The following is a 72089-nucleotide window of genomic DNA, read 5'->3' as shown; positions in this document are numbered from 1 at the left end:
GCGTTGTCGTACCCTCACCTGGACCCTAAACCGTCCCCGTCCCCGAACCCTAACCCTAGCCCGAACCTTAACCCTAACACTTCCCCGAAGCCTGACCCTCACACGTCCCCTAATCCTAACCCGTACGCTAACACTAACCCGCGCCCTCACACGAACGCTCGCCCTAAAGCGTTGTCGTACCCTCACCTGGACCCTAAACCGTCCCCGTCCCTAACCCTAACCCTAGCCCGAACCCTAACCCTAACCCTTCCCCGAAGCCTGACCCTCACCCGTCGCCTAATCCTAACCCGTACGTTAACCCTAACCCGCGCCCTAAAACGTACGCTCCCCCTAAAGCGTTGTCGTACCCTCACCTGGACCCGAAACCGTCCCCGTCCAGTAACACTAACCCTAGCCCGAACCCTAACGCTTACCCTTCCCCGAAGCCTGACCCTCACCCGTCCCCTATTCCTAACCCGTACGCTAACACTAACCCGCGCCCTCACAAGTACGCTCCCCCTAAAGCGTTGTCTTACCCTCACCTGGACCCTATACCGTCCCCGTCCCCTAACCCTAACCCGAACCCGAACCCTAACCCTAACCCTTACCCAGGGCCTGACACTCACCCGTCCCCTAATCCTAACCCGTACGCTAACACTAACCCGCGCCCTCACACGTACGCTCCCTCTAAAGCGTTGTCGTACCCTCATCTGGACCCTAAACCGTCCCCGTCCCCTAACCCTAACCCAAGACCGAACCCTATCCGTAAACCTTCTCCGAAGCCTTACCGTCACCCGTCCCTTAATCCTAATCCGTGTGCTAAAACTAACCCGCGCCCTCACACGTACGCTCCCCCTAAAGCGTTGTCGTACCCTCACCTGGACCCTAAACCGTCCCCGTTCCCTAACCCTAACCCTAGCCCGAACTCCAACCCTAACCTTTCCCCGAAGCCTGACACTCACCCGTCCCCTAATCCAAACCCGTACACTAACCGGCGCCCTCACACGTACGCTCCCCCTAAAGCATTGTCGTACCCTCACCTGGACCCTAAACCGTCCCGGTCCCATAACCCTAACCCTAGCCCGAACCTTAACCCTTACCTTTCCCCGAAGCCTGACCCTCACCCGTCCCCTAATCCTCACCCGTACGCTAACACTAACCCGCGCCCTCACACGTACGCTCCCCCTAAAGCGTTGTCGTTCCCCCACCTGGACCCTAAACCGTCCCCGTTCCCTAACCCTAACCCTAGCCCGAACTCCAACCCTAACCTTTCCCCGAAGCCTGACACTCACCCGTCCCCTAATCCAAACCCGTACACTAACCGGCGCCCTCACACGTACGCTCCCCCTAAAGCGTTGTCGTACCCTCACCTGGACCCTAAACCGTCCCGGTCCCATAACCCTAACCCTAGCCCGAACCTTAACCCTTACCTTTCCCCGAAGCCTGACCCTCACCCGTCCCCTAATCCTCACCCGTACGCTAACACTAACCCGCGCCCTCACACGTACGCTCCCCCTAAAGCGTTGTCGTTCCCCCACCTGACCCTAAACCGTCCCCGTCCCCTAATCCTAACCCTAGCCCAAACCCTTACCCTAACCCTTCCCTGAAGCCTGACCCTCACCCGTCCCCTAATCCTAACCCGTACGCTAACACTAACCCGCGCCCTCACACGTACGCTCTCCCTAAAGAGTTGTCGTACCCTCAGCTGGACCCTAAACCGTCCCCGTCTCCAAACACTATCCCTAGACCTTACCCTATCCGTAACCCTTCCCCGAAGCCTTACCCTCACCCGTCCCTTAATCCTAAACTGTACGCTAACACTAACCCGCACCCTCACACGTACGCTCCCCCTAAAGCGTTGTCATATCCTCACCTGGACCCTAAACCGTCCCCGTCCCCAACCCTAACCCTAGCCCAAACCCTAACCCTAACACTTCCCCGAAGCCTGACCCTCACCCGTCCCCTAAACCTAACCCGTATGCTAACACTAACCCGCGCCCTCACACTTACGCTCCCCCTAAAGCGTTGTCGTACCCTCACCTGGACTCTAAACCGTCCCCGTCCCCTAACCCTAACCCGAGCCCGAACCCTAACCCTAACACTTCCCCGAAGCCTGACCCTCAACCGTCCCCTAATCCTAACCCGTACGCTAACACTAACCCGCGCCCTCACACGTACGCTCCCCTTAAAGTGTTGTCGTACCCTCACCTGGACCCTAAACCATCCCCGAACCCTAACCCTAGCCCGAACCCTAACCCTAACCGTTCCCCGTACCCTAACCCTCACCCGTCCCCTAATCCTAACCCGTACGCTAACACTAACCCGCGCCCTCACACGTACTCTCTCCCTAAAGAGTTGTCGTACACTCACCTGGACCCTAAACCTTCCCCGTCCCCTAACCCTAACACTAGCCCGAACCCTAACCCTAACCCTTCCCCGAAGCTTGACACTCACCCGTCCCCTAATCCTAACCCGTATGCTAACACTAACCCACGCCCTTACACCTACGCTCCCCCTAAAGCGTTGTCGCACCCTCACCTGGACCCTAAACCGTCCCCGTCCCCTAACCCTAACCCTAGACCGAACCCTATCCGTAACCCTTCCCCGAAGCCTTACCCTCACCCGTCCATAATCCTAAACCGTATGCTAAAACTAACCCGCGCCCTCACACGTACGCTCCCCCTAAAGCGTTGTCGTACCCTCACCTGGACCCTAAACAGTCCCCGTCCCCTAACCCTACCCCGAAACCTAACCCTAACCCTTCCCCGAAACCTGACCCTCACACCTCCCATAATCCTAAGCCGCACGCTAACACTAAACCACGCCGTCTCATGTACGCTCCCCCTAAAGCGTTGTCGTACCCTCACCTGGACCCTAAACCGTCCCCGTCCCCTAACCCTAACCCTAGCCCGAACCCTAACCCTAACCCTTCCCCAAAGCCTGACCCTCACCTTTCCCATAATCCTAACCCGTTCGCTAACACTAACCCACGCCCTCACACGTACGCTCTCCCTAAAGTGTTGTCGTACCCTCAGCTGGACCCTAAACCGTCCCCGTCCCCTAACCCTAACCCGAGACCTTACCCTATCCGTAAACCTTCCCCGAAGCCTGACACTCACCCGTCCCCTAATCCTAACCCGTACGCTAACACTAACCCGCACCCTCACACGTACGCTCCCCCTAAAGCGTTGTTGTACCCTCACCTGGACCCTAAACCGTCCCCGTCCCCTAACCCTAACCCGAGCCCGAACCCTAACCCTAACCCTTCCTCAAAGCCTGACCCTCAGCCATCCCCTAATCCTAACCCGTACGCTAACACTAACCCGAGCCCTCACATGTACGCTCCCCCTAAAGCGTTGTCGTACCCTCACCTGGACCCTAAACCGTCCCCGTCCCCTAACCCTAACCCTAGCCAGAAACCTAACCCTAACACTTCCCCGAAGCCTGACCCTCACCCGTCCCCTAATCCTAACCCGTACGCTAACACTAACCCGTGCCCTCACACGTACACTCCCCATAAAGCGTTGTCGTACACTCACCTGGACCCTAAACCGTCCCCGTCCCCTAACCATAAACCTAGCCCGAACCATAACCCTAACCGTTGCCCGTAGCCTGACCCTCACCCGTCCCCTAATCCTAACCCGTAAGCTAACACTAACCCGCGCCCTCACATGTATGCTCCCCCTAGAGCGTTGTCGTACCCTCACCTGGACCCTAAACCGTCCCCGTCCCCGAACCCTAACCCTAGCCCGAACACTAACCCTAACACTTCCCCGAAGCCTGACCCTCACCTTTCCCATAATCCTAACCCGTACACTAACACTAACCCACGCCCTCACACGTACGCTCCCCCTAAAGCATTGTCGTACCCTCACCAGCACCCTAAACCGACCCGTCCCCTAACCCTAGCCCGAACCCTAACCCTAAACAACCCCCGAAGCCTGACCCTCAACCGTCCCCTAATCGTAACCCATACGCTCACACTAACCTGCGCCCTCACACGTACACTCCCCTGAAAGCGTTGTCGTACCCTCACCTGGACCCTAAACCGTCCCCGTCCCCTAACACTAACCCTAGCCCGAACCCTAACACTAACCCTTCCCCGAAGCCTGAAACTCACCCGTCCCCTAATCCTAACTCGTACGCTAACACTACCCCGCGCCCTCACACGTACGCTCCCCCTAAAGCGTTGTTGTACCCTCACCTGGACCCTAAACCGTCCCCGTCCCCTATCCCTAACCCGAGCCCAAACCCAAACCCTAACACTTCCCCGAAGCCTGACCCTCAGCCATCCCCTAAACCTAACACGTACGCTAACACTAACCCGCGCCCTCACACGTACGCTGCCCCTAAAGCGTTGTCGTACACTCACCTGGACCCTAAACCGTCCCCGTCCCCTAACCCTACCCCGAACCCTAACCCTAACCCTTCCCCGAAGCCTGACCCTCACACCTCCCATAATCCTAACCCGTACGCTAACACTAACCCGAGCCGTCTCACGTACGCTCCCCCTAAAGCGTTGTCGTACCCTCACCTGGACCCTAAACCGTCCCCTTCCCCTAACCCTAACCCTAGCCCGAACCCTAACCCTAACACTTCCCCGTATCCTGACCCTCACCCGTCCCCTAATCCTAAACCGTACGCTAACACTAACTGGCGCCCTCACACGTACGCTCCCCCTAAAGTGTTGTCATACCCTCACGTGGACCCTAAACTGTCCCCTTCCCCTAACCCTAACCCTAGCCCGAAACCTAACCCGAACCCTTCCCCGAAGCCTGATCCTCACTCGTCGCCTAATCCTAACCCGTACACTAACACTAACCCGCACCCTCCCACGTACGCTCCCCATAAAGCGTTGTCGTGCCCTCACCTGGACCCTAAACTGTCTCCGTTCCCTAACCCTAACCCTAACCCGAACCCTAACTCTAACCCTTCACCGAAGCCTGAACCTCACGCGTCCCCTAATCCTAACCCGTACGCTAACACTAACCCGCGCCTTCACATGTACGCTCCCCCTAAAGCGTTGTCGCACCCTCACCTGAACCCTAAACCGTCCCCGTCCCCTAAACCTAATCCTAGCCCGAACCCTAACCCTAAAATTTCCCCGAAGCCTGACCCTCACCCGTCCCCTAATCCTAACCCGTACGCTAACACTAACCCGCACCCTCACACGTACGTTCACCCCTAAAGCGTTGTTGAATCCTCACCTGGACCCTAAACCGTCCCCGTCCCCTAACCCTAACGCTAGCCCGAACCCTAACCCTAAACCTTCACCGAAACCTGACCCTCAACCATCCCCTAATCCTAACCCGTACGCTAACACTAACCCGCGCGCTCACACATACGCTCCCTCTAAAGCATTGTCGTACACTCACCCGGACCCTAAACTGTCCCCGTCCCCTAACCCTAACCCTAGCCCGAACCCTAACCCTAACCCTTCCCCAAAGCCTACCCTCACCCGTCCCATAATCCTAAACCGTACGCTAACACTAACCCGCGCCCTCACACGTACACTCCCCCTAAGCGTTGTCGTACACTCACGTGGACCCTAAACCGTCCCCGTCCCCTAACCCTAACCCTAGCCTGAACCCTAAGCCTAACGATTCCCCGAAGCCTGACACTCACCCGTCCCCTAATCTTAACCCATACGTTAACACGAACCCGCGCCCTCACCCGTACGCTCCCACTAAAGCGTTGTCGTACCCTCACCTGGACCCTAAACCGTCCCCGTCCCCTAACACTAACCCTAGCCCGAACCCTAATCCTAACCCTTCCCCGAAGCCTGACCCTCACCCGTCCCGTAATCCTAACCCGTACGCTAACACTAACCCACGCCCTCACACGTAAGCTCCCCCTAAAGCGTTGTCGTACCCTCACCTGGACCCTGAACTGTCCCCGTCCCCTAACCCTAACCCTAACCCGAACCCTAACCCTAAACCTTCCCTGAAGCTTGACCCTCACCCGTCCCCTAATCCTAACCCGTACGGTAACAGTAACCTGCTCCCTCACACATACGCTCCCCCTAAAGCGTTGTCGTACCCTCAACTGGACCCTAAACCTTCCCGGTCCCGTAATCCTAACCCTAGCCCAAACCCTAACCCTAACGCTTCCCCGAAGCCTGACCCTCACCCATCCCCTAATCCCTACCCGTACGCTAACACTAACCCGCGCCCTCACACGTACGCTCCCCCTAAAGCGTTGTCGTACCCTCACCTGGACCATCAACCGTCCCCGTCCCCTAACCCTAACACTAGCCCGAACCCTAACCCTAACCCTTCCCCGAAGCCTGACCCTCACCCGTCAGCTAATCCTAACACGTACGCTAACACTAACCCGCGCCCTCACACGTACGCTCCCCCTAAAGCGTTGTCGTACCCTCACCTGGACCCTAAACCGTCCCCGTCCCCTAACCCTAACCCTAGCCCGAACCCTAACCTTACACTTCCTCGAAGTTTGACCCTCACCCGTCCCCTATTCCTAACCCGTAGGTTAACACTAACCCGCGCCCTCACACGTACGCTCCGCCCAAAGCATTGACGTACCCTCACCTGGACCCTAAACCGTCCCCGTCCCCGAACACTCACCCTAGCCCGAACCCAAAACCTAACCCTTCCCCGAAGCCTGACCCTCACCCGTTCCCTAATCCTAACCCGCAGGCTAACACTAACCCGCACACTCACACGTACACTCCCCCTAAAGCGTTGATGTACCCTCAGCTGGACCCTAAAATGTCCCCGTCCCCGAACCCTAACCGTAGCCCGAACCCTAACCCTAACCCTTCCCCGTATCCTGACACTCACTCGTCCCCTAATCCTAACCCGTACGCTAACAAACCCGCGCCCTCACACTTACGCTCCCCCTAAAGCGTTGTCGTACCCTCACCTGGACTCTAAACCGTCCCCGTCCCCTAACCCTAACCCGAGCCCTAAACCTAACCCTAACCCTTCCCCGAAACATGACCCTCACCCATCCCCTAATCCTAACCCGTAGGCTAACACTAACCCGCGCCCTCACACGTACGCTCCCTCTAAATCTTTGTCGTACCCTCACCCGGACCCTAGACCGTCCCCGTCCCCTAATCCTAACCCTAGCCCGAACCCTAACCCTAACCCTTCCCTGAAGCCTGACCCTCACCCGTCCCCTAATCTTAACCCGTACGATAACACGAACCCGCGCCCTCACCCGTACGCTCCCACTAAAGCGTTGTCGTACCCTCACCTGAACCCTTAACCGTCCCCGTCCCCTAACCCTAACCCTAGCCCGAACCCTAACCCTAACTCTTCCCCGAAGCCTGACCCTCACCCGTCCCCTAATCCTAACCCGTACGCTAACAGTAACCTACGCCCTCACACATACGCTCCCCCTAAAGCGTTGTCGTACCCTCACCTGGACCCTAAACCGTCCCGGTCCCGTAACCCTAACCCTAGCCCGAACCCTAAACCTAACCCTTCCCCGAAGCCTGACCCTCACCCGTCCCCTAATCCTAACCCGTACGCTAACACTAACCCGCGCCCTCACACGTACGCTCTCCCTAAAGAGTTGTCGTACCCTCAGATGGACCCTAAACCGTCCCCGTCCCCTAACCCTAACCCTAGACCTTACCCTATCCGTAACCCTTCCCCGAAGCCTGACACTCACCCGTCCCCTAATCCTAACCTGTATGGTAACACTAAACCGCGCCCTCACACGTACGCTCCCCCTAAAGCGTTGTCGTACCCTCACCTGGACCCTAAACCGTCCCCGTCCCCTAACCCTAACCGGAGCCCGAACCCTAACCCTAACACTTCCCCGAAGCCTGACCCTCAGCCATGCCCTAATCCTAACCCGTACGCTAACACTAACCCGCGTCCTCACACGTACGCTGCCCCTAAAGCGTTGTCGTACCCTCACCTGGAACCTAAACTGTCCCCGTACCCTAACCCTACCCCGAACCATAACCCTAACCCTTCCCCGAAGCCTGACACTCACACATCCCCTAATCCTACCCGTACGCTAACACTAACTCGCGCCCTCACACGTACACACCCCCTAAAGCGTTGTCGTACACTCACCTGGACCCTAAACCGTCCCCGTACCCTAACCCTAACCCGAGCCCAAATCCTAACCCTAACACTTCCCCGAAGCCTGACCCTCAGCCATCCCCTAAACCTAACCCGTACGCTAACACTAACCCGCGCCCTCACACGTACGCTGCCCCTAAAGCGTTGTCGTACCCTCACCTGCATCCTAAACCGTCCCCGTCCCCTAACCCTACCCCGAACCCTAACCCTAACCCTTCCCCGAAGCCTGACCCTCGCACCTCCCATAATCCTAAGCCGTACGCTAACACTAACCCACGCCGTCTCACGTACGCTCCCCCTAAAGCGTTGTCGTACACTCACCTGGACCCTAAACCGTCCCCGTCCCCTAACCCTAACCCTAGCCCGAACCCTAAACTAACATTTCCCCGAAGCCTGACCCTCACCCGACCCCTATTCCTAACCCGTAGGCTAACACTAACCCACGCCCTCACACGTACGCTCCCCCTAAAGCGTTGACGTACCCTCACCTGGACCCTAAACCGTCCCTGTCCCCGAACACTAACCCTAGCCGGAACCCTAACGCTAATCGTTCCCCGTATCCTGACCCTCACACGTCCCCTATTCCTAACGCGTACGCTAACACAAACCCGCACCCTCACACGTACGCTCTCCCTAAAGAGCTGTCGTACCCTCAGCTGGACCCTAAACCGTCCCCGTCCCCTAACCCTAACCCTAGACCTTACCCTATCCGTAACCCTTCCCTGAAGTCTTACACTCACCCGTCCCTTAATCCTAACCTGTACGCTAACACTAACCCGCGCCCTCACACGTACGCTCCCCCTAAAGCGTTGTCGTACCCTCACCTGGACCCTAAACCGTCCCCGTCCCCTAACCCTAACCCTAGCCTGAACCCTAACCCTAACCCTTCCCCGAAGCCTGACACTCACCCGTCCCCTAATCCTAACCCGTACGCTAACACTAACCCACGCCCTCACACGTACGCTCCCCCTAAAGCGTTGTTGTACCCTCACCTGGACCCTAAACCGTCCCCGTCCCCTAACCCTAACCCGAGCCCAAACCCTAACCCTAACACTTCCTCGAAGCCTGACCCTCAGCCATCCCCTAATCCTAACCCATACGCTAACACTAACCCGCGCCCTCACACGTACGCTGCGCCTAAAGCTTTGTCGTACCCTCACCTGGACCCTAAACCGTCCCCGTCCCCTAACCCTACCACGAACCATAACCCTAACCCTTCCCCGAAGCCTGACCCTCACCCGTCCCCTAATCCTCACACGTACGCTAACACTAACCCGCGCCCTCTCACGTACGCTCCCCCCAGAGCGTTGTCGTACCCTCACCTGGACCCTAAACCGTCCCCGTCCCCTAACCCTAACCGGAGCCCGAACCCTAACCCTAACACTTCCCCGAAGCCTGACCCTCAGCCATCCCCTAATCCTAACCCGTACGCTAACACTAACCCGCGCCCTCACACGTACGCTGCCCCTAAAGCGTTGTCGTACCCTCACCTGGACCCTAAACTGTCCCCGTCCCCTAACCCTACCCCGAACCATAACCCTAAAGCTTCCCCGCAGCCTGACACACACACGTCCCCTAATCCTAACCCGTACGCTAACACTGACCAGCGCCCTCTCACGTACGCTCCCCCTAAAGCGTTGTCGTACCCTCACCTGGACCCTAAACCGTCCCCGTCCCCTAACCCTAGCCCGAACCCTATCCCTAACACTTCCCCGAAGCCTGACACTCACGCGTCCCCTAATCCTAACCTTTACGCTAACACTAACCCGAGCCCTCACACGTACGCTCCCCCTAAAGCGTTGTCGTACCCTCACCTGGACCCTAAACCGTCCCCGTCCCCTAACCCTAACCCTAGCCAGAAACCTAACCCTAACACTTCCCCGAAGCCTGACCCTCACCCGTCCCCTAATCCTAACCCGTACGCTAACACTAATTCGCGCCCTCACACGTACACACCCCCTAAAGCGTTGTCGTACACTCACCTGGACCCTAAACCGTCCCCGTCCCCTAACCCTAACCCGAGCCCAAATCCTAACCCTAACACTTCCCCGAAGTCTGACCCTCAGCCATCCCCTAAACCTAACCCGTACGCTAACACTAACCCGCGCCCTCACACGTACGCTGCCCCTAAAGCGTTGTCGTACCCTCACCTGCATCCTAAACTGTCCCCGTCCCCTAACCCTACCCCGAACCCTAAACCTAACCCTTCCCCGAAGCCTGACACCTCCCATAATCCTAAGCCGTACGCTAACACTAACCCATGCCGTCTCACGTACGCTCCCCCTAAAGCGTTGTCGTACACTCACCTGGACCCTAAACCGTCCCCGTCCCCTAACCCTAACCCTAGCCCGAACCCTAAAATAACATTTCCCCGAAGCCTGACCCTCACCCGACCCCTATTCCTAACCCGTAGGCTAACACTAACCCACGCCCTCACACGTACGCTCCCCCTAAAGCGTTGACGTACCCTCACCTGGACCCTAAACCGTCCCTGTCCCCGAACACTAATCCTAGCCGGAACCCTAACCCTAATCGTTCCCTGTATCCTGACCCTCACACGTCCCCTATTCCTAACGCGTACGCTAACACAAACCCGCGCCCTCACACGTACGCTCTCCCTAAAGAGCTGTCGTACCCTCAGCTGGACCCTAAACCGTCCCCGTCCCCTAACCCTAACCCTAGACCTTACCCTATCCGTAACCCTTCCCTGAAGCCTTACACTCACCCGTCCCTTAATCCTAACCTGTACGCTAACACTAACCCGCGCCCTCACACGTACGCTCCCCCTAAAGCGTTGTCGTACCCTCACCTGGACCCTAAACCGTCCCCGTCCCCTAACCCTAACCCTAGCCCGAACCCTAACCCTAACCCTTCCCCGAAGCCTGACACTCACCCGTCCCCTAATCGTAACCCGTACGCTAACACTAACCCACGCCCTCACACGTACGCTCCCCCTAAAGCGTTGTTGTACCCTCACCTGGACCCTAAACCGTCCCCGTCCCCTAACCCTAACCCGAGCCCGAACCCTAACCCTAACACTTCCTCGAAGCCTGACCCTCAGCCATCCCCTAATCCTAACCCGTACGCTAACACTAACCCGCACCCTCACACGTACGCTGCGCCTAAAGCGTTGTCGTACCCTCACCTGGACCCTAAACCGTCCCCGTCCCCTAACCCTACCCCGAACCATAACCCTAACCCTTCCCCGAAGCCTGACCCTCACCCGTCCCCTAATCCTCACACGTACGCTAACACTAACCTGCGCCCTCTCACGTACGCTCCCCCTAGAGCGTTGTCGTACCCTCACCTGGACCCTAAACCGTCCCCGTACCCTAACCCTAGCCCGAACCCTATCCCTAACACTTCCCCAAAGCCTGACACTCACCGGTCCCCTAATCCTAACCCGTACGCTAACACTAAGCCGCGCCCTCACACGTACGCTCCCCCTAAAGCGTTGTCGTACCCTCAGCTAGACCCTAAACCGTCCCCGTCCCCTAACCCTAACCCTAGCCAGAAACCTAACCCTAACACTTGCCCGAAGCCTGACCCTCACCCGTTCCCTAATCCTAACCCGTACGCTAACACTAACGCGCGACCTCACACGTACACTCCCCCTAAAGCGTTGTCGTACACTCACCTGGACCCTAAACCGTCCCCGGCCCCTAACCCTAACCCTAGCCCGAACCCTAACCCTAACCGTTACCCGTAGCCTGACCCTCACCCGTCCCCTAATCCTAACCTGTAAGCTAACACTAACCCGCGCTCTCACACGTACGCTCCCCCTAATGCGTTGTCGTACCCTCCCCTGGACCCTAAACCGTCCCCGTTCCCTAACCCTAAACCTAGCCCGAACTCTAACCCTAACCCGTCCCCAAAGCCTGACCCTCACCCGTCACCTAATCCTAACCCGTACCCTAACACTAACGCGCACCCTCACACGTATGCTCCCCCTAAAGCGTTGTCCTACCCTCACCTGGACTCTAAACCGTCCCCGTCCCCTAACCCTAACCCGAGCCCGAACCCTAACCCTAACCCTTCCCCGAAGCCTGACCCTCACCCGTCCCCTAATCCTAACCCGTAAGCTAACACTAACCCGCGCCCTCACACGTATGCTCCCCCTAGAGCGTTGTCGTACCCTCACCTGGACCCTAAACCGTCCCCGTCCCCGAACCCTAACCCTAGCCCGAACACTAACCCTAACACTTCCCCGAAGCCTGACCCTCACCTTCCCATAATCCTAACCCGTACACTAATACTAACCCACGCCCTCACACGTACGCTCCCCCTAAAGCATTGTTGTACCCTCACCAGCACCCTAAACCGACCCGTCCCCTAACCCTAGCCCGAAACCTAACCCTAACCCTTCCCCGAAGCCTGACTCTCACCCGTCGCCTAATCCTAACCCGTACACTAACACTAACCCTCACCCTCCCACGTACGCTCCCCATAAAGCGTTGTCGTGCCCTCACCTGGACCCTAAACTGTCTCCGTTCCCTAACCCTAACCCTAACCCTAACCCGAACCCTAACTCTAACCCTTCACCGAAGCCTGAACCTCACGCGTCCCCTAATCCTAACCCGTACGCTAACACTAACCCGCGCCTTCACATGTACGCTCCCCCTAAAGCGTTGTCGTACCCTCACCTGAACCCTAAACCGTCCCCGTCCCCTAAACCTAACCCTAGCCCGAACCCTAACCCTAAAATTTCCCCGAAGCCTGACCCTCATCCGTCCCCTAATCCTAACCCGTACGCTAACACTAACCCGCACCCTCACACGTACGCTCACCCCTAAAGCGTTGTTGAATCCTCACCTGGACCCTAAACCGTCCCCGTCCCCTAACCCTAACGCTAGCCCGAACCCTAACCCTAAACCTTCACCGAAACCTGACCCTCAACCATCCCCTAATCCTAACCCGTACGCTAACACTAACCCGCGCCCTCACACGTACACTCCCCCTAAGCGTTGTCGTACCCTCACCTGGACCCTAAACCGTCCCCGTCCCCTAACCCTAACCCTAGCCCGAACCCTAATCCTAACCATTCCCCGAAGCCTGAACCTCACCCGTCCCCTAATCTTAACCCATACGTTAACACGAAACCACGCCCTCACCCGTACGCTCCCACTAAGGCGTTGTTGTACCTTCACCTGGACCCTAAACCGTCCCCGTCCCCTAACACTAACCCTAGCCCGAACCCTAACCCTAACCCTTCCCCGAGCCCTGACCCTCACCCGTCCCCTAATCCTAACCCGTACTCTAACACTAACCCACGCCCTCCCATGTACGCTCCCCCTAAAGCGTTGTCATACCCTCATCTGGACCCTAAACCGTCCCCGTCCCCTAGCCCTAACCCTACCCCGAACCCTAACCCTAACCCTTCCCCGAAGCCTGACCCTCACCCGTCCCCTAATCCTAACACGTACGCTAACACTAACCCCCGCCCTCACACATACGCTCCCCCTAAAGCGTTGTTGTACCCTCACCTGGACCCTAAACCGTCCCCGTCCCCTAACACTAACCCTAGCCCGAACCCTAACCCTAACCCTTCCCCGAGCCCTGACCCTCACCCGTCCCCTAATCCTAACCCGTACTCTAACACTAACCCACGCCCTCCCATGTACGCCCCCCCTAAAGCGTTGTCATACCCTCATCTGGACCCTAAACTGTCCCCGTCCCCTAACCCTAACCCTACCCCGAACCCTAACCCTAACCCTTCCCCGAAGCCTGACCCTCACCCTTCCCCTAATCCTAACCCGTACGCTAACACTAACCCGCGCCCTCACACGTACGCTCCCCCTAATGCGTTGTCGTACCCTCACCTGGACCCTAAACCGTCCCCGTCCCCTAACCCTAAACCTAGCTCGAACCCTAAACCTAACCTTTCCCCGAAGCCTGACCCTCATCCGTCCCTTAATCCTAACCCGTACGCTAACACTAACCCGCGCCCTCACACGTACGCTCTCCGTAAAACGTTGTCGTACACTCAACTGGACCCTAAACCGTCCCCGTCCCCTAACCCTAACCCTAGCCCGAACCCTAACCCTAACCCTTCCCCGAAGCCTGACACTCACCCGTCCCCTAATCCTAACCCGTACGCTAACACTAAACCGCGCCCTCACACTTACGCTCCCCCTAAAGCGTTGTCATACCCTCACCTGGACTATAAACCGTCCCCGTCCCCTAACCCTAACCCGAGCCCGAACCCTAACCCTAACCCTTCCCCGAAGCCTGACCTTCACCCGTCCCCTAATCCTAACCCGTACACTAACACTAACCCGCGCCCTCCCTCGTACGCTCCCCCTAAAGCGTTGTCGTGCCCTCACCTGGACCCTAAACTGTCTCCGTTCCCTAACCCTAACCCTAACCCTAGCCCGAACCCTAACTCTAACCCTTCACCGAAGCCTGAAACTCAAGCGTCCCCTAATCCTAACCCGTACGCTAACACTAACCCGCGCCCTCACACGTACACTCCGCCCAAAGCGTTGTCGTACCCTCACCTGGACCCTAAACCGTCCCCGTCCCCTAACCCTAACACTAGCCCGAACCCTAACCCTAACACTTCCCAGAAGCCTGACCCTCACCCGTCCCCTAATCATATCCCGTACGCTAACACTAAACCGCGCCCTCACACCTACGCTCCCCGTAAAGCGTTGTCGTACCCTCACCTGGACTCTAAACCGTCCCCGTCCCCTAACCCTAACCTGAGCCTGAACCCTAACCCTAACACTTCCCCGAAGCCTGACCCTCACCCGTCCCCTAATCCTAACCCGTACGCTAACACTAACCCGCGCCCTCACACGTACGCTCCCCCTAAAGCGTTGTCGTACGCTCACCAGCAACCTAAACCGTCCCCGTCCCCTAACCCTAGCCCGAACCCTAACCCTAAACTTTCCCCGAAGCCTGACACTCACCCATCTTCTAATCCTAACCCGTACGCTATCACTAACCCGTGTCCTCACACGTACGCTCCCCCCTAAAGCGTTGTCGTACCCTCACCTGGACCCTAAACCGTCCCCGTCCCCTAACCCTAACACTAGCCCGAACCCTAACCCTAAACCTTCCCCGAAACCTGACCCTCACCCATCCCCTAATCCTAAACCATACGCTAACACTAACCCGCGCCCTAACACGTACGCTCCCTCTAAAGCGTTGTCGTACCCTCACCCGGACCCTAAACCGTCCCCATCCCCTAACCCTAACCCTAGCCCGAACCCTAACCCTAACCCTAACCCGAAGCCTACCCTCACCCGTCCCCTAATCCTAACCCGTACGCTAACACTAACCCGCGCCCTCACACGTACGCTCCCCCTAAAGCGTTGTCATACCCTCACCTGGACCCTAAACCGTCCCCGTCCCATAACCCTAACCCTAGCCCGAACCCTAACCCTAACCTTTCCCCGAACCCTGACCCTCACATTTCCCATAATCCTAACCCATACGCTAACACTATCCCACGCCCTCACACGTACGCTCCCCCTAAAGCGTTGTCGTACCCTCACCTGCACCCTAAACGGTCCCCGTCCCCTAAAACTAACCCTAGCCCGAACCCTAACCCTAACCCTTCCCCGAAGCCTGACCCTCACCCGTCCCCTAATCCTAACCCGTACGCTAACACTAACCCGCGCCCTCACACGTATGCTCCCCCTAAATCGTTGTCGTACCCTCACCTGGACTTTAAACCGTCCCCGTCCCCTAACCCTAACCCTAGACCTTACCCTATCCGTAAACCTTCCCCGAAGCCTTACCCTCACCCGTCCCTTAATCCTAACCTGTACGCTAACACTAAGCCGCGCCCTCACACGTACGCTCCCCCTAAAGCGTTGTCGTACCCTCACCTGGACCCTAAACCGTCCCGGTCCCGTCACCCTAACCCTGGCCCGAACCCTAACCCTAACACTTCGCCGAAGCCTGACCCTCACCCGTCCCCTATTCCTAACCCGTACGCTAACACTTACCCGCGCCCTCACACGTATGCTCCCCCTAAAGCATTGTCGTACCCTCACCTGGCCCCAAAAACGTCCCCGTCCCATAACCCTAACCCTAGCTCGAACCCTGAACCTAACCCTTCCCCGAAGCCTGACCCTCACCCGTCCCCTAATCCTAACCCGTTCGCTAACACTAACCCGCGCCCTCACACGTACGCTCCACCAAAGCGTTGTCATTCCCTCACCTGGACCCTAAACCCTCCCCGTCCCCTAACCCTACCCCTAGCCCGAACCCTAACCCTTCCCCGAAGCCTGACACTCACCCGTCCCCTAATCCTAACCCGTACGCTAACACTAACCCGCGCCCTCACACGTACACTCCGCCCAAAGCGTTGTCGTACCCTCACCTGGACTTTAAACCGTCCCCGTCCCCTAACCCTAACCCTAGCCCGAACCCTAATCGTAACAGTTCCCCGTAGCCTGACACTCACCCGTCCCCTAATCCTAACCCTTACGCTAACACTAACCCGCGCCCTCACACGTACGCTCCCCCTAATGCGTTGTCGTACCCTCACTTGGACCCTAAACCGTCCCCGTCCCCTAACCCTAAACCTAGCTCGAACCCTAACCCTAACCCTTCCCCGAAGCCTGACCCTCACCCGTCCCTTAATCCTAACCCGTACGCTAACACTAACCCGCGCCCGCACACGTACGCTCCCCCTAAAGCGTTGTCGTACCCTCACCAGCACCCTAAACCGTCCCCGTCCCCTAACCCTAGCCCGAACCCTAACCCTAAACTTTCCCCGAGGCCTGACACTCACCCGTCCCCTAATCCTAACCCGTACACTAACACTAACCCGCGCCCTCCCACGTACGCTCCCCCTAAAGCGTTGTCGTGCCCTCACCTGGACCCTAAACTGTCTCCGTTCCCTAACCCTAACCCTAACCCTAGCCCGAACCCTAACTCTAACCCTTCACCGAAGCCTGATACTCAAGCGTCCCCTAATCCTAACCCGTACGCTAACACTAAACCGCGCCTTAACATGTACGCTCCCCCAAAAGCGTTGTTGTACCCTCACCTGAACCCTAAACGGTCCCCGTACCCTAAAATTAACCCTAGCCCGAACCCTAACCCTAAACTTTCCCCGAAGCCTGACACTCACCCGTCCCCTAATCCTAATCCGTACGCTATCACTAACCCGCGTCCTCACATGTACGCTCCCCCCTAAAGCGTTGTTGTACCCTCACCTGAACCCTAAACCGTCCCCGTCCCCTAACCCTAACACTAGCCCGAACCCTAACCCTAACCCTTCCCAGAAGCCTGACCCTCACCCGTCCCCTAATCCTAACCCGTACGCTAACACTAAACCGCGCCCTCACACCTACGCTCCCCCTAAAGCGTTGTCATACCCTCACCTGGACTCTAAACCGTCCCCGTGCCCTAACCCTAACCCGAGCCCGAACCCTAACCCTAACACTTCCCCGAAGCCTGACCCTCACCCGTCCCCTAATCCTAACCCGTACGCTAACACTAACCCGCGCCCTCATACGTATGCTCCCCCTAAATCGTTGTCGTACCCTCACCTGGACCCTAAACCGTCCCCGTCCCCGAACCCTAAGCCTAGCCCGAACACTAACCCTAACCCTTACCCGAAGCCTGACCCTCACCTTTCCCATAATCCTAACCCGTATGCTAACACTAACCCGCGCCCTCACACGTACACTCCCTCTAAAGCGTTGTCGTACCCTCACCAGCACCCTAAACCGTCCCCGTCCCCTAACCCTAGCCCGAACCCTAACCCTAAACTTTCCCCGAAGCCTGACACTCACCCATCTTCTAATCCTAACCCGTACGCTATCACTAACCCGTGTCCTCACACGTACGCTCCCCCCTAAAGCGTTGTCGTACCCTCACCTGGACCCTAAACCGTCCCCGTCCCCTAACCCTAACACTAGCCCGAACCCTAACCCTAAACCTTCCCCGAAACCTGACCCTCACCCATCCCCTAATCCTAAACCGTAAGCTAACACTATCCCGCGCCCTAACACGTACGCTCCCTCTAAAGCGTTGTCGTACCCTCTCCCGGACCCTAAACCGTCCCCGTCCCCTAACTCTAACCCTAGCCCGAACTCTAACCCTAACCCTTCCCCGAAGCCTACCCTCACCCGTCCCCTAATCCTAACCCGTACGCTAACACTAACCCGCGCCCTCACACGTACGCTCCCCCTAAAGCGTTGTCATACCCTCACCTGGACCCTAAACCGTCCCCGTCCCATAAACCTAACCCTAGCCCGAACCCTAACCCTAACCTTTCCCCGAACCCTGACCCTCACATTTCCCATAATCCTAACCCATACGCTAACACTAACCCACGCCCTCACACGTATGCTCCCCCTAAAGCGTTGTCGTACCCTCACCTGCACCCTAAACGGTCCCCGTCCCCAACCCTAACCCTAGCCCGAACCCTAACCCTAACCCTTCCCCGAAGCCTGACCCTCACCCGTCCCCTAATCCTAACCCGTACGCTAACACTAACCCGCGCCCTCACACGTACGCTCCCCCTAAAGCGTTGTCGTACCCTCACCTGGACTTTAAACCGTCCCCGTCCCCTAACCCTAACCCTAGACCTTACCCTATCCGTAACCCTTCCCCGAAGCCTTACCCTCACCCGTCCCTTAATCCTAACCCGTACGCTAACACTAAGCCGCGCCCTCACACGTACGCTCCCCCTAAAGCGTTGTCGTACCCTCACCTGCACCCTAAACTGTCCCGGTCCCGTCACCCTAACCCTGGCCCGAACCCTAACCCTAATACTTCGCCGAAGCCTGACCCTCACCCGTCCCCTAATCCTAACCCGTACGCTAACACTTACCCGCGCCCTCACACGTACGCTCCCCCTAAAGCATTGTCGTACCCTCACCTGGACCCAAAACCGTCCCCGTCCCATAACCCTAACCCTAGCTCGAACCCTGAACCTAACCCTTCCCCGAAGCCTGACCCTCACCCGTCCCCTAATCCTAACCCGTTCGCTAACTCTAACCCGCGCCCTCACACGTACGCTCCCCCAAAGCGTTGTCATTCCCTCACCTGGACCCTAAACCGTCCCCGTCCCCTAACCCTAACCCTAGCCCGAACCCTAACCCTTCCCCGAAGCCTGACACTCACCCGTCCCCTAATCCTAATCCGTACGCTAACACTAACCCGCGCCCTCACACGTACGCTCCGCCCAAAGCGTTGTCGTACCCTCACCTGGACTTTAAACCGTCCCCGTACCCTAACCCTAACCCTAGCCCGAACCCTAATCCTAACAGTTCCCCGTAGCCTGACCCTCACCCGTCCCATAATCCTAACCCTTACGCTAACACTAACCCGCGCCCTCACACGTACGCTCCCCCTAATGCGTTGTCGTACCCTCACTTGGACCCTAAACCGTCCCCGTCCCCTAACCCTAAACCTAGCTCGAACCCTAACCCTAACCCTTCCCCGAAGCCTGACCCTCACCCGTCCCTTAATCCTAACCCGTACGCTAACACTAACCCGCGCCCTCACACGTACGCTCCCCGTAAAGCGTTGTCGTACACTCACCTGGACCCTAAACCGTCCCCGTCCCCTAACCCTAACCCTAGCCCGAACCCTAACCCTAACCCTTCCCGGAAGCCTGACCCTCACCCGTCCCCTAATCCTAACCCGTACGCTAACACTAAACCGCGCCCTCACACTTACGCTCCCCCTAAAGCGTTGTCGTACCCTCACCAGGACCCTAAACCCTCCCCGTCCCCTAACACTAACCCTAGCCCGAACTCTAACCCTAACGCTTCCCCGAAGCCTGACCCTCACCCGTCCCCTAATCCTATCCCGTACGCTAAAACTAACCCGCGCCCGCACACGTACGCTCCCCCTAAAGAGTTGTCGTACCCTCACCTGCACCCTAAACCGTCCCCGTCCCCTAACGCTAGCCCGAACCCTAACCCTAAACTTTCCCCGAAGCCTGACACTCACCCGTCCCCTAATCCTAACCCGTACGCTATCACTAACCCGTGTCCTCACACGTACGCTCCCCCCTAAAGCGTTGTTGTACCCTCACCTGGACCCTAAACCATCCCCGTCCCCTAACCCTAACACTAGCCCGAACCCTAACCCTAAACCTTCCCCGAAACCTGACCCTCACCCATCCCCTAATCCTAACCCGTACGCTAACACTGACCCGCGCCCTCACACGTACGCTCCCTCTAAAGCGTTGTCGTACCCTCACCCGGACCCTAAACCGTCCCCGTCCCCTAACCCTAAACCTAGCCCGAACCCTAACCCTAACCCTTCCCCGAAGCCTACCCTCACCCGTTCCCTAATCCTAACCCGTACGCTAACACTAACCCGCGCCCTCACACGTACGCTCCCCCTAAAGCGTTGTCGTACACTCACCTGGACCGTAAACCGTCCCCGACCCCTAACCCTAACCCTAGCCCGAACCCTAACCCTAACCCTTCCCCGAAGCCTGACCCTCACCCGTCCCCTAACCTTAACCCATACGTTAACACGAACCCGCGCCCTCACCCGTACGCTCCCACTAAAGCGTTGTCGTGCCCTCACCTGGACCCTAAACTGTCTCCGTTCCCTAACCCTAACCCTAACCCTAGCCCGAACCCTAACTCTAACCCTTCACCGAAGCCTGAAACTCACGCGTCCCCTAATCCTAACCCGTACGCTAACACTAACCCGCGCCTTCACATGTACGCTCCCCCTAAAGCGTTGTCGTACCCTCACCTGAACCCTAAACCGTCCCCGTCCCCTAAACCTAACCCTAGCCCGAACCCTAACCCTAAACTTTCCCCGAAGCCTGACAATCACCCGTCCCCTAATCCTAACCCGTACGCTAACACTAACCCGCGCGCTCTCACGTACGCTCCCCCTAAAGTGTTGTCGTACCCTCACCTGGACCCTAAACCGTCCCCTAACCCTAACCCTAACCCGAACCCTAACCCTAACTCTTCCCCGAAGCCTGACCCTCACCCGTCCCCTAATCTTAACCCATACGTTAACACTAACCTGCGCCCTCATACGTACGCTCTCCCTAAAAAGTTGTCATACCCTCACCTAGACCCTAAACCGTCCCCGTCTCCTAACCCTAACCCTAGACCTTACCCTATCCGTAACCCTTCCCCGAAGCCTTACCCTCACCCGTCCCTTAATCGTAACCCGTACGCTAACACTAACCCGCGCCCTCACACGTACGCTCCCCCTAAAGCGTTGTCGTACCCTCACCTGGACCCTAAACCGTCCCCGTCCCATAACCCTAACCCTAGCCCGAACACTAACCCTATCCCTTCCCCGAAGCCTGACCCTCACATATCCCAAAATCCTAACCCGTACGCTAACACTAACCCACGCCCTCACACGTACGCTCCCCCTAAAGCGTTGTCGTACCCTCACCTGCACCCTAAACGGTCCCTGTCCCCTAACCCTAACCCTAGCCCGAACCCTAACCCTAACCCTTCCCCGAAGCCTGACCCTCACCCGTCCCCTAATCTTAACCCATACGTTAACACTAACCCGCGCCCTCATACGTACGCTCTCCCTAAAAAGTTGTCATACCCTCACCTAGACCCTAAACCGTCCCCGTCCCCTAACCCTAACCCTAGACCTTACCCTATCCGTAACCCTTCCCCGAAGCCTTACCCTCACCCGTCCCTTAATTGTAACCCGTACGCTAACACTAACCCGCGCCCTCACACGTACGCTCCCCCTAATGCGTTGTCGTACCCTCACTTGGACCCTAAACCGTCCCCGTCCCCTAACCCTAAACCTAGCTCGAACCCTAACCCTAACCCTTCCCCGAAGCCTGACCCTCACCCGTCCCTTAATCCTAACCCGTACGCTAACACTAACCCGCGCCCTCACACGTACGCTCCCCGTAAAGCGTTGTCGTACACTCACCTGGACCCTAAACCGTCCCCGTCCCCTAACCCTAACCCTAGCCCGAACCCTAACCCTAACACTTCCCCGAAGCCTGACCCTCACCCGTCCCCTAATCCTAACCCGTACGCTAACACTAAACCGCGCCCTCACACTAACGCTCCCCCTAAAGCGTTGTCGTACCCTCACCAGGACCCTAAACCCTCCCCGTCCCCTAACACTAACCCTAGCCCGAACTCTAACCCTAACGCTTCCCCGAAGCCTGACCCTCACCCGTCCCCTAATCCTATCCCGTACGCTAACACTAACCCGCGCCCGCACACGTACGCTCCCCCTAAAGAGTTGTCGTACCCTCACCTGCACCCTAAACCGTCCCCGTCCCCTAACCCTAGCCCGAACCCTAACCCTAAACTTTCCCCGAAGCCTGACACTCACCCGTCCCCTAATCCTAACCCGTACGCTATCACTAACCCGTGTCCTAACACGTACGCTCCCCCCTAAAGCGTTGTTGTACCCTCACCTGGACCCTAAACCGTCCCCGTCCCCTAACCCTAACACTAGCCCGAACCCTAACCCTAAACCTTCCCCGAAACCTGACCCTCACCCATCCCCTAATCCTAACCCGTACGCTAACACTGACCCGCGCCATCACACGTACGCTCCCTCTAAAGCGTTGTCGTACCCTCACCCGGACCCTAAACCGTCCCCGTCCCCTAACCCTAAACCTAGCCCGAACCCTAACCCTAACCCTTCCCCGAAGCCTACCCTCACCCGTTCCCTAATCCTAACCCGTACGCTAACACTAACCCGCGCCCTCACACGTACGCTCCCCCTAAAGCGTTGTCGTACACTCACCTGGACCGTAAACCGTCCCCGACCCCTAACCCTAACCCTAGCCCGAACCCTAACCCTAACCCTTCCCCGAAGCCTGACCCTCACCCGTCCCCTAACCTTAACCCATACGTTAACACGAACCCGCGCCCTCACCCGTACGCTCCCACTAAAGCGTTGTCGTGCCCTCACCTGGACCCTAAACTGTCTCCGTTCCCTAACCCTAACCCTAACCCTAGCCCGAACCCTAACTCTAACCCTTCACCGAAGCCTGAAACTCACGCGTCCCCTAATCCTAACCCGTACGCTAACACTAACCCGCGCCTTCACATGTACGCTCCCCCTAAAGCGTTGTCGTACCCTCACCTGAACCCTAAACCGTCCCCGTCCCCTAAACCTAACCCTAGCCCGAACCCTAACCCTAAACTTTCCCCGAAGCCTGACAATCACCCGTCCCCTAATCCTAACCCGTACGCTAACACTAACCCGCGCGCTCTCACGTACGCTCCCCCTAAAGTGTTGTCGTACCCTCACCTGGACCCTAAACCGTCCCCTAACCCTAACCCTAACCCGAACCCTAACCCTAACTCTTCCCCGAAGCCTGACCCTCACCCGTCCCCTAATCTTAACCCATACGTTAACACTAACCTGCGCCCTCATACGTACGCTCTCCCTAAAAAGTTGTCATACCCTCACCTAGACCCTAAACCGTCCCCGTCTCCTAACCCTAACCCTAGACCTTACCCTATCCGTAACCCTTCCCCGAAGCCTTACCCTCACCCGTCCCTTAATCGTAACCCGTACGCTAACACTAACCCGCGCCCTCACACGTACGCTCCCCCTAAAGCGTTGTCGTACCCTCACCTGGACCCTAAACCGTCCCCGTCCCATAACCCTAACCCTAGCCCGAACACTAACCCTATCCCTTCCCCGAAGCCTGACCCTCACATATCCCAAAATCCTAACCCGTACGCTAACACTAACCCACGCCCTCACACGTACGCTCCCCCTAAAGCGTTGTCGTACCCTCACCTGCACCCTAAACCGTCCCTGTCCCCTAACCCTAACCCTAGCCCGAACCCTAACCCTAACCCTTCCCCGAAGCCTGACCCTCACCCGTCCCCTAATCTTAACCCATACGTTAACACTAACCCGCGCCCTCATACGTACGCTCTCCCTAAAAAGTTGTCATACCCTCACCTAGACCCTAAACCGTCCCCGTCCCCTAACCCTAACCCTAGACCTTACCCTATCCGTAACCCTTCCCCGAAGCCTTACCCTCACCCGTCCCTTAATTGTAACCCGTACGCTAACACTAACCCGCGCCCTCACACGTACGCTCCCCCTAAAGCGTTGTCGTACCCTCACCTGGACCCTAAACCGTCCCCGTCCCATAACCCTAACCCTAGCCCGAACACTAACCCTAACCCTTCCCTGAAGGCTGACCCTCACATATCCCATAATCCTAACCCGTACGCTAACACTAACCCACGCCCTCACATGTACGCTCCCCCTAAAGCGTTGTCGTACCCTCACCTGCACCCTAAACCGTCCCTGTCCCCTAACCCTAACCCTAGCCCGAACCCTAACCCTAAAACTTCCCCGAAGCCTGACCCTCACCCGTCCCCTAATCCTAACCCTTACGCTAACACTAACCCGCGCCCTCACACGTACGCTCCCCCTAAAGCGTTGTCGTACCCCTACCTGGACCCTAAACTGTCCCCATCCCCTAACCCTAACCCTAGCCCGAACCCTAACCCTAACCCTTCCCCGAAGCCTGACCCTCACCCATCCCCTAATCCTAACCCGTACGCTAACACTAACCCACGCCCTCACACGTACGCTCCCCCTAAAGCGTTGTTGTACCCTCACCTGGACCCTAAACCGTCCCCTTCCCCTAACCCTAACCCTAGCCCGAACCCTAACCCTAACCCTTCCCCAAAGCCTCACACTCACCCGTCCCCTAATCCTAAACCGTACGCTAACACTAACCCGTGCTCTCACACGTACGCTCCCCCTAAAGCATTGTCGTACCCTCACCTGGACCCTAAACCGTCCCCGTCCCGTAACCCTAACCCGAGCCCTAACCCTAACCCTAACCCTTCCCCGAAGCCTGACCCTCACCCATCCCCTAATCCTAACCCGTACGCTAACACTAACCTACACCCTCACACGTACGCTCCCCCTAAACCATTGTCGTACCCTCACCTGGACCCTAAACCGTCCCCGTCCCCTAACCCTAACCCTAGACCGAACACTAACCCTAACCCTTCCCCGAAGCCTGACCCTCACCTTTCCCATAATCCTAACCCGTACGCTAACACTAACCCATGCCCTCACACGTACGCTCCCCCTAAAGCGTTGTCGTACCCTCACCTGCACCCTAAACCGTCCCCGTCCCCTAACGCTAACCCTAGCCCGAACCCTAACCCTAACCCTTCCCCGAAGCCTGACCCTCACCCGTCCCCTAATCCTAACCCATACGGTAACACTAACCCACGCCCTCACACGTACGCTCCCCCTAAAGCGTTGTCGTACCCCACCTGGAACCTAAACCGTCCCCGTCCCCTAACCCTAACCCTAGCCCGAACCCTAACCCTAACCCTTCCCCGAAGCCTGACACTCACCCGTCCCCTAATCCTAACCCGTACGCTAACACTAACCCGCGACCTCAAATGTACGCTCCCCCTAAAGCGTTGTCGTACCCTCACCTGGACCCTAAACCGTCCCAGTCCCCTAACCCTAACCCTCATCTGAACCTAACACTTACACTTCCCCAAAGCCTGACACTCACACGTTGCCTAATCCTAACCCGTACGCTAACACTAACCCGCGCCCTCACACGTACACTGCCCCTAAAGCGTTGTCGTACCCTCACCTGGCCCCTAAACCATCCCCGTCCCCTAACCATAACCCTACCCAGAACCCTTACCCTAACACTTCCACGAAGCCTGACCCTCACCCGTCCCCTAATCCTAACCCGTATGCTAACACTAACCCACGCCCTCTCACGTACGCTCCCCCTAAAGCATTGTTGTACCCTCACCTGGACCCGAAACTGTCCCCGTCCCCTAACCCTAACCCAAGCCCGAACCCTAACCCTAACCCTTCCCCGAAGCCTGACCCTCACCCGTCCCCTAATCCTAACCCGTACGCTAACACTAACCGGCGCCATCACACGTACGCTCCCCCTAAAGCGTTGTCGTACCCTCACCTGTACCCTAAACCGTCCCCGTCCCCTAAACCTAACCCTAGCCCGCACCCTAACCCTAACCCTTCCCCGAAGCCTGACCCTCACCCGTCCCCTAATCCTAACCCTTACGCTAACACTAACCCGCGCCCTCCCACGTACGCTCCCCCTAAAGCGTTGTCGTACCCTCACCTGGATCCTAAACTGTCCCCGTCCCCTAACCCTAACCCTAGCCCGAACCCTAACCCTATACCTTCCCCGAAAACTGACCCTCACCCATCCCCTAATCCTAACCTGTACGCTAACACTACCCCGCGCCCTCAAACGTATGCTCCCCCTAAAGCGTTGTCGTAACCTCACCCGGACCCTAAACCGTCCCCGTCCCCTAACCCTAACCCTAGCCCGAACCCTAACCCTAACCCTTCCCCGAAGCTTGACCCTCACCTGTCCCCTAATCCTAGCCCGTACGCTAACACTAAACCGCACCCTCACACGTACGCTTCCCCTAAAGCGTTGTCGTATACTCATGTGGACCCTAAACTGTCCCCGTTCCCTAACCCTAACCCTAGCCAGAACCCTAACCCTAACACTTCTCTGAAGCCTGACCCTCACCCCTCCCCTAATCCTAACCCGTATGCTAACACTAACCTGCGCCCTCACACGTACGCTCCCCCTAAAGCGTTGTCGTACCCTCACCTGGACCCTAAACCGTCCCCGTCCCCTAACCCTAACCCTAGCCCGAAACCACACCCTAACACTTCCCCGAAGCCTGACCCTTACCCGTCCCCTAATCCTAACCCGTAGGCTAACACTAACCCGCGCCCTCACATGTACGCTCCCCCTAAAGTGTTGTCGTACCCTCACCTGGACCCTAAACCGTCCCCATCCCCTAACCCTAACTCTACCCCGAAGCCTAACCCTAACCCTTCCCCGAAGCCTGACCCTCACCCGTCCCTTAATCCTAGCCAGTACGCTAACACTAACCCTTGCCCTCACACGTACGCTCCCCCTAAAGCTTTGTCGTACCCTCACCTGGACCCTAAACCATCCCCGTCCCCTAACCCTAACCCTAGCCTGAACCCTAACCCTAACGCTTCCCCGAAGCCTTCCCCTCACCCGTCCCCTAATCCTAGCCCGTACGCTAACACTAACCCGCAGCCTCACACGTACGCTCCCACTAAAGCGTTGTCGTACCCTCACCTGGACCCTAAACCATCCTTGTCCCCGTCCCCTAACCCTAGCCCGAACCCTAACCCTAACCCTTTCCCCAAGCCTGACCCTCACCATCCCCTAATCCTAGCCCGTACGCTAACACTAACCCGTGCCCTCACACGTACGCTACCCCTAAACCATGTGGTACACTCACCTGGACCTTAAACCGTCCCCATTTCTAACCCTCACCCTAGCCCGAACCCTAACTCTAACACTTCCCCGAAGCCTGAACCTCACCTTTCCCCTAATCCTAGCCCGTACGCTAACACTAACACCCGCCCTCACACGTATGCTCCCCTTAAAGCGTTGTCGTACCCTCACCTGGACCGTAAACCGTCCCCGTCCCGTGACCCTAGCCCGAACCCTAACCCTAAACCTTCCCCGAACCCCGACACTCACCAGTCCCATATTCCTAGCCCGTACGCTGACACTAACCCGCGCCCTCACACGTACGCTCCCCCTAAAGCGTTGTCATACCCTCACATGGACCCTAAACCGTCCCCGTCCCCTAACCCTAACCCTAGCCCGAACCCTAACCCTAACCATTCCCCGAAGCCTGAACCTCACCTGTCCCCTAATCCTAACCCGTACGCTAACACTAACCTGTGCCCTCACACGTACGCTCCCCCTAAACCGTTGTCGTACCCTCACCTGGACCCCAAACAGTCCCCGTCCCCTAACCCTAACCCTAGCCCGAACCCTAAACCTTACCCTTCCCTTAAGCCTTCCCCTCACCCGTCCCCTAATCCTAACCCGTACGCTAACACTAACCTGTGCCCTCACACGGACGCTCCCCGTAAACCGTTGTCGTACTCTCACCTGGACCCTAAACCGTCCCGGTCCCGTAACTCTAACCCTAGCCCGAACCCTAACCCTAACCCTTCCCCGAAGCCTGACCCTCACCCGTCCCCTAATCCTAAGCCGTATGCTAACACTAACCCGTGCCCTCACACGTACGCTCAACCTAAACCGTTGTCGTACACTAACCTGTCCCCTAAACCGTCCCCGTCCCCTAAACCTAACCCTAAACCTAACCCTAACCCTTACCCGAAGCCTTATCCTAACCCGTCACCTAATCCTAACCCGTATGCTAACACTAACCCGTGCCCTCACACGTACGCTTACACTAAACCATTTTCGTACACTAACCTGTCCCCTAAACCGTCCCCATCCCCTAACTCTAACCCTAACCCTAACCCTAACGCTTACCCGAAGCCTTGCCCTAACCGGTACCCTAATCCTAACCCGTACGCTAACACTATCCTGTGTCCTCATGCGTATGCTCACCCTAAACCGTTGTCGTAACCTAACCTGTCCCCTAAACCATCCCCATCCCCTAACCCTAACCCTAATCCTATCCCTAACTCGACCCCTAATCCTAACCGATACGCTAACACTAAATCGTGCCCTGACACGTACGCTCACCCTAAACCGTTTTCATACCCTAACCTGAACCCTAAACCGTCCCCGTCCCCTAACCCTAACCCTAACACTTACCCGACGCTTTACCCTAAACCGTCCCCTAATCCTAACCCGTAAGCTATCACTATCCTGTGCCCTCACACGTACGCTCACCCTAAACCGTTGTCGTAACCTAACCTGTCCCCTAAACCGTCCCCATCCCCTAACCCTAAACCTAACCCTAACCCTTACCCGAAGCCTTAACCTAAATCGTCCCCTAATCCTAACCCGTACGTTAACACTAACCCGTGCCCTTTTACGTACGCTCACAATAAACCGTTGCCGTACCTAACCTGTCCCCTAAACCATCCCTGTTCCCTAACCCTAACCCTAACCCTAACACTAACCCTAACATTTACACGAACCCTTACCGTAACCCGTCCACTAATCCTAACCCATACCCTAACACTAACCCATGCCCTCAGATGTACGCTCACCCTAAACCGTTGTCGTACCCTAACCTGTCCCCTAAACCGTCCCCATCCCCTAACCCTAACCCTAAACCTAACCCTAACCCTTACCCGAAGCCTTGTCCAAATCCGTCACCTAATCCTAACCCGTACGCTAACACTAACACGTGCCCTCACACGTACGCTCACGCTAAACCATTGACGTACTCTAACCTGTCCCCTAAACCGTCCCCATCCCCTAAACCTAATGCTAACCCTAAACCAAACCCTAACACTTACCCGAAGCCTTACCCTAAACCGTCCCCTAATCCTAACACGTACGCTAACACTAACCAGTGCCCTCAAGTACGCTCACCCTAAACCGTTTTCATACCCTAAACTGTACCCTAAACCGTCCCCGTCCCGTAACCCTAACCCTAACCCTAACAGTTACCCAAAGCCTTACCCTAACCCGCCCCCTAATCCTAAACTGTACGCTAAGACTAACCCGTGCCCTCACATGTACGCTTAACCTAAACCATTGGTGTACCCTAACCTGTTCCGTAAACCGTCCCCGTCCCCTAACACTAACCCTAACCCTAACCCTAACCCTAACACTTACCAGAAGCCTTACTCTAACCCGTCCCCTAATCCCAAACCGTACACTAATACTAACCTGTGTCCTCACACGTACGCTCACCCTAAACCGTTGTCGTACCCTAATCTGTCCCCTAAACCGTCCCCGTCCCCTAACCCTAACACTAACCCGAAGCCTTACCCTAACCCGTCCCCTAATCCTAACCCGTACGCTAACACTAATCCGTGCCCTCACACGTACACTCACCCTAAACCGTTGGTGTACCCTAACCTGTCCCCTAAGCCATCCCCGTCCCCTAACCCTCACCATAACCCTAACCCTAACCCTAACCCATACCCAAAGCCTTACTCTATCCCGTCCCCTAATCCTAAACCGTACGCTAACAAAACCCATGCCCTCAGATGTACGCTCACCCTAAACCGTTGTCGTACCCTAACCTGTCCCCTAAACCGTCCCCGTCCCCTAACCCTAACCCTAAACCTAACCCTAACCCTTACCCGAAGCCTTATCCTAACCCGTCACATAATCCTAACCCTACGCTAACACTAACCCGTGTCTTCACACGTACGCTCACCCTAAACCATTGTCGTACCCTAACCTGTCTCCTAAACGGTCCCCATCCCCTAACCCTAACCCTAAACCTAACCCAAAAGGTTAACCGAAGCCTTACCCTAAACCGTCCCCTAATCCTAACACGTACGCTAACACTCTGCAGTGCCCTCACAAGTACGCTCACCCTAAAATGTTGTCGTACCCTAACCTGTCCCCTAAACCGTCCCCGTCCCCCAACCCTCACCATAATCCTAACCCTAACCCTAACCCTAACCCATACCCAAAGCCTTACTCTATCCCGTCCCCTAATCCTAACCCGTATGCTAACAGTAACCCATGCCCTCAGATGTACGCTCACCCTAAACCGTTGTCATACCCTAACCTTTCCCCTAAACCGTCCCCGTCCCCTAACCCTAACCCTAATCCTATCCCTAAATCGTCCCCTAATCCTAACCCATACGTAACACTAACTCGTGCCCTCACACGTACCCTCACCCTAAACCGTTTTCATACACTAACCTGTACGCTAAACCGTCCCCGTCCCATAACCCTAACCCTAACCCTAACCCTAACACTTTTCCGAAGCCTTACCCTAACCCGCCCCCTAATCCTAAACCGTACACTATGACTAACCCGTGCCCTCACACGTACGCTTACCCTAAACCATTGGCATACCCTAACCTTTTCCCTAAACCGTCCCCGTCCCCTAACCCTAACCCTAATCCGAAGCCTTACCCTAACCCGTCGCCTAATCCTAACCCGTTCGCTATCACTAACCCCTGCCCTCACATGTACGCTCACTCTAAACCGTTGTCGTACCCTAACCTGTCCCCTAAACCGTCCCCGTCCCCTAACCCTAACCCTAACCCTTACCCGAAGCCTTACCCTAACCCGTCCCCTAATCCTAACCCGTAATCTAACACTAACCCGTGCCCTCACACGTACCCTCACCCTAAACCGTTGTCGTACCCTCACCTGTACCCTAAACCGTCCCCGTCCCCTAACCCTAACCCTAATCCTAACATTAACTCGTCCCCTAATCCTAACACATACGCTAACACTAACTCTTGCCCTCACACGTACGCTCACCCTAAGCCATTTTCATACCCTAACCTGTACCCTAAAACGTCCCCGTCCCCGTCCCCTAACCCTAACCCTTACCTGAAGCCTTACCCTAAACCATCCCCAATCCTAACCCATACGCTAACACTAACCCGTGCCCTCCCACGTACGCTCACCCTAAAATGTTGACGTACCCTAACCTGTCCCCTAAACCGTCCCCGTCCCCTAAACCTAACCCTAACCCTTACCCGAAGCCTTACCCTAAACCGTCCCCTAATCCTAACCCGTACGCTAACACTAACCCATACCCTTAAACGTACGCTCACCCTAAACATTTGACGTACCCCAACCTGTCCCCTAAACCATCCTCGTCCCCTAACCCTAACCCTAACACTAACCCACACCCTTACCCGAACCCTTACACTAACCCGTCCCCTAATCCTAACCCATACGCTAACACTAACCCGTGCCCTCACACGTACGCTCACCCTAAACCGTTGTCGTACCCTATCCTGTCCCCTAAACCATCCCCGATCCCTAACCCTAACCCTAACCCTAAACCTTACCCAAAACCTTACACTAACCCGTCCCCTAATCCTAACCCATACGCTAACACTAACTCGTGCCCTCACATGTACCCTCACCCTAAACCGTTTTCATACACTAACCTGTACGCTAAACCGTCCCCGTCCCATAACCCTAACCCTAACCCTAACCCTAACACTTTTCCGAAGCCTTACCCTAACCCGCCCCCTAATCCTAACCCGTACGCTAACACTAACCCGTGCCCTTACACGTACGCTCACTCTAAACCGTTGTCATACCCTAACCTGTCCCCTAAACCGTCCCCGTCCCCTAACCCTAACCCTAACCCTAACCCTTACCTGAAGCCTTACCCTAACCCGTCCCCTAATCCTAACCCGTAATCTAACACTAACCCGTGCCCTCACACGTACCTTCACCCTAAACCGTTGTCGTACCCTCACCTGTCCCCTAAACCGTCCCCGTCCCCTAACCCTAACCCTAAGCCTAACATTAACTCGTCCCCTAATCCTAACCCATACGCTAACACTAACTCTTGCTCTCACACGTACGCTCACCCTAAGCCGTTTTCATACCCTAACCTGTACCCTAAACCGTCACAATCCCCTAACCCTAACCCTAACACTAACCCTTACCTGAAGCCTTACCTTAAATCGTGCCCTAATCCTAACCCATACGCTAACAATAACCCGTGCCCTCACACGTACGCTCACCCTAAAACGTTGTCGTGCCCTAACCTGTCCCCTAAACCGACCCCATCCCCTAAACCTAACCGTAACCCTAACCCTTACCCGAAGCCTTACCCTAAACCGTCCCCTAATCCTAACCCGTACGCTAACACTAACCCGTGCCCTTACACGTACGTTCACCCTAAACCGTTGACGTACCCTAATCTGTCCCCTAAACCATCCACGTCCCCTAACCCTAACACTAACCCTAACCCTTACCCTAACCCGTCCCCTAATACTAATCCGTAAGCTAATACTAAACCATGCCCTCACACGTATGCTCACCCTAAACCGTTGTCATACCCTACCCTGTCCCCTAAACCATCCCCGTCCCCTAACCCTAACCATAAACCTTACCCGAAGCCTTACCCTAACCCATCCCCTAATCCTAACCCGTACGCTAACACTAACCCGTGCCCTCACACGTACGCTCACCCTAAACCATTGTCGTACGCTAACCTGTCCCCTAAACCGTCCCCATCCCCTAACCCTAACTCTAACCTTAACCCTAACCATTACCCTAAGCCTTAGACTAACCCGTTACCTAATCCTAACCCGTACGCTAACACTAACCCGCGCCGTCACACGTACGCTCACCCTAAACCATTGTCGTACCTTAACCTGTACCCTAAAACGTCCCCGTCCCCGAACCCTAACCCTAACCTTTTCCGGAAGCCTTACCCTAACCCGTCCCCTAATCCTAACCCGTAAGCTAACACTAACCCATGCCCTCACACCTACCCTCACCCTAAACCATTGTCGTACACTAACCTGTCCCCTAAACCATCCCCGTCCCCTAACTCTAACCCTAAACCTAACCCTTACCCTAAGCCTTAGACTAACTTGTCCCCTAATCCTAACTCGTACGCTAACACTAACCCATGCCCTCACACGTACGCTCACCCTAAACCGTTGTCGTACCCTAACCTGTCCCCTTAACCGTCCCCGGCCCCGGCCCCTAATCCTAACCCTAACCCTAACACTTATCCGAATCCTTACCCTAACCCGTCCCCTGATCCTAACCCGTATGCTAAGAGTAACCCGTGCCCTCACACGTACGCTTACCCTAAACCATTGTCGTACCCTAACCTGTTCCCTAAACCTTCCCTTCCCCTAACCCTAATACTAACCCTTACCCGAAGCCTTACACTAACCCGTCCCATAGTCCTAAACCATACACTAACACTAACCCGTGCCCTCAGACGTACGCTCACCTTAAACCGTTGTCATACCCTAACCTGTCCCCTAAACCGTCCCCATCCCCTAACCCTAACCCTAACCCTAACCCTAACCCTAACCCTTACCCGAAGCCTTACCCTAACCCATCCCCTAATCCTAACCCGTTCGCTAACACTAACCCGTGCCATCACACGTACTCTCACCCTAAACCGTTGTCGGAACCTTAACCTGTCCCCTAAACCGTCTCCGTCCCCTAAACCTAACCCTAACCCTAACACTTACCCGAAGCCTTACACTAACCCATCCCCTAATCCTAACCCATTCGCTAACACTAACCCGTGCCCTCACACGTACACTCATGCTAAACCGTTGGCGTACCCTATCCTGTCCCCTAAACCGTCCCCGTCCCCTAACCCTCACCATAACCCTAACCCAATCCCTAACCCTAACCCATACCCAAAGCCTTACTCGACCCATCCACTAATCCTAATCCCTACGCTAACACTAACCCATGCCCTCAGATGTACGCTCACCCTAAACCGTTGTCGTACACTAACAAATCCCCTAAACCGTCCACGTCCCCTAACCCTAACCCTAAACCTAACCCTAACCCTTACCCGAAGCCTTATCCTAACCTGTCACTTAATCCAAAGCCGTACACTAACACTAACCCGTGCCCTCACACGTACGCTCACCCTAAACCATTGTCGTACCCTAACCTGTCCCCTAAACCGTCCCCATCCCCTAAACCTAACCCTAACCCTAAACCAAACCCTAACACTTACCCAAAGCCTTACCCTAAACCGTCCCCTAATCCTAACACGTACGCTAACACTAACCAGTGCCCTCACAAGTACGCTCACCCTAAAACGTTGTCGTACCCTAACCTGTCTCCTAAACCATCCCCGTCCCCTAACCCTAACCCTAATCCTAACCCTAACTCGTCCCCTAATCCTAACCCATACGCTAAAACTAACTCGTGCCCTCACACGTACCCTCACCCTAAAACGTTTTCATACCCTAACCTGTACCCTAAACCGTCCCCGTCCCATAACCCTAACCCTAACCCTAACCCTAACAGTTACCCAAAGCCTTACCCTAACCCGCCCCCTAATCCTAAACTGTACGCTAAGACTAACCCGAGCCCTCACATGTACGCTTAACCTAAACCATTGGCGTACCCTCACCTGGACCGTAGACCGTCCCCGTCCCCTAACCCTAACCCTAGCCCGAACCCTAACCCTAACCCTTACCCGAAGCCTTACCCTAAATCGTCCCCTAATCCTAACCCGTAAGCTAACACTAACCCGTGCCCTTACACGTACGCTCACCCTAAACCGTTGACGTACCCTAACCTGTCCCCTAAACCATCCTCGTCCCCTAACCCTAACCCTAACCCGAAGCCTTACCCTAACACGTCCCCTAATCCTAACCCGTACGCTAACTCTAACCCATGCCCTCACACGTACGCTCACCCTAAACGCTTGGCATACCCTAACCTGTCCCCTAAACTGTCCCCGTCCCCTAACCCTCACCATAACCCTAAGCCTAACCCTAACCCATACCCAAAGCCTTACACTATCCCGTTCCGTATTCCTAACCCGTACGCTTACACAAACCCATGCCCTCAGATGTACGCTCACCCTAAACCATTGTCATACCCTAACCTGTCCCCTAAACCGTCCCTGTCCCCGTCCCCTAACCCTAACCCTAACCCTAACCCGTCCCCTAATCCTAACCCTTACGCTAACACTAACCCGTGCCCTCACATGTATGCTTACCCTAAACCATTGTCGTACCTTAACCTGTACCCAAAACCGTCCCTGTCCACCTAACCCTAACAGTAACCCTAACCCTTACCTAACCCTAACACCTACCCGAAGCCTTACCCTAACCCGTCCCCTAGTCCTAACCCGTACGATAACACTAACCCTTGCCTTCACGCTTACGCGCACCCTAAACCATTGTCGTACACTTACCTGTCCCCTAAACTGTCCCAGTCCCCAAACCCTAACCCTAACCCTTACCCGAAGCCTTACCCTAACCCGTCCCCTAATCCTAACAAGTACGCTAACACTAACCCATACCCTAACATGCACGCCTCACCCTAAACCTTTGTCGTACCCTAACCTGTACCGTAAACCGTCCCCGTCCCCTAACCGTAACCCTAACCCTTACCCGAAGCCTTACCCTCACCCGTCTCCTAATCCTAACCCGTATGCTAACACTAACCCATACCCTAACACTTATGCTCACCCTAAAGCTTTGTTGTACCCTAACCTGTGCCCTAAACCGTCTCCATTCCCTAACCCTAACCGTACCCCTTACTGGAAGCCATACCCTAAACTTTCCCCTAATCCTTACCCGTACTCTGACACTATCCTGTACCCTAACACGTACGCTCACCCTTAACCATTGTCATACCCTAAACTGTACCCTAATCCGACCCTGTCCCCTAACCCTAACACTTACCCGAGGCCTTACCCTAACTCGTGCCCTAATCCTAAGCCATACCCTAACACTAAACTGTACTCTAATACCTATGCTCACCCTAAACCGTTGTTGTATCCTAACATGTACCCTAAACCGTCCCCGTCCCATAAGCCTAACCCTAACACTTACCCGAAGCCTTATCCCATCCTGTCCCCTCATCCTAACCCGTACGCTAACACTAACTCATATCCTAACACGTACACTCACCCTAAACCGTTGTAGTATCCTAATCTGTACCCTAAACCGTCCCCATCCCTTAACCCTAACCCTAACCCTTACCTGAAGCCTTACCCTAACCCGTCACCTAATACTAACCCGTACGCTAACACTAACCCATACCCTAACACGTGCAGTCACCCTAAACCGCTGTCACACCCTAACCTGTACCCTAAACTGTCCCCCTCTCCTAACCCTAACCCTTACCTGAAGCCTTACCCTAACCCGTCCCCTAATCGTAACTCGTACGCTAAACTAACCCATACCCTAACACGTACACTCAACCTAAACCATTGTCATACCCTAAACTGTACCCTAAACTTCCCTGTCCCCTAACCCTAACCCTAACCTTTACCCGAAGCCTTACCTTAACCTGTCCCCTAATCCTAACTCGTATGCTAACACTAACCCATGCCCTAACATGTACACTCACCCTAAACCATCGTCGTTCCCTAACCTGTACCCTAAACCTTCCCAGTCCCCTAATCCTAACCTTAAACTTTACCTGAAGCCTTACCCTAACCCGTCCCCTAATTCTAACCCATATTCTAACACTAACCCATACCCTAACACGTACGCTCACCCTAAACTCTTGTCGTACCCTAACCTGTACCCTAAACTTTCCCTGTCCCCTATCCCTATCCCTAACCCTTACCCGAAGTCTTACCCTATCCGGTCCCCTAATCCTAACCCATACGCTAACTCTAACTCATACCCTAACACGAATGCTGACTCTCAACCATTGTCATATCCTAACCTGTTCCCTAAACGGTCACCGTCCCCTATCCCTAACGCTAACCCTAACCCTTACCCGAAGCCTTACCCTAACCCGTCCCCTAATCCTAACCCGTACGCTAACACTAACCCTTACCCTTACATGTACCCTATCCCTAAACTGTTGTCGTACCCTAACCTCTACCCTAAACCATCCCCATTCCCTAAACATAACCCTAACCTGAAGCATTACCCTAACACTTACCCTAATCCTAAACGGTACACTAACACTGACCTGTACCCTAACACTTTCGCTCACCCTAAACCATTGTCGCATCCTAAACCATACCCGTTCCCTAACCCTAACCTTAACCCTAACCCTAAACCTACTTATAGCACTATAACTCAGGAAAATTAAAATAACAAGAAACAACCACCCCAAAGTTTAGGGCTGCTCTGTTTACAAGAGTCTCGACTACGGTACAAATTAAATATCCTTGAAAGAGAGAAATGGATAAAGAAGTTTTCATACTTACGTACAATGGAACATCACTCAGCAATGAAATCAATGTCGTCCGGCCCGTACAAGCATAATGAATGGATTTAGGTACAATGATTCAAAGGAAATAAGTCACACAGAAAAAGAAACTTATCATAAGATATCAGTTATAGAGGGAATGTAAACTTGGCTACACATGAACTGAATTACAAAACAGAACAGAGTCTCACATTTAGAAAACAAACTTATGCTTTCTTAAGGGGAATGATGAGTTGGGGTGCTACGTAAAACCAGAGATTGAAATTAGCACAGATACTATTCCATAAGCCAAATATGTAATAGACGAGATATACTCCTTGCTCAACGAATTAGACTCAACACCGCCTATTCACTGCAGAGGAATATATCTGACAATAAGAATATTAAAACATATGTATTTATATGTCTCCGTAAGAGAATCAAGTGTGTGTAGAGCAGTATACACAGCCATGAAAATCAACTAAACCCCATTATTAAAATAAATTTCAAAAACAAAGACAGTGAAGGAAAGAAAGTTCTTAAATAATTCATTCAGGGCTTGTGATGAAACTTGGATTTACCACATCTACACCCACAGCTGGGTGAGACATAAGGCAGGACATTTGGGGCTGAGAGGATTGGTGAGGTTCGGTGAGCAAATGGAGACCCTTTGAAGTAATACTGTATGCTACCCATTCCATGGGTCCCAACTCTCCTGGTTTAAGGGATTCTTCCTACAGCTAAAACATGCACGGGAAACCCAGAGGATTGTACACCATGTGATCGGGCAACGTTTCTAAAAAGCATCTCATTTTTTGTCCCTTGGTACACGGGTTCGCCATTCCAGATGCTTTACTAAAACTCTCCCCACGTGGAGAGTCTGTGCCTTAAAACTCCTGTTTAGCACAGTTAGCAGTTTCTGCAGAGGTTGAACGGGAATAGGGAGAACCAATGAGAGACTAGCTGTAGGTGTTTGGACGGTCACATTTCACTCTAATTTCCCACCGGGAAGAGGAATTAACAAAAGGCTCAGCATGCCGTGATGAAACCAGATTAGGGCCTGAAGCAATCCTGTGGTTTTGCGGCCAGCTCACAAGAAAGCAAGTTGAAGAAAGGAGCTCAGGGGCACTGTAATTCATAAACCTGCAGAGTTATAAATGACAGCTATCGTCCAAAAATATACTGAAGTAAGGCTGCAAAGAGGACTTGAAAGCACGGCACAATTGCAGGAAATATATTTCAGGAGGTAGATGGAAACTGCATTTAAAGCATATGAAAAGCGGCAGAACTTCGACAATGATTCACTTGGCCAAAAAATGCACATGCGTTTTTTCCTGAATATATCCAGGAAAAAATGCATACGGCCTTTTTTGCCAACCAAGGAAGCGTGCAATGGAAATCCGCACTACAATGAAGTCTCACTTCCCACCGGTCAAATGGACCATCTGAAAAAAGTGTAAAAACCAGAAAGGCAGGACAGGCCATGGAGAACAGGGAGCCTTGTTATGCTGATGGGCGGGATGTAAATGGCCAACAGCCACTCTGGAGAAGTGTATGGTGTTTCCTGAAAACTCTAAAAAACAAAGCTACAGAGACTAGGGCACTTCCACCTATGGCCCTATAGCTTAGGAAAATTAAAATCAACAAGACTCAGCCACCCCAAAGTTTAGGGCTGCTGTGTTTACAAGAACCTCGACAACGGAACAACTTAAGTATCCCAGAAAGAGAAAAATGGATAAAGAAGTTGTGGTACTTACATAGAATGGAATATCACTCTGCAATGAAATCAATGTCATCAGGCCCGTAGCAGCATAATGAGTGGATTTATGTAAGATGATTCTGAGTGAAATAAGTCACACAGAAAAAGAAACTAGTCATAAGATATCACTTATAGAGGGAATGTAAACTTGGCTACACATGAACTGAATTACAAAACAGAACAGAGTCTCACATTTAGAAAACAAACTTTTGCTTGCTTAAGGGGAAAGGTGAGTTGGGGTGCTGCATAAAACCAGAGATTGAAATTAGCACAGATACCGTTCCATAAGCCAGTAATAGACAAGATATACTCCTTGTTCAACGAAGTGGACTCAACACCCCCTATTCACTGCAGAAGAATATATCTGACTAGTAAGAATCTTAAAACCTATGTGTTTATATGTCTCCATAAGAGGATCAAGTGTGCATCGAGCGGCATAAACACAGCAGTGAAAATCAGCTAAACCCCATTATAAAAATAAATTTCAAAATCAAAACACAAAGACAGTGAAAGAGAGATAAATTCTTAAATAATTCGTTCAGGGCTTGTGACGAAACCTGGATTTACCACATCTACACCCACAGCTGGGAGAGACATAAGGCTGGACACTTGGGGCTGTGAGGATTGGTGAGGTTCGGTGAGCAAATGCAAACCCTTTGAAGTAGCACTGCGTGCTACCCATTCCATGGGTCCCAACTCTCCAGGTTTAAGGGATTCTTCCTACAGCTAAAACATGCGTGGGAAACCCAGAGGATGGTCCACAGTGTGATCGGGCAAGGTTTCTAAAACGCATCTCATTATTCGTCCGCTGGTACTCGGGTTCGCCATTCCAGACGCTTTACTAACAATCTCCCCACTTGGAGAGTCAGTGCTTGTAACCTCCTGTTTGGCACACTCTGCAATTTCTGCGGAGGATGAACGGAAATAGGGAGAACCAATGAGAGACTAGCTGTAGGTGTTTGGACGGGCACATTTCACTCTAATTTCCCACCAGGATGTAGAATTAACCAAAGACTCAGCGTGCCGTGCCGGAACCAGAATAGGGCCTGAAGCAATCCTGTTGATTTGTGGCCAGCTCACAGAAAGCGAGTTGAAAAAAGGAGCTCAGGGGCACTGCAATTCACAAACCTGCAGAGTTATAAAGGACAACTATCGTCCAAAAATATATTGAGGTATGGCTGTGAAGAAGACTTGAAACAAGGCACAATTGCAGGAAACAGATTTCAGGAGGTAGATTGGAATTGCATTTAAAGCATATGAAAAGCGGCAGATCTTCGGCAACGATGCACTTGGCCAAAAAGTGCGTATGCGTTTTTTCCTGAATATATTCAGGATAAAACACATACGCCCTTTTTGGCCAACCAAGCAAGCGGGAAATTCAAATCTGCACTACAAAGAAGTCTCATCCTAACACGTACCCTAACCCTATCCCGCTACCGTACCCTAACCTGTACCTGAGACCGTACCCGTTCCCTAACCCTAACCCTTACCGTAAGCTGTACACAAACACTAACCCATATGCTAACATGTACCCTAACAGTAACACATAGCCATACACTAAACTTTATCCTTACCCTACCCCATATCCTAACCCTTTCCCTAAACCGTACCATAACCCGTACCCTAATCCTAACCCATCCCCTAACATTAACCCATAACGTAACCCGTACCCTAATCCTAACCCATACACTAACACGTACCCTAACCCTAACCCGTTGTCATATCCTAACCTGTAACCTAATCTGTACCCATTCCCTAACCCTAACCCTAACCCTTACACTATCCCGTACCATAATCCTAACCTGTACACTAACACTAAACCGTACCCTAACACTTACCCTACTCCTAACCCGTGGTCATACCCTAAACTGTACCCCAAACCATACCCGTTCCCTAACCCTAACCCTAAACCATACCTTAATCCTAACCCGTACACTAACACTAAACTGTACCCTAACACGTACCCTAACCCTAACCCTTTGTTGTTCCCTATACTGTACCCTAAACTGTACCCCTTCCTTAACACTAAACCTAACCCTAACCCTTACCCTAACCTATACCTAACACTAACCCATACCCTAAACCTAACCATAACCCTGAATGTAAACCATACCCTAATCCTAACCCATACCCTAACACTAACCCATACCTTAACCCGTACCCTAACACTAAAACATAGCCATACCCTAAACTGTACCCTAACACTAACCCATACCATAACCATAACCCTAAACCATACTCTAAGCCGTACAATAATCCTAACCCGTATCCTAACCCTAAACCTTACCCTAAACCCTAATCCTTACCCCTAGCTTAATTTTGTTTTTTTGTATTTAAAAAAATATTTTCTTGGGTTAAAACAAACTAGCAGAACAACAAAATAGGGGGCTTCGCTGGTGGTGCGGTGGTTAGAATCTGCCTGCTAATGCAGGGGACACAGGTTCGAGCCCTGGTCTGGGAGGATCCCACATGCCATGGAGCAACTAGGCCCATAAGCCACAACCAGTGAGCCCTCGCATCTGGAGCCTGTGCAACAGGAGGCAACAAGAGAGGCCGCAATAGTGAGAGGCCCGCGCACCGAGATCAAGAGTGGCCCCCCACTTGCCACAACTAGAGAAAGCCCTCACACGGAAACTCAGACCCAACACAACAAAAATAAATAAATAAATAATAAACTCCTACCCCCCCCCCAGAAAAAGAACAACAAAATAAAACAGAAAGTAACCTGAGTGTCCCTCAAAAAGCTAAGTCTGAAATAGTTGGTACGTCTGTTCTATGGACTGTTATGTAGCCTATAAAAAGTGTGAGAGCTAAATCTGTTTTTCTACAGTGAGAAGCATGATATTCCAGATGTATAGAACACCTGGATAAAATGAGAACTCTACACATTATGCTGGTCGTTTCAGTAAATGGGAAAGGATGGCAAGTGGTAAAATATTATCTTTTCCTTTAATTTTTTAAATTTCACTTGTTACAAAGAACTTCAATTATAATTGTACTTTAAAAAGTAACAATGGAAATTTAAAAGAAAAAATATATATTGTGTGTTCAGTTACGTTTCATAGAATTATGAAATGCTCCACCCTCTGGCCATTACCTACAAAAGCAGCTTTAAAACCTATGCTAATTTTCACTTCATATGAACAAGTCCTGCAGGGCTGTAAAGGAAACCTGCCTTCATCATGTTTTGCGGGAGGTAAAGGCCAAAGTATTTCAAAATGTGGCACATATTTCAAGAAAACCATTTGAAGAACTAAGCTGTAATAACCGTTTGAAAAATAAAAGGACATGCCTGAAAGCTCAATTTCAAAGGATTATGAGACACATGCAAATCCAACCACACAGAGGTATCAGCTCACACCATTCAGAATAACCATCAGGAAAGAAACTACAAATGATCAATGCTGAAGAGGTTGTGGAGAAATGCATACCCTTAATTTGAAGTGGGACGTAACCTGGTAAGAGTCACTAATGGGAACAGGGTGGAGGTGCCTTTAAAAGGTAAACATTGAGCTACTATATGATCCAGCAGGCCCACTCCTGGGCCTATAACATAAGAAGACATAATTGGAAAGACACAGGCAGGCAAATCTGCACTGCAGCAGTATTACAATAGCCAAGACATGGAAGCAACCAAAAGTCCATCAACAGATGAGTGGACAAAGAGGAACTGTTACATGTAGAGATGGAATATTAGCTCGGGAAAAAAATGAAACAATGCCATTTGCAGCACCATAGATGAGTCTAGAGGTAACCATGCAACTTGTAGTAAGTGAGAAAGCGAAAGACACCTAACGTATATCACTTATAGGTGTTAACTGAAAATTGATAACAATGAAGATATTTCCACAGAGAAAGGCAATCACAGATTCATTGAACAAACTTATGGTTCCCCAAATCGAAAGGTGTGAGGATTGGATACATTACGATATTGGGGTTAACATAGATATAGAAACACATGTGAAATATATAATCACCAAAGACCTACGGAATACCAAGAGAAGACTACTCAACATTGTGTCATAACCTACCTGGGAAAAGGTTCCGAAGAAGAATAGATATATGTATGTGTGTGAAAGAACCACATCTTGCACACCTAGAACAAAAAAAAACACATTGTAATCAAATTTGCTGCGATAAAAAATAAAAATTAAATTAAAAATATGAACAAGAAATAATGAGAAATAAACTGAAAGGAATTTTTCCTGGCACATCCCATTCTAATTTTCAACCTAGAACAGGACTTCCATTAAGGCTCTGTTGCCCTGGTAACCAGATTTGGTAAAGGAGAAATGCTGCCGCCTTGTGGCTGTTTCACACAACAGCAGCTTTAAACCAAGAGGTAATGTTCACTTAATATTCAAAATATGTGCAGCACTGTAAAGGACACCAGGCCTCAAAAAATGTCCTGGGGTCGTAATCGACCAGAAAATTCAAAAGACGTCAACATTTCAAGAAGACAATGTCAAGAGGCATATTTTACGCACATTTTGTCTTTTCTTTTTTTTCTCTTTAAAATAAAAGGAAATAGAAAAATGCGCAACATCAGCAATGAATAAAGCCATGCAAATCCAATTACAGAAATGTTCACCTCACAGCCGTCAGAATGTTCTTCAGCAAAAAGTCTACAAAGAATAAATGCTGAAGGGGTTTCAGAGAACTGTGTACCCTCCAGCTGCTGGGGGGATGTAAACTGGTAACAGCCAGTAGTGAGAACATAATGGAGGTGCGTTTAAGGGTAAAAATTGAGCTACCATGTGATCTGGTAGGTCCTTTGATGTGCCTATCACCTGAGCAGAGCAGAATGGAAAAGACACAGGCTGGCAATCCTGTACTGCAGGAATATTTAACATAGCCAAGACTTGGAAGAAACCAAAATGTCCATCAACAGAAAAATGCACAAAGAGGAAGTGGTCCATGTAAACAATGGAATATTAGCCATGGAAAACAATGAAACAGTGCCGTTTGCACCACCATATAAGGACCTAGAGATAATCACTCAAATTAAAGAAAGAAAGTGAAAGACAGATATCCTATGACATCACTTCTAGGTGTTACCTAAAAGTTGATACTCATGAACTTATTTCCAAGAGAAGGAAAAGCATGGATTAAGAAAAAAAAATTATGTTTAACCAAATGGAAAAGTGTAAGGAACGTGTGAATTAGGATATGAGGGTTAACAGACATGTACTAATACATATGAAATATATAATCACAAAATACCTATGGAATACCAAGAGAGGTCTAGGCAACACTCTGTAATAACCTACACGGTAAAGAATGCAAAGATAAATGACAGATACATTGATATAATGAACCAGATTCTGTACACCTAGGAGAAACAAAATATTTTTATCAAGTTTGCTCTGATAATTAATAAAAATTAAATTTATAAAACAAACAAGAAGTCAGGAGATGTAAGCTCTTGGGGATGTGCCCTGGCACATTCCACGCTAATTTGCCGCCTACTAACACGATTTCCAGGAAGGCTCTGCTGCCCAAAAACCCAGAGTTGGAAATGTAGAAATTCTGCTGCCTTGTGGCCGTTTTCCGCAAGAGCGGCGTTAAGCCCACAGCTAATATTCTCTTAACATTCACAAGGACTCAGGGCTGCAAAGGACACCTGCCCTAAACAACTGTGCTGAGGTAGGGAATGGACAATAAAATTCAAAACGGGCAAATTTTTCAAGACGATAGTATGAAGAGGTAAGTTTGACTCACTCTCTTGTTTAAAAAAAGGAAAATGGGTGAAAGCTCAACCTCAGGAATTATTAGACTCATGCAAATCTAATGTACAAAAAGGTTTCAACTCACACCAGTCGACTGACCATCAGCAAAAGGTCTACAAACAATAAATTCTGAAGGGGTTTTAGAGAACTGTGTACCCTCTAGCTGCTGGTGAGATGTAACGTGGTAAGAGCCAATAATGAGAACAGAAAGGAGCTACGATTAAAAGTAAAAGTTGAGATACCATTCGATGCAGCAGTCACACCACTGGGCCTCTCACCTGAGAAGACCAGAATCGAGAAGACGCGGGCTGCAAAAGCTGCACTGCAGCCTTATTCACAATAGCCAAGACAGTGAAGCCACCAAAATGTCCATCAACAGATGTATGGATGAAGAAGAAGTGGTCCACGTTCACAATAGAATATTAGCCATGGAAAACAATGAAACACTGCTATTTGAGGTGCCATAGATGAGCTTGCAGATAATCACAGAATATGAGGTAAGTCAGAAAGCAAAAGACCTATATCCTATGATATCACTTATAGGCGTTATCTAATAACTAACACAAATGAACATATTTCCACAGAGAAAGACACTCACAGACTTAGAAATTAAGTATGCTTATCTAAAAGGAAAGGTGGGCAGAATGGATAAATTAAGATTAACGTTACCATACGTATACAAATACATATAATAAACATATATCAAAAAGACGGACCATATAGCAAGGGAGGTCTACGGAACACTGTAATATTTTACATGGGAAGAGGATCTGAACATGAATAGACATATATATTGTACAAATGAACCAGATTGTGTACATCTGGACAAACAATATCTAATCATTACCCCGATTAAATAAATTTTAAAAACCAAGATGTAATGAGACATAAACTTATGGGCGTTCCTCCTGGCACATTCCATTCTAACTTAAAACCTAGGACCACGACTTCCAGAAAGGCTCTGCTGCCCTAGTACCCAGATCTGGGAAAGGACAAATGCTGCCTCCTTGTGGCCGTTTCCCACAACAGCAGCTTTAAACCCAGTGCTAATGGTCACTAAATATTCACCAAACTTGCAGTTTTGTAATGACATCTGCCCTCCAAAAAAATCCTGGGGTCGAATATCCACCAAAAATTCAAAAGAGGGCAACCTTCCAAGAAGACAGCTTCAAGAGATATATTGTACTCACACTTGATTTTTAACAGAAAGGAAAAAGGCGTGGAAAATGATGAATTTTAGGAATTTTTAAAGTCATGCAAACCCAAATTACAAAAACCTATCAGGTCACAGCAGTCAGATTGGCCATTAGCAAAAATGCTGTAAACTATAAATGCTGAAGGGATTGTGGAGAAGTTCGTACCCTCCGTTCTAACGGAGACATGCTAAGAGCCACTAATGAAAACACAAAGGAGGTGCTTTGAAAAGGTAAACATTGAGCTACTAGTCAATCAGTCACACCCACTGCTGGGCCTATCACCTGAGAAAATGAGAATCAAAAAGTCACAGGCTGGCAATCTTGCACTCCAGCAATATTTAATATAGCCAACACTTGGAAGCAACGAAAATGTCCCTCAACAGAGCAATGCACCAAGAAGTGGTCCATATACACAATGGAATATTACTCCGATAAAAATATAAATTAAATTAAAAAAACAAACAAAAGTAAGGAGACATCAGCCTTTGGGGGTTTATCCGGGCACATTCCACTCTAATTTATAACCGAGGAAGACCACTGGCCGGAAGCTCTGTTTCCCTAGTACCAGCATGGGGAACAAAGAAAGGCTGCCGCAATCTGGCCGTTACCTGCAAAAGCAGCTTTAAAGCCTGTGCTAATGGTCACTTCATGTGAACAAGTACTGCAGGTCTGTAAATGAAACCTGCCCTCAAAATGTTTTGAGGGAGGTAATGGCCAATAAATTTCAAAATGTAACACATACTTTAGAAAACACTTTGAAGAGCTAAGCTGTAATCACAGTTTGAAAAATAAAAAGAACATGCCTTAAAGCTCAATTTCAAAGGATTATGAGTCATATGTAAATTCAACCACAAAGAGGTATCAGCTCACACCAGTCAGAATATCCATCAGCAAGAAAACTACAAACAATAAATGCTGAAGCCATAAAAAGAAACGAAATTGAGCTATTTGTAATGAGGTGGATAGACCTAGAGTCTGTCATACACAGTAAAGTAAGTCAGAAAGAGGGAGACAAATACCGTATGCTAACACATATACCTGGAAGTTAAGAAAAAAACTGTCATGAAGAACCTAGGGGTAAAACAGGAATAAAGACAGAGACCTACCAGAGAATGGACTTGAGGATATGGGGAGGGGGAAGGGTAAGCTGTGACAAAGGGAGAGAGAGGCATGGACATATATACACTACCAAACGTAAGGTAGATAGCTAGTGGGAAGCAGCAGCATGGCACAGGGAGATCAGCTCGGTGCTTTGTGACCGCCTGGAGGGGAGGGAGGGTGGGAGGGAGGGAGATGCAAGAGGGAAGTGATATGGGAACATATGTATATGTATAACTGATTCATTTTGTTGTAAAGCACAAGCTAGCACACCATTGTAAAGCAATTATACTTCAATAAAGATGTTAAAAATAAATAAATAAATAAATGCTGAAGGTGTTGTGGAGAAATGCATACCCTCAACTTTAAGTGGGATGTAACCTGGAAAGAGCCACTAATGAGCACAGAATCGTGGTGCATTTAAACGGTAAACCCTGAGATACCATATGATACAGGATGCCCACTCCTGGGCCTATAACATAAGAAGACAGAATTGGAAAGACACAGGCAGGCAAATGTGCAGTGCAGCAGTATTACAATAGCCAAGACATGGAGGCAACCAAAAAGTCCATCAAGAGGTGAGTGGACAAAGAAGAACTGGTACATGTACAGATGGAATATTATCTAGGGAAAAAAATGAAACAATGCCATTTGCAGCACCGTAAATGATTCTAGAGGTAATCAGGCAAATTGTACTAAGTCAGACAGCAAAAGACACATATCCTATAATATCACTTATAGGTGTTAGCTAAAAATTGATACCAATGAAGATATTTCCACAGAGAAAGGCAGTCACAGATCATTAAACAAAGTTATGGTTCACCAAATGGAAAGGTGTGAGGACTGGATACATTAGGATATTGGGGTTAACATAGATATAGAAACACATATGAAATATATAATCACCAAAGACCTACGGAATACCAAGAGAAGACTACTCAACATTGTGTCACAAGCTACATGAGAAAACGATCTGAAGAAGTATAGATACATGTATATGTGTAAAAGAACCACATCTTACACACCTAGAACAAACAAAACATTTTAATCAAATTTGCTCTGATAAAAAATAAAAATTAAAAAAAGAACAAGAAAAAAAAGAGAGAAAAAAAAAGAACAAGAAGCAATGAGACATACACTTAAGGGGCTTCTTGCTGGCACATTGCATTCTAATTTACAACCAGAACACGACTTCCATTAAAGCTCTGTCATCACTAATAAAGCAGCTTTATAAGCAATGTTGAAGGTAGCTTAAAAGAATTCTCACTAATTATTGACAGTAACAAGAAAACAAACAAAAGTAAAAATCTCACGGCAAAAAGTATACATAGAGTAAGGGTAGTAGATCAAACACTTATTAAACTTCTGTAAAGAATAAAAGACAACAGTAGTATTTTTTTTAAAGAGAGGGCCCAAATAAATCAGAACTGAAAGAGATGATGTTACAAGAGCCACCACAGAAATACAAAGTACCCTAAGATACACACAGGGTAACTCAGGGCTCAGACTGGACAGAGCCCACTCTCCATTCCCCTGTACATGACTTACAGGAGCCTCAGGAACTGAGGAGGGGGTCCTTGAGGAGAGGCACAAGATAGAAGATGTTAGACATTAACATGATTGCATTCATTTTAAACGTGCCTGAACTACATTCATATGAGATGATTTTGTCCTGTTTGTACATCAGCACCTCTAGTCGGAACTGCAGATCTTTGGTTTCACCACCTCTATGACAACATTAGCTTCACCTGCTGTGGACCGTCTCCTATAGGATTTCTAGAACCACAAAACATCGAAGCTTCACAGGACCCAGAGTCTGTGCGACTCCACTCAGAGTCTCAACTGCACTCAGAGACTCAGAGTCTCAACAGAGACTCCACTCTTGGAGGACACACACAAAGTAGTGTGCACATCAGGACCCAGGGGAAGGAGCAGTCACCCCGTAGGTGAATGATCATACCTAGCTGCTAGTTTTAGAGGGTCTCCTGCAGAGGTGGGGTGTGGCTGCGGCTCACCATGGGGACAACGACACTGACAGCAGAAGTTCTGGGAAATACTCCTTGGCGTGAACTCTCCCAGAGTCCACCATTAGCCCCACCAAGAGCAAGCTAGGCTCCAGTGCTGGGTCGCCTCAGTCCAAACAACCAACAGGGAGGGAACCCAGCCCCATGCATCAGCAGACAAGCGGATTAAACTTTTTATTAAACTTTTATTTAATCCACAGACAAGCAGATTAAAGCTCTGCCCACCAGAGCAACACCCAGCTCTACCCACCACCAGTCCCTCGCATAAGGAAGCTTGCACAAGCCTCTCAGATAGACTCAATCACTGGAGAGCAGACAGCAGAAGCAAGAAGAACTACAATTCTGCAGCCTGTGGAAGGAAAACCACATTCACAGAAAGATAGAGAAAATGAAAAGGCAGAGGACTTTATACCAGATCAAGGAACAAGATAAATCCTCAGAAAAACAACGAAATGAAGTGGGGATAGGTAACCTTCCAGTAAAAGAATTCAGAATAATGATAGTGAAGATGATCCAAGACCTTAGAAAAATAATGGAGGCAAAGATCGAGAAGATGCAAGAAATGCTTAACAAAGACCTAGAAGAATTAAGGAACAAACACCTAGAAGAATTAAAGAACAAACAAACAGAGATGAACAATACAATAACTGAAATGAAAAATACACTAGAAGGAATCAGTAGCAGAATAAATGTGACAGAAGAACGGATAAGTGACCTGGAAGACAGAAAGGTGGAAATCACTGCCATGGAACAGAATAAAGAAAAAGAATGAAAATAAATGAAGACAACCTAAGAGACTTCTGGCACAACATTAAATGCAACAACATTCGCATTGTAGGGGTCCCAGATGGAGAACAGAGAGAGAAAGGACTCGAGAAAATATCTGAAGAGATTATAGTTGAAAACTTCCCTAGCATGGGAAAAGAAATAGCCACCGAAGTCCACGAAGTGCAGAGAGTCCCAGGCAGGATAAACCAAAGGAGAAAAATGCCGAGACACACAGTAATCAAATTGAAAAAATTAAAGACAAAGAAAAATTATTGAAAGCAACAAGGGAAAAATGACAACATACAACGGAACTCCCATAAGGTTAACAGCTGATTTCTCAGCAGAAAATCTACAAGCCAGAAGGGAGTGGCATGATAAATTTAACGTGATGAAAGGGAAGAACCTACCACCAAGAGTACTCCACCCAGCAAGTATCTCATTCAGATTTGATGGAGAAATCAAAAGCTTTACAGACAAGCAAAAGCTAAGAGAATTCAGCACCACGAAACCAGCTCTACAACAAATGCTAAAGGAACTTCTCTAAGTGGGAAACACAAGAGAAGAAAAGGACCCACTAAGACAAACCCATAACAATTAAGAAAATAATAATAGGAACATACATATTGATAATTACCTTAAACGTGAATGGATTAAATGCTCCAACCAAATGACACAGGCTCACTGAATGGATACAAAAACAAGATCCATATATATGCTGTCTACAAGAGACCCATTTCAGACCTAGGGACACATACAGACTGAAAGTGAGGGGATGGAAAAATATATTCCATGCAAATGAAAATCAAAAGAAAGCTGGAGTAGCAATACTCATATCAGATAAAATAGATTTTAAAATAAAGAATGTTACAAGAGACAAGGAAGGACACTACATAATGATCAAGGGATCAATCCAAGATATAACAATTATAAATATATATGTACCCAACACAGGAACACCTCAATATATAAGGCAACTGCTAACAGCTATAAAAGAGGAAATCAACAGTAACACAATAATAGCAAGGGACTTTAACACCTCACTTACACCAATGGAGATCATCCAGACAGAAAATTAATAAGGAAACACAAGCTTTAAATGACACAATAGACCAGATAGATTTAATGGACATTCCATCCAAAAACAGCAGACTACAAGTTCTTCTCAATGGCACACAGAACATTCTCCGGGATAGATCACATCTTGGGTCACAAATAAAGCCTCAGTAAATTTAAGAAAACTGAAATCATATCAAGCAGCTGTTCTGACCACAATGCTATGAGATTAGAAATCAATTACAGGGAAAATAACGTAAAAAAACAAACACATGGAGGCTAAACAATACGTTTCTAAATAACCAAGAGATCACTGAAGAAATAAAAGAGGAAATCAAAAACTACCTACAGACAAATGACAACAAAAACACGATGATCCAAAACCTATGGGATGCGCAAAAACAGTTCTAAGAGGGAAGTTTATAGCAATAAAAGCCTACCTCAAGAAACCAGAAAAATCTCAAATAAACAATCTAACCCTACACCTAAAGGAACTAGAGAACGAAGAACAAAACCCAAAGTTAATAGAAGGAAAGAAATCATAAAGATCAGAGCAGAAATAAATGAAATAAAAACAATAGCAAAGATCAATAAAACTAAAAGCTGGTTCTTTGAGAAGATAAACAAAAATGATAAACCTTTAGCCAGACTCAAGTAAAAGAGGGAGAGGACTCAAATCAATAAAATTGGAAATGAAAAGGAGAAGTTGTAACAGACACCACAGAAATACAAAGCATCCTAAGAGACCTCTACAAGCAACTCTATGCCAATAAAATGGACAACCTGGAAGAAATGGACAAATTCTTAGAAAGGTATAACCTTCCAAGACTGAACCGGGAAGAAATAGAAAATATGAACAGACCAATCACAAGTAATGAAATTGAAAGTGTGATTAAAAATCTTCCAACAAACAAAAGTCCAGAACTAGATGGCATCAGAGGTGAATTCTATCAAACATTTAGACAAGACCTAACACCCAATCTTCTCAAACTCTTCAGAACTTTTCAGGGGAAGGAACACTCCCAAACTCATTATATGAGGCCACCATCACCCTGATACCAAAACCAGACAAAGATACTACAGAAAAAGAAAATTAGAGACCAATATCACTGATTAATATGGATGTAAAAATCCTCAACAAAATACTAGGAAGCAGAATTGAACAACACATTAAAAGGATCATGCACCATGATCAGGTGGGGTTTATCCCAGGGATGCAAGGATTCTTCAATATACACAAATCAATCAATGTGATACACCATATTAACTAATTGTGGAATAAAAATATGATCATCCCAATAGATGCAGGAAAAGCTTTCGACAAAATTCAACACCAATTTATGATTAAAAGTCTCCAAAAAGTGGGCATAGAGGGAATCTACCTCAACATAATAAAAGCAGTATATGACAAACCCACAGCAAACATCATTCTCAATAGTGAAAAACTAAAAGCATTTCCTCTAAGATCAGGAACAAGACAAGGATGTCCACTCTCACCACTATTACTCAACATAGTTTTGGAAGTCTTAGACACAGTAATCAGAGAAGAAAAAGAAATAACAGGAATACAAATTGGAAAAGAAGAAGTAAAATTGTCACTGTTTGCAAATGACATGATACTACACATAGTGAATCCTAAAGATGCCACCAGAAAACTACTAGAGCTAATCAACGAATTTGGTAAAGTTGCAGGATACAAAATTAATGCACAGAAATCTCTTGCATTCCTATACACTAACAATGAAAGATCAGAAAGAGAGAATGAAATTAGAACACCCCCTAACACCATAAACAAAAATAAATTCAAAATGGATTAGAGACCTTAATGTAAGACTGGACAGTATAAAACTCTTAGAGGAAAACATAGGAAGAATACTCTAACATAAATCACAGCAAGATCTTTTTTGATCCACCTCCTAGAGTAATGCCATAAAAAAGAAAACTAAACAAATGGGACCTAATGAAACGTAAAAGCTTTTGCAAAGCAATGGAAACTACAAACAAGACAAAAAGACAACCCTCAGAATGGGAGAATATATTTGCAAATGAATCAATGGACAAAGGATTAATCTCCAATATATATAAACAGCTCATGCAGCTCAATATTAAAAAAACAAACAACCCAATACAAAAATGGGCAGAAGATCTAAATAGACATTTCTTCCAAGAAGACGTAGAGATGGCCAAGGAGCACATGAAAAGCTGCTCTACATCACTAATTATTAGAGAAATGCAAATCAAAACTACAATGAGGTATCGCCTCACACCTGTTAGAATGGGCATCATCAGAAAATCTACAAACAACAAATGCTGGAGAGAGTGTGGAGAAAAGGAACCCTCTTCCACAATTGGTGGGAATGTAAATTGATACAGTCACTATGGAGAACAGTATGGAGGTTCCTTAAAAAACTAAAAATAGAATTACCATATGATCCAGCAACCCACTACTGGGCATATACTCAGAGAAAACCATAAATCAAAAAGACACATTCACCACAATGTTCATTGCAGCACTATTTACAATAGCCAGGTAATGGAAGCAACCTAAATGCCCACAGACAGACGAATGGATAAAGATGTGGTACATATATAAAATGGACTATTAGCCATAAAAAGGAATGAAATTGGGTCATTTGTAGAGACGTCGATGGATCTAGAGACTGTCATACAGAGTGAAGTAAGTCAGAAAGAGAAAAACAAATATTGTATATTAACGCATATATGTGGAACCTAGAAAAATGGTACAGATGAACCGGTTTGAAGGGCAGAAATAGAGACACAGATGTAGAGAACAAATGTATGGACACCAAGAGGGGAAAGCCGTGGGGGGGGTGGCGGTGGGAGGAGTTGGGAGATTGGGATTGACATGTATACATTTATATGTATAAAATAGATAACCAATAAGAACCTGCTGTATAAAAAATAAATAAAATAAAATGAAAAATAAAATTTTTTAAAAAACGGAAAAAAGTTATTCCCTTCACATACATGTATTTATATGAATGAATTATTTCCATGCTTATATCTATAAGTACAAAAAAGAGAAATAAAACCTACCTTGAACCAAAAAAGAAAAAAAAAACAGAACCCACCAGTTATACAGATGAAAACCCTATCAGGGCACTTGCTCCAGTGGTAGACAATTCTGAAGTTGGTCAGAGGTGGGGAATTGTCTCGCATGCAGCCAGCAGCCCCCCCCCCCAAGGAGTGTCCTCATTGCAAGCCTGGGGGACCGTGCCGAGGCGTCTGTGAGTAAATGTGAGCTGAGCCCCAGGCCAGTTGCTGCTGAACTGTTCCCACCCTTCCCAGGTAAAACACCTGAATGTGTGCAAGGACTTGAAAGCCTACAGGAAGGGCCGTGGAGCCACACCAGCGACAGCACGCTGGCCGACTTGGTGCCTGCAGGCCAGCCAGGATGCTCCTGGCCCCGGGCGCTCTTCTGAAAGCTTTCCATTTCCCTGCCTGAGATACCCCTCCTGTCCAGGCCCCCACTGCTTTTCTCCTTCCTCACCTCTGCCCAGGGAGAAATTCCAGTGGCAGTTACGGGTGACACATCCTCTTCTTTAGCAGGTAGCAGCTTGGCAACTCCTGCAGAAAGTCCAGCAGAGCCCACTCACACCAGGCCACCCACAAAGCCGTGGCCCCTCACTCCCTCCCACCAGCCCAGCCCCGACACTGCTGACGGGGCAGAGAATATGGCGTCAGGCACAGCTACAGGGGCCCTTGCTGCCTGGAGCGGTGTTTATATTGACCTCAACCCAGGCACACCTGGGGAGGGCTGGCCGGCACGGTAAGGCTGCCCAGGTCAGCCAATCATCACCCCTCAGGGGCTCACAGTTGCAGAAAATGGACCTTGCTGAACCGGCCAGGTCCAAGGAACAGGTGTGGGCTCCTGAGTCAGGATAGACAAGGGGCTGCAGCTCTGGCTTGTTTTCTAATCATTTTATCTGGCCCGTGAGTGGGAGACAACTTCAAGAAGACCCTCTCCTAATGAGAGGAACCCAGGAGTCAGGGAGAGGAGGGGTGGTGGGTGGAGACAGAGGCCTGGTGCCCCGGCTGCAGTGGAAGCCTCTGGAAGACCAGGCGGAAGGAGACCACACAGAGTGAAGCCCAGGGTCACAGACGTGTCCTGGAGCTGCTGTTTGTTAGTTCAGGTCCTGCTCTGAGGTGCTCTGTGTCAGCTCTGACCAACAGGTGGGCTGGGGGTGCTCTGCAATGAGGGCTATGTGCACGGTTCCTGTGTGTCCAGCCCTGCCAGGGTACCTGCCCAGGGGGGCTCCATATCCTGGGAGGGGCTGGACCACGAGAGCCCCGTGGGCTGCTGGGTGCCGGCCCAGGTGAGCTCCACATCCTGGGAGGGGCCTGGCCACAAGAGCCCCGTGTGCTGGGGGGGGCGTGTGTATGAGCGCCCTCTCTGTACAGCCGGCACTGAGTTGCTTAGCAACTTCCCTGTGGGCAGTGCTGGGATGAAATGAGAACCGGGAGATGCCACGGGCCCCCTGAACCCCTGTCCATCTAGAGTGATGAGGTCAGTAGGCAGGTGCTGGCCACTGTGCTGCATGAGGGAGGCCCCACGGGTACCTCTTGTGTCTTCCACCTGACACCACGGAGGCTTCCCCAGGACAGAGCAGACAGCCTGTCTGGGGCAGGTGGGAGCTCCTGGTGACGCTGCAGCGGACATGAGAGGGACAGACCAGGCAGGAGGGGGTGGGAGCCCAGGCATAGCCATGGGGCTCGGGGCCGAGGGGGCCTTTCTGGGTCTGAGCTGGGAGTGGACGTGCAGGTGGTGAGTGTGATTCAGGAAAGCTGCCCTGGTGACGTGAGGCTGATCGTGCTTCGGTGACAAGCTTCCGGGTGATCCCAGAACAGGATAGTGAGACGGATCCTGTTAGAAGAAGGTAAGTGAATCCCCCCAAGAGGAGGCTCTGTGAGCTGGCCCGGGGAGGGGGTGAAGGGAACAGGCGTGGAAGCTGTGGGGAGTGGGCAGTCCCCCTGGGTGGGCGGCGGGTGCAGAGCCCACCCCGTGTCCCACAGCTGTGCTTCCGGCTGGATTACTTGGCTTCTCGGAGCCTCAGCTTCCTGGTCTGCTCGTGGGGTGATGGTAGCATGAACTGACTAGTAATTTGCTCAGAACAGGGTAGAAAGGGGTCTAGTGGAAATTCCACAGAACACCGTCAGTATGGGAATCGCAGGCCCTGTTTCCCGCAGGTCTGTCTTCAGGATCGGGAGAGCAAATCCAAGCAGACTTGCAGCAGAGCCTGGGGACGGGCTCCGTTTGGTGGGTCCCCCCGTTTCCCGAATCTCGGAAGGAGCACCTCCAGTGGGAAGTGGCAGGTTCATCCCACACCTGGGAGCATCCAGACCTTAAGGCCCAGCAGCCCCCGAGCCCTGTGTCTGGGCCCCCTGGAGGCAGGCGGGACAGGCCGGCATCCTCCTCGGCCCTCTTCCTGCCCAGAACATTCGGGGTCCGGGCCATCATTAGGGAGAAGCAGGGATGGGGGTGTCCCATGTGGGAACAGGACATGGAGCGGCTTCTGCACGTGGACGTCCACACCGGGAATGTGGGTCGGTGGGACGCGGGCACCGGGAGGGGCAGGCGGTGGGCCTGAGGAAGCAGGGTGGGGCTGGGGGTCCGGGGGGTGGTGCGAGCTTCGCCTGTGCTGGGCCTCAGACTCCACGGGGCTTCCCTCCCCTGTTCACTGGGCAGGAGGGGCCAAGCAGCGTTGGTGGAGGGACCCCTCACGTCCCCAGGCCCTGCCAGCATCAGCCCTCCAGACTCTGGGTCGGGGAGCCTGAGGGGCGCAGGTCCAGCTGTGCCCACAGGGAGACCTGAAGGGGTCGGGCGGGAAGCATGGGTGTGGTCTCGCCTGTGCGGAAGTTCCCGAGCCAGTGTCCAGTGGGAGCCCTCACCGCGCACATGGGTTTCAAGTCCACAGCTCAGATCACCTTCTAGCCATTTGGTTTGTTTTCTAGACACAAAGTCCAAATATCTCCTATGTCCCCTGCCCGTGAAAAGGCACGTCTCACCTGGCACCAGGTGCTGCCTCTGGTCCCTCCTGACTGGAGGCCCAGCAGCCAGTGTCACCACGTCACGACTGTCAGGGGTGTCAGGCGTGGGGGGACGAGAGCACAAGGTCCAGGCCCACGAGGGGCCGTGCCGTCCACGGAGCCAGTGCTGTGGCTGTAGGTGTTCCCTCCCCCACCCTGCGGGCAGAGACCACCGTCCCCTTACAGACTGTTACCAGGTGAAGTCATGTGGACCCTGCTCGGGCCCCAGCCTGCGAGGCGCTCTGCCTCAGTGGGGGAGGTTTCCTTTTCCCACGTGGGTTCAAGTAGGCAAATAACAGAACCAAAGCCGAGACCAACACAGCACAGGCTCCATTCAGTGGCCAAAGAGTGGAGAAGCGGGAACTGAGTTCACAGATCGCCTTCTCGCCCTCCTGGAGAGAGAGGTTTAATTTTAAAGAATAAAGACAAAGAGGGCTTCCCTGGTGGCTCAGTGGTTGAGAGTCCGCCTGCCAATGCAGGGCACATGGATTCGTGCCCCGATCCAGGAAGATCCCACGTGCCATGGAGCGGCTGGGCCCGTGAGCCATGGCCGCTGAGCCTGCACTCCGCAACGGAAGAGGCCACAACACTGAGAGGACCGCGTACCGCAAAAAAAAAAAAAAAAAAAAAGAATAAAGACAAAGGGAGGAGGAGGGAGGCTAGTGATGGGATGAAGAGGCCTTCCGGCGAAGGGGCGGGGCTTCTTCCAAGGGGCTGAGGTACCACCTCCTTTTACCCGTTTCTGGTCCTTCATGTCCAGTCATGGCCGCCTGTGGGTGTGTCACTTAATATGCTGATATAGTAAATTCAACATGTGATGAGACTCGGTTGGGTCACTCGGTTGGGTCGGTTGGAGGTCACACTCATTGCCATCTTGGTCCCAGCTGGTTCCATCTGTTTGTTTGTTTGTAGCATCCTTTCTTATCTCTGGACCCCTTCACTTAAATACTTAGGTGAACTCCTGCTGAAGGTGGGGGTGCAGGACATCCCTGTGAAAGCTGGGTGCACGGGGCTTGAGCAGGGCCTGGAGCAGCTCTGACAACAAGAGGCGGAGGCTGAGACGGGGGGGGCAGTCTGACGCCCGCACTGGGGCCTGTGGTCGGCATGCTGAGGTGGTCAGCCGGGGGCATGCGTCAGGGAAGGCTCTCGGTGTTTACACAGAAGATGTGAACGTGGGCCCATGATGCAGAGCTGCCTGCAGACGCTGCTACAAAAACCCCTGATTCTTTCCTGAGAAAATTTCTGGGCAGTCATTCAGGCAACAGGGCAAACTGCTTGCTCTGGAGGCTCTTGTGGGGAAGTGGGTAGATAGCAACAGGGGCTCAGCCTGCATAACCCCAGAAGCCCTCCCAGGACAGCCCCAGAACTGCTTCTGGAACGGCAAGGAGAAGTGGGTCTTCCACCTACAAGACATGGAGGAGAGGGCTGGGGTCTGCAGGGCCACCCTCACCTTCAGGGACTGGCTGGGAGGCTAACAGGACACAACATATGCTTGTGGCTTGTGTCCTCACAGGTGATATGGGTCACAGCACGCAGTAGGCGTTACCTCGAGGCAAGTGCTCACACTGAGTGTCCCACTAGCAACACAGCACGGTAGGATGCTGACTTTCTCCTCGAGGAGGTTGACTTCAGGTACGAGGTCTTCATGGAATTCTAAGCAGAGGGTTTTCAATGAGTCAGATTTCCCCGGCATGTTGGACGTTCTAGACCGGTGTTCGTGAACCTCTGGGAATGCTGGGGATTTCAAGCAGTCCCAAGAAGGCATGCACTGTGTTGCCCTACACTCGGCATACACAGAGTGGCTCTGAAGGGCTACGGGCCAGGAAGTTGCTTAGCAGGCCCAGGGGGACGTGGGGGTACTCAGTGTTCCTGCCGGCAATACGATGCCGACGCGAGGCTCCTAGGTGTCCTGAAAAGCATACTGCCGTTAAGAAAATGCACTGCATCGGCTATGGGTTCATGGAAACTGCTGCACGCCTCCGCTTCCGCACGGCAATTCAGGGCCTTACCTTGAGGCAAGTGCTAACGCTGAGTGTACCGTTAGCGAAACATCATGGTAGGATGTTGAATTTCTCCTCGAGAAGAGTGACTTCACGTACGAGGTCATCGAAGAATGGTAAGCAGAATGTTTTCCCATGGCAGCTCAGACGATGGCAATGACAAAGAATTCCATGGCACGTCGGACTGGCCAGAAATGTGGTCCTGAGGCAGTTCAAGGGCTCTGGAAATATAGCTCACCTTAAGGAACGTGCAGTGTGTTGCCCCTCACGTGGCATACACAGAGGGCCTCAGAGGGACCAACCTATGGGCCTCGTTGTTGCTCAGCAGTCCCTCAGGGGTCTGGAGGTACTCAGCGATCCTGGAGCGAAATAATGCACACCCGAGGGGCCTAGGAGTCCTGAAAAGGGTAGTTCCTTTAAAATACAGCGTACAGCGACTTAGACCTCATGGAAACAGCCGCATGCCTCCCTTTCTGTCCAGATACTCAGCGCCTTCCCTCGAGGCAAGTAGTCAGGTTGAGGTTCCCTTTAGTTCTAGAGCATGGCAGGCTGAACTCCACCCCGGCCATGGAAGCACCTGGTTTAGAGAGAGGAAAATCATTTTCTTCCCAGAACTAGGCCTGCAGTGGCTAGAGGGCTGTCAACAGCAATGAATTTCACGTAGCTTCAAGGGAGCATGAATGGAGCTTTCAAAATGGGAAAGCAAGTCTAGTTGCATCAGGCCCCCATTTCCATGGGCACACTCAGCATACATCCCTATGGTTTCTAACAAGTCAAAAGAGACGCAGGTTACCCAATGATTCCTTCCCTGAATAAAGTCCTTGAAGCAGGGTGTTCTGCATCTAGCGAAATGCCTCAACCAAGGTACGCCCTAGCTAGGCTTCCAGGCCTGTGGCTCTTCAAAAGCTTGCAGTGTTACACGAACAACTGGGCTTTAGTGGCAGTCGAAACGCAAATTGAATTTCTCCTGGAGGCAGGGTGACTTCAGGCAGGAAGTCCTAGATGGAATGTGAAGCCAAGGGTTTTTCTCAGTGCAGCTCAGACTAGGGCAATGAGTCAGACTTCCCCGGCATGTTGGACGTGCTAGAACGGTGTTCATGAAACTCTGGGAGTACTAGGGATTTCAAGCTATCCCATTAAGGAGGGCAGTGTGTTGCTCTATACTCGGCATACACAGACTGGCTCTGAAGGGATACAGGCCTGGAAGTTGCTTAGCAGGCCCAGGGTGGCCTGGGGTAGTCAGTGCTCCTGCTGGGAATAAGGTGCGAACACAAGGCTCCTAGGTGTCCTGAAAAGCGTACTGCCATTAAGATAATGCAGAGCAGTGGCTATGGCCTCATGGAAACTGCTGCGTGCCTCGGCTTCTGCACGGCCATTCAGAGCCTTACCTTGAAGCAACTGCTCATGCTGAGTGTCCTGTTAGCGACACAGCACAGTAGGATGCTGAATTTTTCCTTGAGCAGAGTGACTTCAGGTACGAGGTCCTAAAAGAATTGTAAGCAGAATGTTTTCCCATGACATCTCAGACGACGGTCATGACGAAGACTTCCATGGCAGGTCCGACTGTCCAGAAATGTGGTCCTGAGGCAGTTTGAGAATTCTGGAAATGTAGCTCTCCTTAAGGAACGTGCACTGTGTTGCCCATCACTCGGCATACACAGGGGGCCTCTGAGGGACCGACCTATGGGCCTCGGTTTTGCTCAGCAGGCCCACAGGGGTCTGGAGATACTCAGTGAACCTTGAGGGAAATGATGCACACCCAAGGGGCCTAGGAGTCCTGAAAAGGGTACATCCTTTCAAACACAGCAGAACAGCAACTAAGACCTCATGGAAACAGCTGCATGCCTCCCTTTCTGTACGGATACTCAGGGCCTTTCCACGAGGCAAGTACTCACGTTGAGTTTCCATTTAGCTCTAGAGCATGGCAGGCTGAGCTCCACCCCGGCCATGGAAGCACCTGGTTTAGATCGAGGAAACTCATTTTCTTCCCAGAACCAGGCGTACAGTGGCTAGAGGCCTGTCAACAGCAGTGAAGTTCGGGTAGCTTCAAGGCAGCATGCATGGAGCTTTCAAAATGGGAAAGCAAGGCTAGTTCCATCAGGCCCCCATTTCCATGGGCACACGCAGCATACATCCCTGTGGTTTCTAACAAGTCAAAAGAGACACAGGTTACCCAGTGGTTCCTTCCCTGAATCAACTCATCGAAGCAGAGTGTTCTGCATCTAGCAAACTGCCTCAAACAAGGAACGCCGAAGCTAGGCCTCGGGTCTGTGGCTCTTCAAAAGCCTGCAGTGTTACACGAAGAACTGGTCTTTAGTGGCAGTCGGAATGCAAGCCGACATTCTCCTGGAGGCAGGGTGATCAGGGAGGAGGTCCTAGATGGAATGCGAAGCCGAGGGTTTTTGTCAGTGCAGCTCAGACTAGGGCAATGAGTCAGACTTCCCCAGCATTTTGGACATGCTGGAATGGTTTTCGTGAAGCTCTGGGAGTGCTGGGAATTTCAAGCTGTCCCATGACGGAGCGCAGTGTGTGGCCCTGTATTCGGCATACACAGAGTGGCTCCGAAGGGCTATGGGCCTGGAAGTTGCATAGCAGGCCCAGTGGGGCCTGGGGGTACTCAGTGTTCCTGCCTGGAATAGGGTGCCCACGCGAGGCTCCTAGGAGACCTGAAAAGCGTTCTGCTCTTAAGATGATGCAGAGCAGCGGCTACGGCCTCAATGGAAACTGCTGCATGCCTGCGCGTCTGCACGGCCATTCAGGGCCTTACCTTGAGGCAAGTGCTCAGGCAGATTGTTCCGTTAGCAACACAGCATGGTAGGATGCTGAATTTTTCCTTCAGCAGAGTGACTTCAGGTACGAGCGCCTCGCAAAATTGTAAGCAGAATGTTTTCCCATGGCAGCTTAGACGACGGTCATGACGAAGACTTCCATGGCATGTCAGACTGGCCAGAAACGTTGTCCTGAGGCAGTTCGAGAATTCTGGAAATGCAGCTCTCCTTAAGGAACGTGCAGTGTGTTGCCCATCAGTTGGCATACACAGAGGGCCTCTGAGGGACCAACCTATGGGCCTCGATGTTGCTCAGCAGGCCCACAGGGGTCTGGAGGCACTCAGTGATCCTGGAGCGAAATGATGCACACCCGAGGGGCCTAGGAGTCCTGAAAAGGGTACTTCCTTTAAAATACAGCAGAATAGCGACTAAGACCTCATGGAAACAGCTGCATGCCTCCTTTTCTGTTCGGATACTCAGGGCCTTTCCTCGAGGCAAGTACTCACTTTGAGTTTCCCTTTAGCAATAAGCATGGCAGGCTGAGCTCTACACCAGCCATGGAAGCACCTGGTTTAGATAGAGGAAATTCATTTTCTTCCCAGAACCAGGTGTACAGTGGCTGGAGGCCTGTCAACAGCAGTGAATTTCAGGTCGCTTCAAGGCAGCATGCATGGAGCTTTCAAAATGGGAAAGCAAGGCTAGTTCCATCAGGCCCCCATTTCCATGGGCACACGCAGCATACATCCCTGTGATCTCTAACAAGTCAAAAGAGACACAGGTTACCCAGTGGTTCCTTCCCTGAATCAACTCCTCGAAGCAGGGTGTTTTGCATCTAGCAAACTGCCTCAACCAAGGTACGCCCTAGCTAGGCCTCGGGCCTGTGGCTCTTCAAAAGCCTGCAGTGTTACACGAAGAACTGGGCTTTAGTGGCAGTCGGACAGCAAGCCGACTTTCTCCTGGAGGCAGGGTGACTTCAGGCAGGAGGTCCTAGATGGAATGCGAAGCCGAGGGTTTTTCTCAGTGCAGCTCAAACTAGGGCAATGAGTCAGACTTCCCCGGCATTTTGGACGTGCCACAGCGGTGTTCATGAAACTCTGGGAGTGCTTGGGATTTCAAGCTGTCCCATGAAGGAGGGCAGTGTGTTGCCCTATATTCGGCATACACAGAGTGGCTCCGAAGGGCTACGGGCCTGGAAGTTGCTTTGCAGGGCTAGGGGGGCCTGGGGGTACTCACTGTTCCTGTCGGCAATAGGGTGCTGACACGAGGATCTTAGGTGTCCTGAAAAGCGTACTGCCATTACGATAATGCGGAGCAGTGACTACGGCCTCATGGGAACTGCTGCCCCCCTCTGATTCTGCCCGGCAATTCAGGGCCTTACCTCGAGGCAAGTGCTCACTTTGAGTGTCCCGTGAGCGACAGAGCATGGTAGGATGCTGACTTTCTCCTTGAATAGGGTGACTTCAGTTAGTAGTCTTCGAAGAATTCTAAGCTGAATGTTTTCTCATGGTCGCCTAGACAACGGCCATGACGAAGACTTCCATGGCACGTCGGATTGGCCACAAATGGGGTCCTGAGGCAGTTCGATGGCTCTGGAAATGTAGCTCTCCTTAAGGAATGTGCAGTGTGTTGCCCATCACTTGGCATACACAGAGGGCCTCCAAGGGAGTGACCTACGGGCCTCGTTTTTGCTCAGCAGGCCCACAAGATTTCTGGAGGTACTCAGTGATCCTGGAGGGAAAATGATGCACACCTGAGGGGCTTAGGAGTCCTGAAAAGGGTACTCCCTCTAAAATAAAGGAGAACGCGAATAAGACCTCATGGAAACAGATGCACGCCTCCATTTCTGCCTGGCTACTCAGGGCCTTACCTCGAGGCAAGTACCCACGTTGAGTTTCCCTTTAGCTCTACAGCATGGCAGGCTGAGCTCCACCCCGGCCATGGAAGCAACCGGTTTAGCTAGAGAAAACTCATTTTCTTCTCAGAGCCATGCTTACCGTGTCTAGAGGCCTGTAAACAGCAGTGAATTTCAGGTAGTTTCAAGGCAGCATGAATGGAGCTTTCAAAATGGGAAAGCAAGGCTAGTTCCATCAGGCCCCCATTTCATGGGCACAGGCAGCATATATCCCTGTTGTTTCTAACAAGTCGAAAGAGACACCGATTACACACTGGTTCCTTCCCTGAATCAACTTCTCCAAGCAAGGTGTTCTGCATCTAGCGAACTACATCAACCAAGGATCACCCTAGGTAGAACTTCGGGCTTGTGGCTCTTCAAAAGCCTGTACTGTTACATGAAGAGCTGTGCTTTCGTTCAGGTAGTAACACATGCCGACCGTATCCTGGAAGCAGGGTGAACTCAGGTAGGAGGTCCTAGATGGAATGGGAAACCGAGTATTTTTCTATGTCCAGCTCAGTCTAGGGCAATAAGTCAGACTTACATGACACGTTGGACGTGCTAGAACGGTTTACCTGAACCTGTGGGAGTACTGGGGAAATCAAGCTGTCCCAAAAAAGAGTGCAGTGTGTTGCCCTACACTCAGCATACACACAGTGACTCCGAAGGGCTACGAGCCTGGAAGTTACTTAGCAGGCCCAGGGGGGGCTGGGGGTACTCACTGTTCCTGCCGGAAGAGGGTGCCCCCGCGAGGCTCCTAGGTGTCCTGAAAAGCATACTGCCATTAAGATAATGCAGAGCAGTGGCTACGGCCTCATGGAAACTGCTGCACGCCTCCACTTCTGCATGGCAATTCAGGGCCTTACCTCGAGGCAAGTGCTCTGCTGCCGTCAATATCTAAAGTCCTGACATTATCCTGAGCTAATATCCTGACCCATGTCTTACCAAGGTCCTGAAACTGTCCCAAAGTAAGCCCTGACCCTGCCCCTAAGTGAGGCCCTGAGAATGTCTTTAACGAAGACCCTAATGCTGATCCTACAGAGGCCCTTATCCTGCTCCTAGGTCATGCCCTGACACTGTCCCTCACTCAGGCCCTAGAGATAGGCCTCACTTAGGCCCTGTTGCCATACCTTAGTTAGGCTCTGACACTCCCTACATCAAGCCCTGACACTGGTTGTGATTAAGGCCCTGACACTGGCCCCAACTAAGGCCCTGATGCTCTCAATAATTAATGTCTTCACGCTATCCCTAGCTCATTTCCTGACACTATCCGTGGCCTGGAAGCTGACTCTGTCCCGAGCTAATTTCCTGCCTCTTATCCTCACTGAAGCCTTAATGCTCTCCCTAACTAAGGCCCAGACTAGTCCTAACTAAGGCCCTGACATTGTCTCTGACTAAGGCCCGGAATCTGTCCCTAATATAGGCCCTGCTACCGGCAATAACTAAAATCCGGACAGTATCCTGAGCTAATATCCTGACCCATTCCTAACCAAGGGCCTGACACTGTCCCTAAGAAAGCTCTGTCGCTGTCCCTAAGTGAAGGCCTGAGGCTGTGCCTAACTCAGGCCCTGAAGCTATGCCTACCTGAGGCCTTGTCGCTGTGACTACCTCAGGCCCTGATCATGTCTTTAACTAAGACCCTATTGCTGACCCAACAAAGGCCCTGATGCAGCTCCTACATCATGCCCTGACAGTGTCCCCAGCTAAGGGCCTGACGCTAGGCCTCACTCAGGCCCTGTTGCTCTCCCTAAGTCAGGCTCTGATGCTGTCCCTACCTGAAGCTCTGACACTGCTCCTAAATAAGGCCCTGATACTATCAGTAACTAAGGTCTTGTCACTATCCCTAGGTCATTTCCTGACACGATTCCTAAACTTTACCCTAACCTTGTCCCTAGCAAATGTCCTGCCTCTTAAGCTAACTGAAGCCCTTATGCTGTGAATACCTCAGGCCCTGAATTTAGTCCCAAGGCCATGACACTGTCCCTAACTCAGGCCCTAAACCTAGGCCTCACTTAGGCCCTGTTGCCGTACCTTAGTTAGACTCTGACGCTATCCCTACATCAAGCCCTGACACTGGTCCTGATTAAGGCCCTGATGCTCTCAGTAACCAATGTCTTCACGCTGTATCGCTAGCTCATTTCCTGACACTATCCCTGGCCTGGAAGCTGACTCTGTCCCAAGCTAATTTCCTGCCTCTTATCCTCAGGGAAGCCCTAATGGTCTCCCTAACTAAGGCCCTGACTACTCCTAACTAAGGCCCTGACACTGTCTCTGACTAAGGCCCGGAAACTGTCCCTAATACAGGCCCTGCTACCGGCAATAACTAAAATCCGGACACTATCCGGAGCTAATATCCTGACCCATTCCTAACCAAGGGCCTGACACTGTCCCTAAGAAAGCCCTGTCGCTGTCCCTAAGTGAAGACCTAAGGCTGTGCCTAACTCAGGCCCTGAAGCTATGCCTACCTGAGGCCTTGTCGCTGTGACTACCTCAGGCCCTGATCATGTCTTTAACTAAGACCCTATTGCTGATTCAACAAAGGCCCTGAATCTGCTCCTACATCATGCCTTACAGTGTCCCCAGCTAAGGGCCTGACGCTAGGCCTCGCTCAGGCCCTGTCACTCTCCCTAAGTCAGGCTCTGACGCTGTCCCTACCTGAAGCCATGATACTGGTTTTAAATAAGGCCCTGATACTCTCAGTGACTAAGGTCTTGACACTATCCCTAGGTCATTTCCTGACACGATCCATAAACTTTACGCTAACCCTGTCCCTAGCAAATGTCCTGCCTCTTATGCTAACTGAAGCCCTTACACTGTGCCTAACCCTGACCCTGAATTTAGTCCCAAGGCCCTGACAATGTCCCTAACTAAGGCCTAGATGCTCGTCCTAAATCCGGCCCAGAACTGTCCCTCACTAAAGCCCTAACACTATTCCTAACTCAGGCCCTGACACGGTACCTAACAGAGGCTCTGATGCTAGTCCTAACGCAGGCCCTGACACTGTCTCTAACTAAGGCCCTGCTGCCCTCAATATCTAATGTCCTGACACTATCCTGAACTAATTTCCTGACCAATCTCTTACCAAGGTCCTGAAACTGTCCCTAAGTAAGCCCTGACGCTGTCCCTAAGTGAGGCCCTGAGGCTGTCCCTAACAGAGGCCCTGATAATGGCTTTAGCAAAGCTCCTGAGGCTGATCCCACGGAGGCCCTTATGCTGCCCCTAAGTCATGCCCTGACACTATCCCTAGCTAAGGCCCTGACGCTAGGCCTCACTCAAGCCCTGTCACTCTTCCTAAGTCCGGCTGTGAGGCTGTCCCTACCTGAAGCCCTGACACTTGTCCTAAATTCGGCCCTGATGCTCTAAGTAACTAAGATCTTGGCACTATCCCTAGGTCATGTCCTGACACTATCCCTAGACCTTAACCTAACCTTGCCTTTAACTAAGGTCGAGTCTCCTATACTAACTATATCCCTGATGCTGTCCCTAACTATGGCCCCGAAATTGGTCCCGAGGCCGTGAACCTGTCCCTAACTGAGGCCTGGAGGCTGGTCCTAACTTAGGCCCTGACACAACACCTACTAACTCAGTCCCTGACACTGTACCTTACAAAGGCTCTGATACTCGTCCTAAGTCAGGCCCTGACACTGTCTCTAAGGCCCTGCGGCCATCAATATCTAAAGTCCTGACATTATCCTGAGCTAATATCCTGACCCATGTCTTACCAAGGTCCTGAACCTGTCCCAGAGTAAGCCCTGACCCTGCCCCTAAGTGACGCCCTGAGGATGTCCCTAACAGACGCCCTGAGAATGTCTTTAACGAAGACCCCAATGCTGATCCTACAGAGGCCCTTATCCTGCTCCTAGGTCATGCCCTGACACTGTCCCTCACTCAGGCCCTAGAGATAGGCCTCACTTAGGCCCTGTTGCCGTACCATAGTTAGGCTCTGACGCTACCCCTACATCAAGCCCTGACACTGGTCCTAACTAAGGCCCTGATGCTCTCAGTAACTAACATCCTCATGCTACCCCTAGCTCATTTCCTGACACTATCACTGGCCTGGAAGCTGACTCTGTCCTGAGCTAATTTCCTGCCTCTTATCCTCACTGAAGCCTTAATGCTCTCCCTAACTAAGGCCCAGACTAGTCCTAACTAAGGCCCTGACACTGTCTCTGACTAAGGCCCGGAATCTGTCCCTAATATAGGCCCTGCTACCGGCAATAACTAAAATCCGGACACTATCCTGAGCTAATATCCTGACCCATTCCTAACCAAGGGCCTGACACTGTCCCTAAGAAAGTCCGGTCGCTGTCCCTAAGTGAAGACCTAAGGCTGTGCCTAACTCAGGCCTTGAAGCTATGCCTACCTGAGGCCTTGTCGCTGTGACTCTCTCAGGCCCTGATCACGTCTTTAACTAAGACCCTATTGCTGATCCAACAAAGGCCCTGAATCTGCTCCTACATCATGCCCTGACAGTGTCCCCAGCTAAGGGCCTGACGCTAGGCCTCACTCAGGCCCTGTCGCTCTCCCTAAGTCAGGCTCTGACGCTGTCCCTACCTAAAGCCCTGACACTGGTCCTAAATTAGACAATGATGCTCTAAGTAGCTATTACCTTGACACTATCCCTAGGTCATTTCCTGACGCTATCCCTAGACCTTAACCTAACCTTGTCTTTAGCTAATGTCGAGCCTCTTATGATAACTAAATCCCTGATGCTGTTCCTAACTAAGGCCCCGAATTTAGTCCCGAGGCCGTGAACCTGTCCCTAACTGAGGCCTGGAGGCTGTCCTTAACAAAGGCCCTCAACTTATCTTTAACTGAGGCCCTGACACTCCCCCTAATTAAGGACTGAGGCTGTCTCTAACTAAGGCCCTGAGTCTGTCTGTAACTAGTGGCCTCACTCTTTCCCTAACAAAGGTCCTGACACAGTCCCTAACTAAGACCCTGATACGGTCCCTATAACTTGAGCTGTCCCTCATTAATGCCCTGATGCGGCCCGTAAATGATGTACTGAAGACGACACTAAGGTCCAGACAATGTCACTAATGACCCAAAATGTCTCTTACTAAGGCCCTCAAATTACCTCTAACTGAGGCCCTAATGATGTCCATAACTAAGTCCCTGACACTATCTCTAACTAAGACCCTCAAGTTATCTTTAACTGAGGCCATGACAGTGTCCCTAATGAAGAACGTGTCACTGTCTCTAACTAAGGCCCTGAGTCTGTCTTTACCTAACGGCCTCACTCTTTCCCCAACTACTCCGTGACGCTGCCCCTACCCAAGGCCCTGACGGTGTGCCTAATTGCCTGAGCTGTCTTTCACTAATACCCTGACCCTGTCCATAAGGCCCTGATGATGTCCCTAATGAACAGCCTGAAGTGTCTCTTACTAAGGCCCTCAAGTTTTTCTCTGAGTCCCTGACACTCTCCCTAATTAAGGCCTTGACACTGTCTTTAAGAAACGGCCTGATACAGCTCCTACCTGAGATGCTGATGCCCTAAGACCTTGAAGTCTCTATCTGAGAAGCTGACACTGTCCGTAACTAATTTCCTGACTTTTTCCTTAACTAACATCCTAATTTTGTCCCTAAATAATGCCCTGACACTGGTCCTAACTACGGCCCTGACGCTGACCGTATCTAAGGCCCTGACGATGTCCCTAATAGACTTAGATGTCCCTCACTGGGGTCCTGATCCTGTCCATTACTAAGGCCCTGAATATGTGCCTGAGGACGTCTCTGACCCTGTCCTAAGGCCCTGACCCTCTTCCTAACTAACGGTCTTGATGCTGTCTCTACAGAAGGCCCTGACACTGCCCCTAAATAACGGCCTGACACTGGTCCCAAGTATGGACCTGATCCTGTCCATAACTAAGGCCCTGAAGATGTCCCTCATTAAGTCTCTGACACTGCCCTTAATAAGCCCCTGACACTGTCCCTAGCTAATGGCCTAAGCTATAACTTACAAAGTCTCTAACACTATCCCCAAGACGCTGACACCCTCCCTAACTTAGGCTTTGATGCTGTCCCTTAGTGCCTAAGCGGTCACAAAATAACACCCTGATTCTCTTCCTAAGGCCCTGAATATACCCCTAAGAAAGTCTCTGTAGTGTCCCTAACTAACGGCCTACACTGTCTCTTACGATGGCCCTCAAGTGATCGCTGAGGGCCTGACAACACTGTCCCTAACTAAGGCCCTGTTGCTGGCCCTAACTAACGTCCTGATGCTGAACCTAACTGAGGCCCTGATGCTCTTCCTAACTAAGGCCTTGATGCCGATTCTACCTGAGGCCCTAAAACTGTCTGTAACTAATGACCTGACTCTTACCCTAACTAACACCCTAATTCTGTCCTTCATTAATGCCCTGACACTGGTCGACACTACAGCCCTGATGCTGGCCCAGTCTAAGGCCTTGACGATGTCCCTAATAGCCTTAGATGTCCCTCACTGTTGGCCTGACCCTGTCCCTCCCCAAGGCCCTGACCCTCTTCCTAACTAAGGCTGTGATGATGTCTCTACCTGAGGCACTGTCACTGTCTATAGTAACGGCCGACTCTTTCCCTAACACCCTGATGCTGTCCCTAATTGAGGCCCTGAAGATGTCCTTAATACCCTTAGGTGTTCCTCTGTATCACCCTGATCCTGTCCATAACTAAGGCCCTGAATATGTCCTTAGGTAAGTCTCTGATGCTGTCCCTAAGGCCCTGATGCTGTCTCTACCTCAGAATCTGAAATTCTAATGTCCTGACTCTCCCTAACTAACATCCTGATGCTGCCCCTAAGTGAGGCCTCACACCTTAACTAAGGACTTGCCGCTGTCCCTACCTAAAACCCTGACACTGTCTGTAACTAATGACCTGACTCTTTCCCTAACTAACACCCTAGTTTTGGCCCTAACTAATGCCCTGACACTGGTTCTAATTATGGCCATGATGCTGGCTCTAAGGCCCTGAAGATATCCCTAAGTAACAGCCTGAACTGTGTCTAACTAAGGCTCTCACGTTATCTCTAAGTGAAGCACTGACACTGTCCCTAACTTAGGCCCTGATGCTGTCCCTTATAGTCTGAGCTGTCACTAAATAATGCCCTGATCCTGTCCATAACTAAGGCCCTGAATATGTCCCTAAGTGCATCTCTGACGATGTCCTTAACAGCCTGAACTCTCTTCAAGTTATCTCTGACACTGGCCCTTCCTAAGGCCTCACCCCAGGGTTGTCCCAGGCTTCCGGGCAGTTTTATCTTGTTCGCATCTCTAGCCAGCTGCCTGCCATCAGCCACTCTAAGATTCTGCGATGCAGCGGTCCCACGTGGGATGTGCCTGTGTAGGCTCACCTGCGGGAGGAGAGTCATGGCCACTCTGCCCTCCAGGGGGCTGCGGTCAGGGTAGGAGTCTCTCAGCCAGTGTCTGGACACAGGGTTCTGTGTCCTTGTTTGTTGTAAATCCCTTGGAGTTACCTCTAACATTTTTTAAATGGATATCCCCCTCAGCATATTTATAATATAAATTATTTACCGCACTAAAATCCAGGAATGACATTATTAGAATGAGCAGGAGACACTGGATGCCCCCCAATGATCTATTACTTGGAGGATTTAAAATTCTAAGGAGAAAACACTGACTCTCCTCACCCTCTTGGGCATCAGCACAAGGCGGGAATCAGCTGCATCCTTTATTTATCCCTCTGATTTTCCAGAACCTTTCCTTCCAGGAGAAATCTCTGGGCTCTGCGGGAGCTGTGAGTGGTGGCCGTCAGGTAAACCTGAGACTGAAGAGCAAGAGGAAGGGAGACAGAGGAAGAGATGAGAATAGGTGATGGGGAGAAGCAGGGGCATCCACATTCAATCGCAGGCTGAGAGTCTGGGTTAGTCTCCAGCGAAGCTAAGGACCACCAGGGTCTGGCCCCACTGGCCTTGTCACCTGGTGTGGGGACTGGGGACAGATAAACCCCCATGGCCACTCTCAGAGAAATCAGGGAGGTGGGAGGGCACCCCTGAGAGCCAGATTGAAAATGGTCATGCTGTGAAATAATAAGATGCCCTTTCAGAAAAGTGAAGACTGTCCCCTTGGTTCTCAAAGACTTGCAAATACTCTGTGTCCTTCTGGAAGCATGCTGAAGCCTTCACCCCTTGAGGGCAGTAATGGGAGGGCATCTGGGCTCAAAACCATCCAGCACTCACTCCCTGAGGGTGCTGAGGA

The sequence above is a fragment of the Lagenorhynchus albirostris genome, chromosome 6 (assembly GCF_949774975.1).
Source record: "Lagenorhynchus albirostris chromosome 6, mLagAlb1.1, whole genome shotgun sequence".
NCBI lineage: Eukaryota > Metazoa > Chordata > Mammalia > Artiodactyla > Delphinidae > Lagenorhynchus > Lagenorhynchus albirostris.
The sequence above is the reverse complement of the archived record's forward strand: the minus strand, read 5'-3'. Positions refer to the sequence as shown.